General features: G+C 46.0%; 1 long non-coding RNA gene across 3 annotated transcripts; it reads right to left on the bottom strand.

The window, feature by feature from the left end:
- Positions 1-13870: 13870 nt before the first annotated feature.
- LOC112589303 (uncharacterized) lies at positions 13871-58319 on the bottom strand. 3 transcript variants are annotated; one of them, XR_003113434.1, is made up of 5 exons: positions 58189-58310; positions 58068-58102; positions 57254-57717; positions 17881-18004; positions 13871-14833 (listed from the first exon to the last, which is right to left on the bottom strand). It is a non-coding gene; the product is annotated as an uncharacterized LOC112589303 (long non-coding RNA). The 3 variants fall into 3 exon arrangements; XR_003113435.1 differs by having other exon boundaries at positions 57254-57660; positions 58189-58308; XR_003113433.1 differs by having other exon boundaries at positions 57254-58102; positions 58189-58319.
- Between the last annotated feature and the right edge of the window lie 886 nt (positions 58320-59205).

Below are 59205 nucleotides of genomic sequence, written 5' to 3'. Positions count from 1 at the left end.
AGGGGGGGGAGGGAGAATGGGACGAAGCGCATGCTGGAAGACGCGTCAGACACAGAAAGGGGGAGGGGGGGGGAGAGAGAGAGAGAGAGAGAGAGGCAAAAAGAGAAGAGGAAAACAAGAAGATAGAGAGACACTATAAGCGAGTTATATTTTCCGCTGCTGTGAACGCACGCGTGGGAACGAGGAGAACCTTTTTCGCTTCCGTTTTCGTTGCTCTCTTTCGCCTGTGCCTCCGCCGGGGAGGAGAGAGAATGTTGAGCGCACGGAGGAGGAAACAATAACTCGCGCGTTTTCAGCGACTGCGTTCCGCTCGCGGAAGTTCGCGCGGGCCGGGGCGATTAAGGGGAAAAATTTATAAGATGCATCTCCCCGCGTGTATTTCGCGCGATCGAGTGGTCGCGGAAATGAAACACGTCAGCTCGCGCTGTTATATATACATGTCGCTCATTACTTTCACCATTAATTTTCGATATTGCCAACTAATAATAATGATAATCAAGATCTGCCCCCCCCCCCCTGACATGATGTTGCTCTTCTTTTCGCTCTTTTGCCGAGACAAAACAAACTTTCGTAATTCCATGGTATATATCTCGGCTGCTAGGTTATTATAATTAATATTTATCTTAACTTCGGCGAAGACTGTTGCGTGTTACCTTCGCGCCTAAGCGCGGAGGAGCCAACTTTTAACCTAATTAATTCAAATTCAACGACTTCACCCACACCCTCCGCTCAACTATCTTTTAGAGGCCGAGAATAATTTATAATTCCAAGTTTGTACGATAAATACAGTCCCGCGCTCTTCTTCTTTCCTTTCATCGCAAGTTGGCTAATAAAAATGCGTCCATCGCGTAGAGCTCGAGCGAGCAAGAGCGACAGCGAGTGCGATCGAGCGTTTCTGAGCGATGGACGAGTTTTTCCAAACAATCGCCAGCTCTCGCGACCGCGTCTCATCCTCTCCGCGAGAGGTACACATTTCCCATTCGCTTTCATCTCCCAAACACTACGAGTCAACTAATAGCATTATTCTCGCGCCGTACATCACGAAAGAACAAGGAGTGTGGCGGCCACGTTCGTTTCCAGCCGAGCGTCCTGTGGAAATATTTCACAGCCCGCCGACGTCCTCATCCTTCATAGCAGATTCAAAATTACGTTATCTCGAGGCGAAGTCGTGTTCAACTTTAAAACTCCACTTTGTCGATTATCCGAAGACGGATTTCTTCCTGCCGGACGCGGGGAGAAAGTGTCAGGTCGCTCGCTCGCTCGCTCGCTCGCTCGCTCTCCCTCCCTCCCTCCCTCCCTCCCTCCCTCTCTCTCTCTCTCTCTCTCTCTCTCTCTCTCTCTCTCTCTCTCTCTCTCTCTCTCTCTCTCTCAGAGAGCGCGCGAGTAGCCACTTATCGATCGACGGGACGACAAATGACACGGCGGTCGGATGCAAGACGCCCGGAATAGCCCGTGTTGATCTATCCCGGAAGCTACGGTCAGGTTTACATTAGGTCCACTTCCATTCCATTGATTATTCCGAATCGGTTTGCTCGCCGCCGCTGGTTTCTAACGTTTCTAACGTTTCACGACAGCGCCGCGCGCGCGCGCGCGCGTTCTCATCGATCGTTCATCCGCTTTCTCATCAGCGAGTTGCCCGTTCTCCGGCCTTCGCGGCGATCCGCAAAGAGCCTGTGCAAATCATCTTCCCTGCCTCCCTCCCTCGCGCAGCCTTTTCGAGTCCAACGAGCGCGAGATGGTTTTACAATATTGTGACGTAGGCGAAATATCCCGAGCGGGGTAGATTAGTGTCGGCGCTTCGACGTATTGTGTATATTGTGTTCAACATCGTTCGCCCGTCAATTACGAGACACGGGCGTGTCGTCGCGCCCGTTATTCGGGCGGAGCGCGCTGAAAAGTCGTTCAACCCCCTCGCGATGCGAGAGCAGCTGCACTCTCAGGCGGCGGCGGACGAGAGAAGATTTCGCGGACGGGGCTCGTTGTTATTACGCACCCGTTACTTTCGTCTCTTTGCGCTATTCTTGCGTTTCGCGACAGGGAGAAACACGCGAGCGCGAATCGGGGGACAAAGAGGGAGGGAGAGCGTTACGCTCGAGGGAATAAGCGGTTTACCACAGCCGGGGCTTTGAAAAATAATCTCATTTCGGTGGTCGAAAGGCCGTGACCGGTCGGGGGCGAGCGTCTCCTACCTTCTTCCCTCTTTTCAACTTTGTCCTCTTCCTCAGCCTCCACATCCCTCTCTCTCATCATCCACCTCGGCTGACGTTTATTCCCGAGGAAAATATTTTTAGCCGTCGACGACAGGCGACAACGTCTGCCCGTCGTTTCGCCGATTAATAACTCCCTCTTTCTCTCGAACAACCCTTCGAGCTTCTTTATACTCGCCTCGAAGAAGACCGCCCGGTTTTCTCGACTTCTGCCGAGCTCCATTTGTCTGAGAGAGAAGTTAGAGCAGCGACCACGTTTTTTTGTTTTCCTGCGCGCGATTAGGACGACGAGAGAGAGAGAGAGAGAGAGAGAGAGAGAGAGAGAGAGAGAGAGAGGGGAGAACTGAGATTTTTCTCGATTTTCGCAACGAGAGAGCAAGTCGCGGCGAGAATCCCCTTTATCCGCGTTATCGAAATTACTTTATCGAACCTTATTATTGAAAATCTCGCATTATCGATTATTCATTGGGAGTGACGTACCGACGAGTTTGTGTAAGTTCGAAAATTGAAAAATTTGGAAAGTGGCAAGCGGAAGCGCTCTCCATTCATCGTTCGTTCCCGTGAAACAGTCTGTATCGCGGTTCGGTAGATCCTCTCGATGGCGGATCAAGATGAACGTTAAATAACGAGAGGAAGAAACGAGAGCGGAAAGAAAGCCCTCCTCCTCTAATCACGTTAATGCAAGTTCAATGCCGGCGACGAGGAGTGTTTAGCGCCGTTCAAGGAACTCAATCGCTTTGATTTTTCACTCCTGGAAATTACAGTTCGCCGGCCACGGAGCGGAGCGGTGAACGAGGAGCCTTTCTGCTCGCGGAGGAAAAAGAAAAAGATCGAGAGGGAAAAGAAAGAGAGAGAGAGAGAGAGAGAGAGAGAGAGAGAGAGAGAGAGAGAGAGAGAGGGAGGGAGGGAGAGAGAAACTCGATTAGCCGCGGTAATTTCGTCCCGCTTTATTCGAGGCCGCCGAATTGCTTTCGACGCGCCTTTAAAAGACCTTTATTTGAATTTATCTCGTTCATATCGAGCCAACGTCTCGCGCCAAGTATATGTACATAATACATGTATGCATGTATATACGCGCAAAGAGTGAGAGGAGTTTTCCCTTTGCCGGGAAAAAAAAGAGAGGCTGCGGCGATATTTACCGTATTTTTTAAACAGGGCTGTTTTGTCGAGAATCGAAAACATCAGGAAAATGCGGCGGCGCGTCGAGAGGTACTTTGAGAGTACAGAGAAATATACGAGTTGTCAAATATCCTCATATTTTTTGCGTTAAGTTACTCCTCAAAATACATTCTCCGCATATCACACAAAATATCACGACGTGCAGGAGCACGTCTCTCCTTTCAATGCGCAATTTACAATTCCCCGCAAATTGCTCTCGATGATCGCGCTCGCGCAGCGAGCCCTCCCCCTCCTTTCTTCTTTTTCCCGCTTACAAAGGATCTTTATTTGAATTTATTTCGCGCTCATATAAGTAATCCATCGTGCGCAAAGAGTAACCCTTTCGCGACGCTATTCCTCGCTCGGGAGCTCATGCATAATACATTCACGCCCGGATGCTGGCTTACGTCGGGTAGAGGGCGCTATCATTGTTTGCGAATCATTGAATCGACCGAAAGCATTATCGTGTATCGCGCGAGAAGCACGTTTGTGTGTCGAGGACGGGGAAAAATTTGGGTTTGAGACACGCAGAGCACAGCTCGAGAGGTATAACTAAGCCCGTCGAAACCGTCGCGCACATATATGGCGCATAATCCAAGTCGAATGGGACATCAAGTATCACAAGTAACGAGACGTGCGCGATAAGAGCGCAAAATATTCCAGAGGAAATATTGAAAAATCTTTTTAATCACGCTCTCGCCGCGCGTGTCTCCGCTCGAACGCATAAATTTTAACGACGCGCGTTATTCTACGGTTAAGCCCTTCGCCGCGGCGAAGCAATTTTCAAGCAACGTCGCGCAAGATCAGCGCGCTCTTGCTCTGGACTTATTTGCAAACTAAATTTCGCCGGCTTCAACCGCGGTTCAAGGCGGCATTTCATTCGCGGCTGTGTCTCGCGAATCGCTAATCAGACGCGGTGCGCGGTGAGACTTTCTGATTTCGTTAGTTCCGTCCGAGTATCGTCAGCGCGACACAGCCTTCGTCTCGACAAACGCGACCGCGCGATCGCCGAGGAAACGACGACTAAAAATTCTTCACCTTGCTCATCGTTTGTCGCAACAATACGCAACCCTGCGCGTCGAAAATCGTAGCTTTCAGAGAAAAATGCTCCGACGAACGAGGAGGATCCGGTAAGTCGAGCAACGTTAACGAATTTGCGGAATTTGCTCCGACTGGTAGCGTTGCTCCGAAACGGTTCAATAGAGTGTATGAATTATCTATGCGTGAGGACCGCGCGCGCGCGAAAATCCTTTAAGCAGCTTTGGCCGCCGCTTCGCTACGGGAAACGCACATCGCGCGGGCTCATCGAAATAGAAAATCAACAAATTTCGCGCGGCGTCGTACACTCGTGTTGGCGTAAAATTATCGTCAGCTTTTATTTCCGGGGAATCCGACGGATAATCAGCAAGCACATTAGGACGCATAAATAGACAAATTCGCGGCTTGCGCGCTATCCCGAGCAAAAAATCAGAACCATTCTTATGAAGCATAAGTCCCCGAGAGGCCATGGATCCCCGCATTTAGGGATATCTTGGAATCTTTTACGAAATAAGGCTTTCATAAGGAAAACTAATGAGGGCCTTGATAACGAAAACTGATGAGAGCCTCAGGATTTATTAGCGGTGCCTTTTGTATTTAATAAATAAGGCTTTGATAGGGAGAGCTGAGAAGGGCCTTAGAAAAGATCTTTTAAGAGGATGCTTCAGATGTACAAAATCAAGTTTTGTTATGGAAAATTAATAAGATCTAAAGTGTGTATTAATAAAATTATCATAGTTTCATATTATTTTAGTAGATACGCTCTATCTGGTTCTTTTAAAGATTTTTTAATTACATCGTAATTAAAAACAAAATTTACTAGTTTTATTATATTAATTGCCATATTCATTAGTCTCTTCCAAAGATTTTTCTAATATTGCCTTCGTTTTGGAATGCAGTAAACTTTAATAAAAGCAGTAGCAGGATTTTTATGTGTAAAGAATGCTATATTTTATTGTACAAAGTATGCTACATTTTTAAAATAAAAAATTCCTGTTGTATACTAACAAAGTTATAAAAAAATAAAGAAGTTACAGTCTAAATTTCTTGGAATGATAAGAACGAATATTTTTACTCGGCCAATAATAAAAATACTTCCTTATAAGGCGCTATTAATATTACCTTATAAGCCCCTTACAATATCGCTTTATAAGGATTCGTTAAACCATTTGTTACACATCTTATAAGGCCCTTGTCTTTCTATTCCCATTAAGGCCCGATTAATGTCTTAAAGCGTCCACACATCATGGGACATCACGTATAAAGATACATTCCGCTCGCCCGTCGAGCGAACGAGAAGTATTTAAGAAATCTGCAGTTCCTTAAATCGCGGGTCTCCCTCTCTCAACGAAGAGCGATAAATCACCCCCCTCGCAAGTTCTTCCCACGAAAGTTCCCGCGACAGCGACGGCGCTGGATCGTCTCGATTAATCAAAAGCCGCTTATCCGAGCTGCGAATTGCCATTAATATCATTCGCCTTGGACGCCGCGCGCGATGTCGCGAATGCACCGCTGACCCGGCGACGCGCCCGCTAAGTTCGCCGGCGCGGTGAAAAATGACCGGCCGCGACGACGGTGGACAAGTCGAGGGGAGCGTCGCGAATTTGGCCCGAGCACTCGGAGTTTCCCCCGATTAATCCGTCAACGGATTACGCGACACGCGGGCCAGGGGGGAAGAAAGAGCAGGAGGAGGAGGAGGAGGAGGAGGAGGAGGAGGAGGAGGAATATTTCCTCGCGATCGGAGAACGCGATCGTTTACGATGGAAACGAGACGTTCCGCGCATTACACATCCTGGGCTTCCGGCAGAGCGTGAAAAAAAGTGCGCCGAGCGTATTCTCGTAGCGTGGGCTTTTAATGCGGTAGAAAAGGATTTAATGATCTATCGAAGGCGCGTTTTGTGTGCGCGTGTGTGTGTTCATTACACGTACGTTACGGTTTCTGACTGATGTGAGATGGGGAAGTTTTCAGCGTTTCAGCGGAAAAGAGTGAATGAGCGAGAAAGAGAGAGAGAAAGAGAGAGAGAAAAAGAGAGAGAAAGAAAGAGAGAAAGAGAGAGAGAGAGAGCGAGAGAGAGAGCGAGAGAGAGAGAGAGAGAGAGAGAGAGAGAGAGAGAGAGAGAGAGAGAGAGAGAGAGAGAGAGAGAGAGAGAGAGAGAGAGAGACGGAGGAGAGAATTTCTCCCGGCTGTGGAAGTTTCTCGAGAAACGCAGGAGAGGAAATAATTTCGATGTAACGAACGATTGTACACGCGAAACGGGAGAAGCTCTTTACTGCTCGCCTTCCGATCCTCGGCGGAGGTCGCTCGAACAAACTTGCAAATCGCGGATTAATCAGAAAAATAGCTCGTGTTCTCGCGAGAGCGAGAATTTGCCGCGCGAGTACTCTCGAGATATCGGGCTACGAGGAAACATCGACTCGCGGTTAAAGAGCTTGTTTGGCAGCTTATCCGGGCGCCGGGGGTCCTGTGTATCCCTGTCATTAACCGCAAACTGTGATTAGCCGGACTAGCAGACTTCTCTGTCAACCATTGCTCCGCATTGCAAATATCGCTACCGCGATCGAACGAACCGCACAAATTCAATGCAAACTCGGCCACCGAGCGCGAGCAGGATAGAACACGGCACGGACGACGCCATAGCTTGTCCGAGGAACTTTCGCCGGGAGTTTCGGAGAGTCGCGCGCGGAAGTGTGCTCGATAAGGAAGAATCCGAAAGGTTCGAGCAAGTTTATCGTGTTCCGCGGAGGAACGCGCATTCCCAGAGTATCGCGTCGCGATTCCGGCCGGAATTTCGTAGACTCCCCTCCCCCCCCCGCGCCGTTGCGATCGCGACGCGATCTCGGCGCATTGAAGCGAGCGAATTTACACTTTTACAGGCTCCGATAGTTCCGAATCGAATGCGAAACTATTGGCCACTTATGGTGTCACCTCGCCAGCGCGATGGCGGTTACCCTATCGAATGTACGTCACGACTCTAATTGCCCGCGCCCGCAACCCAACTCTCCAACGATCCTTCGCATCGAACGTTTACAATCTTACTCATAGTCGTGTTTCCGTTCCAAGGAACTTAGTTCGGGACTAGTTTCTTGAGACGCGATACGGCTCGGTGGACTGATCTTGAGAGTCAACTTGGTACTCGCAAGTTGGCGCGCGTAATTTCGATTTTGACGAGCCCCGATATGGCTCGTGTTAATTCCGCAGTGCCGGCACGGCACAGAAATTGCACGAGGGACGGGATACAAACAAAATCAATGTGTACCGATAGACATTTCAGTCTGGATCCGTTGCAATAACAAGGCCGAGCGGAGGTGGAAACGAGATTCAACATGGCGGCGGTCTCGAGATGAGTCTCACGGTCCAAGGAGCATCGTTATAGACGCGAGAAACGGCGTCTACGAGAGACGCATTCCGTATTCGAAGCAGTTGTTTATTTTATCCGCCCTTATTTACTATCCGCGTTATTTACAGTCGCGAATTATCTGGACTGGGAGTGTAATTAGTTACAGACTCGTATTCGTAATCGGATCGAGTGAATATCTTTTGTCGTATAAAAAAAAAAATACACACACAGGTTGACGAGCGATCGAGGAGATCTTCACGAAGCTGCGATTATTCGTCGCAAGTGACGGCCCCGTGGCCTGGAAGTGCCTAAATTTTGCCTCTTTATTCTCGCTAAATTCGTCGAGCGTCGATTAAACTCGGAAACTTCGTATCTGACCTTACACACACACACACACACAAACCTGAACGTAAAGCTATATCGTTGCTCACAGCAACGCTTGGCCTCCAGCTTCCTCCTCCTCGACCGTGGTTTCCTGATCCTGCACCTCGACTGCCGGCTGTTCCGTCACGATACCAATTCTAGCGCGCACGCAAATTTGATGCGTGTTAACAAATGTCTCAATCACCCGACGAGAAGAATAACGAGAAGAATGACAAATAACGAGATACGTAATCTGTGATACGCCGCTTCTCGTCGACTCGAGGTGTAATGAAAACACTTGGGGAAAGCACACGACGCTCGAGAATAAGAGAGTTGACCACCTTGAGATGTCCGGAATGTTTTGAGAGCGTGACTGTTGTGACCACTTGACTGCTTCACGGAGAGCGACACAACAGTTGGCGCGCAGGGGTGAAGTTTGCCGGTTGCTTTGATATCGTCGCGTGTAGTTCAAATCAAATGTCATGTATTACGCATTATTTCGTATTTTCAAGCGAATAAGGATAAATCTCGAGGTGCGTGAAATTAATTATCACGTATGCTTTCGATTTTAACGGACGTCACATGCCGTCAATGCTAGGCTACAGAATCTTGTGCAAATCTCGCTAGTGCTGTTTTCTGCGTGCAATAATCTTGTCTATCTCGTCCTGTCTTAGACAGCTTCTTCGTCTCCTCCGCTTTTGAATTTTCACATCAACTAAATTATCTAAATTCCCGACGTCTGTGTCGAAAATAACAGCGAAACGATAAGAAATAAGAAAAAAAAAAAAATCTGTTGTATTCACCCATATATGTATATGCGAATTTAAACGAGCTGCACGATAATTTGCTCTCCAAAATTACAGTGATTAAAAATAAGCGAAACATCGGGGGATAATGAGATTAACGCGAAGTAATTAGAAGAGCGAGTTTCTGGGAGGACGATTCAATGTACGGAGAAAATGGCAACAAGTAACATCACATTTATATAACATCAGGATCGCACAATGTGGTGTCTGTGCAGTGCTACATTTGAAGATTCTACACTGCCCTTCGGGGCTTCGACGGGATTTGCCGAGTTAATGCAGAGCCACAATTTCAGAGCCCGACGATTTCGCGCCATTCCACAGACTTCCGATCGATGCTTTAAATTACTTTGCCAACGTGTAACAGTACACGCTGACACTTGTCATTCTCGGCGAGGACTAAAGAGAAACGGGCGCGCGCCGAGAGACCGACAATTACAATAGAAGCGGAAGTCGGGTTGTGTTTCTCTCACCGCATAGTTACACGTTACTTCACGTCTCGTTCTCTTTTTCATTCCTTCTTCCTCCCCCCCCTCTCTCTTTCTCTTCTGTCTCGCTCTGGCTTTTCGGTGCCGACCACCGTGATAAATTAGCCGGAGCTGTTAGCGCAGCGCGCTCGTTTACTTTTCGTTCGTTAGTTACAAGTCGAAGCGCGACTTTCTTGTTGTGTCCCGCGCGACACTGTATCTCCGACGCCCACGAATCCCATCGATCACCGTCGCTTATTAATCCGTGCCCGCTTTCTTCACAAAAAAGATAAAAGAAAAAAAAGAAAAAACACGGCAATTGGCCGTACGCTCAATAACCGAACTACATTCTTCATCGTTACCCCGACGGCCGAAGGATCGATCCTTCCCCGCGTGTTGCACAGATCCGCCCAGCAAATGAGATCGCAATGCCCTCGGCAATTTCGCGCCGTCGATGTAAGTACATATTTGTGTAATATTAGAAAAAGAAAAAAAGAAGAGAAATGCGTCGCGCGGGGAATGTGCGCAGGAATGGCCCTTTGAGCTCGTGCACGTGAAACGTGAAATGTGAAACGCGAATACGAGGGGACGAGCGAAGCGGCGCGGCGGGCTTTGAAGGGTAAAAGGAATCGTCACGGAGGTGGAGGCGCGCGCGTGCAAAGGACATGGATGCGCCTGCCTGTTCCCTCATCGATCAGAAGTTCCGCGAAAAACGAGTGAAATGGAGTACACGCGATAGTGCATAAAATACGACGAATATCATCCACCCGCTGCCCGCGGCCCTCCGTGCGATGACGACGACAACGACGACGACGACGACGACGACGACGACGACGACGACGACGACGACGACGACGACGACGACCTCCATCCGCGAGCAGAGAAAGAGAGAAAGAGGGACAGCTCGCGACCCGCGCGACGGTATCAATCTATCAATATACCGATATATTGGCGTACCGGCTGCTCTTTGAAATATCGACACGCTCATCTCGCTTTGTTACGCCACTCCGTTATTGGCCGTACGCGCCGCAAAAACCCATCCGCCTCTTCCCGACAGAGGAATATTTCGCATTAAACGTATTCGCGTCGCGTCGATACGTGATGGATCAGAAAGCATCTTTGCCATGTGCGTGAGACGGAAAACGAGTGGTGACGCGAAATGGAGGATTTTTCAATTTCACTGCTTGCGAGGATTCCAAAGACTTGACTCGGGTCGGGTCGGGAGTAATGACGAAGGTTGCTTGTGGTGGAAGAAGAGGGAATGTAAATGAGAGGCGAGTTGGAGCCTGCGGTTGTTCTCCGCGTCAGTCGACGACGTGTAAAATTGCAGGTGGAATTTTTCCGGTGCCGAGTTCTCGATCGCGAGCCGCTGATCGAGTCGCCGAGGCGAGGGGCCGAGCTGAGTTTCGCAATTCGTCAGCGCACATGGGGATGCAGGATCGATCTTCCGTTTTTGCAACTTCCTCCATTCTCCGATCAGTGATATGTAAAATTGCAGGTCGCGCGGCTGCGGGTCGTCGGGGAAGAAATAACCGCGATCAATTAGGTCATATTCTCGATATCCTCCTCGTGCTTCCGTCGATCACGCGACCTCCGACCTCCGACCTGATCGTAGATTCGTACTCGCGCGCACCCGCGAATAATACCTCGCGTTCGCTCAGCGAGAAGTAATTTTCCGGAGCTCCACTGCGGCTGATTGGATTTCGTATTCCCGATTAGTCCGCCCATCCACACAGGCGGCGGTCCGGGAAATGAAAGTGCGATTCGCGAGATTCGCGCGCGCGCGACGGATCTTCGTCGATAATGGCGTGGAGGAAACCTCCCCCCCCCCTCCTGTCGCTCCTGTCGCAGTGGCGATAATGGAACGCGAGCGATAACGACACGTCAAACGTGGGAGGAACGAGATTATCGATTACAATGGATACGACTGGAATCGACCGCTGTCGTAACGAGCCGAGCGAAAGATAAAGAAAAAAAGAAACATTACGTGTAGAAAGTTCCATCTTTTTTTCATTAATCGGAGAGAAAGGAAGTAAATCTGTCGCGTTAATGAATCGCGACTGTACATCTCCGTTGTGTCTTAATCTTTCTTCCTCATTTTTATAGTTTCTTCTTCATTTTTATAAATTTATTCTATTCTCGCGCTTTCCGCGCCTCGTTTCACGTCCAATTCGATTTTATCCTTCGTGGCTCACCTCTTTACACGTAATATTCCTCGATATTTTTTTTCATTTGGATTCATAACACGGCGGATCGAGGCGTTTTCATTTTTCTTAAATACTTTATTTTACACGTAAATCGAAAAAAAATTTCAAACACTCGGTCGCTGGGAATATTGTACTGTATGAAACGAGAGAATGTAACGAGTTTCCGATTCACGAGGCGCAATAATGTGCAGACGCACATTTTTGTGAAAATCACGTGCGTATATCACAAGCTGTAATACCCCTTTAAGAGTATCATATTCAGATAATATTAACCATTTAATTATGTAGTGCTTATTGAGATACATGGTACTTTTTTTACGAATGATTAAGCCCCGCGATTATGAACTACTTGGATTGCTACTCGTCTGAATTGCGAATGGATTTTGATTTTCATCATATTAAAATAATTAAATTATCGCAGGACATTATTCACGCGCTTCATCGGGAGATATTGATGGAAACCAAATTAATTCGCGACGTGGAATACGATATTAACGACTCGAGCGTCAACGAATTGGATATAAATTAACACTCGCACGTTATATAATTAAAAGCGCGGAGCGCGTTCCTTTCCATTGAAAAAAAAAAGAAAAAAAAAACCGCGCGCTTATTCGTGCCTTTGTCATTCAAAGTGATTAAAACTAATAGCGTATAATATTGTAATGCCATATAATATCGTAATTTGTAATATACACAATATTTGTAATATATGAAATAAATCGTATGTAATATTGCAAATAACAACAAGGACCAATGAGGTATTATCTTCCGCTGCATTCTTCGAAAAGACAAACGCGAGGAATGGAAGCTCGAAAATATACGAACATTTGGAATACATCTCGGAAGATTGCGCAACCCGAATATGATCATAAAAGAAGAACCTACAACACTCGCCACACGCCACACATGTACCGGAATTTCCGGAACATCTTGTGTGCACAAGTCACGTGTCACTTTCGTCTGCTCGCTCGCGTTCTCGTATTGCCAGATATTTGGGCCGCGGTCGAGTTCCGTTTGTCCGTGAGTTTTTGCCTCGGCAGATTGCACGGGATAAAAGGTGTGCAAAAAAGGTGGACGAGAGGGGCGGCGAGGGGGCAGCGTGAGAGGAAGGGGGGAGCCGCGCGGGGTGGCAATAGGTGGGCACACCGTTAGAGGGAAACGTTATTACGTCCGACACTTTATTCGCTCTATCGCTGACGCGAGATATTCCGCCGAATTCCGCGAGTGCCGCGAGCGCCCGCGCGATGATAATTCACCGCATACGTAAGAGTAACGCGTATGTACCGTAGTATATATCGATCGTACCGTCGAGATAATTACAATGTGGTAGCGGTAACACGCGAGCGAGCGAGACGCGCGCGACCGCCCCGCCACTCCTCCTGTCTTTGATAAGGAACGTCGCGCGCTGATTGCAATTTAGACACGACGCGACGCGGCTTATAATTGGGATGAGCGTCCTCCAAAAAGGACCCAAACATCGCTCCCGCAAATTAGACCCGGATTAGTTTCACTGCACTAACTGGATTTAAGCAGTCGGAGCGGTCGCCTGGCCGACACGTGTCGGCTATAGCCTTCTTTTTTGACGTCTCCCTGCGCGACGCCGAAACTCGCGGCGTTCGAGCAATCTCCCGGCATTGGTAACGTCATGCCCGGCGAGAATGTTGCGGAGAGAGAGAGAGAGAGAGAGAGAGAGAGAGAGAGAGAGAGAGAGAGAGAGAGAGAGAGATAGAGAGAGAGAGAAAGGAACGAGAAATTTGTCGCGGGAAACATTCCACGGGCGTCGCGTTCCGGGTGATCAGAACACATGCGCGCAAGTCGGATGAATAAACACGTGCGAAATATTCGGCAGATTCTCCGAAGCTAATTCCGACGAGAACGCGGATCCTCGCTCGTGGGAATGCCCAAGAGAATTATTCATCGCGACTTCCCGTGCATCAATGTTTGAATAAACGGTTAAAACGTGTAATTACTTTCCGAGCACGTCGTAAAATATTTCCGACGACACGTTCTCTCCCCCCGTCCACGGCGCTCCGAAATGACGGAGATATTTAGCCGCTCACGAGGAGGGGCGCAGCCTGTATATCCCGGTGGTCTTGGGAACACGTAAAACTCCCCGTACACGCGCGCGCCAACAAGTCGCTCAAAGGAGACATAACCGTAGATACGTGTACACACATGTACGCGGCAATCTCGTTATAAGGCTAAAGCGCCTCTCTCTCTCTCTCTCTCTCTCTCTCTCTCCCTCTCTCTCTCTCTCTCTCTCCCCCTCTCCCTCTCTTTCTGCCCCTCGCGACATTCGAAAGGCTCCCAGACCCAAAGCAATTTCGCTTAAACCCACCTCTCTGTGCCGTTCAAGGCGTCCGTCTCACCCTCCCGCTCTTTTTTCTCTCGTCTCTTTCGTTCCGTCTAACTCTCCTACGCTTCCGGGAGCCGTCTCGTGCGCCAAAATAGTGTCGGTATCCGCTAAAGGCCAATGTACCGTCCGCGAGCTCGCCGATAAGAAAATTCAATCGCGCCGACCGGTGTCGAGAGGGCGTAAACTCCGAGGATCTCCCTCGGTTCTACCCTTTGTCGTCGAAAATTCCATCTGCGAGCGTCGATTCATTTGAATTAACATTCGACGGCGAGCTATACATTTTAATGCGGAGCCGCCTCCGCCCGCGCCCCGGCGAGAAAACTCTCCGACTCGGTTTATTTATTTTTTCCTCCTCCCCCTCCAGATCTCCAAGACTCGAGATAACATTTCGATGTAACGGCGGAGGGGAGGAGAGGAGGGACTCGCGGTGAAACTTTACTTCTCCTGCTCGAGATGTCGCACATGTCATGAGAAATCGTCCGAGGAATTACACGCGAGACCCTCGTCGCAGTCGATCGCGTTCGCTTTTGATTAGCCCGAACAAAGTATAATTTTACCGTAATCGTAAATCGCGTACTTGCCGTCTTGCCTGTGCTCGTAACACCGCCACTTGAAAGTTGCAAATGGCCGAAACATCGGCGGAATGAGCGTGCGCGAGGGTTAACGATACGCGCAGCTAATAACATCGTAACGACACTGTAATCTCGCGAAATGCGCTCTTGTATAATTCATCCTACTTACGCTTCATCAGGTCGCTTGCTACGAATTAGGTTGTAATATTATTAGCATACTTCTTCCGCGTCCAAACACCGTGCCGCGTTGTCTTCGCTCCAGAAACCGACGGTTTCGGACGCCGACCGGTCGAACAAATTAAGGCGTAACATCTGAGTGAACGCCTGAAAACACAGAGTAAGTTTGGGAATTTTTTGTAGTTAAATAACACCATAGATGGAAAATTGGTTTGAAGGCCTCTAACGTGCATACCTTAAACTATACAAAACAATTTTCTGTTATTATTTCGCCTCAAGACGGCGGGCGCTGAAGCTCTCCAAGTAAAACCGCATTTTTCTCATGGGTCCCCGCGATTTGCAGCAGAAATGCACTTTGTACACTTTCAAAAAGGACAAAAAGGCAAAATTTTTGTTAATCTACGCTAAATTTGCTAGAGAAGTACACACGTATGTGTTGAAATATTGATTTTTGTAGAAATGGTGAACATTAGGAAGAAAGTTTGTTTTATCCAAGAAATTCAGTGAAAAAATATTTACAATAACAAAAGTTTTAAACCGATCGTAAAAATCATGTGTACTTCTCTAGAGAATTTAATTTAACAGCTACTGCAAAAATTTCGAGCGGATCGGATGAAATTTGTTAAAGTTCTGCCAATTCGCAAGCCAATTCGAAAAACGTGATTTTACTTGGAGAGCTTCAGCGCCGCTATCTTGAGGCAAAATAACAAAAAATTGTTTTGTGTAGTTTAAAGTATGCACGTTAGAGGCCTTCAAGCCAATTTTTCATCTATGTTGTTATTATTTAACTACAAAAAATTTCCAAACTTACTCTGTGTTTTCAGGCGTTCACCACTCAGATGTTACCCCTTAAAGACTTTTAACCCTTTATTAAACGACGACAAATTGTTTCGTCGCGAGGTTAAAACAGCCTTGCGCGCGATCCCACTGCGCGCTGGCACAATCGCCGACGGATCGAGCGGCATTAAGACGCGATTATGCGCGATAACGAGCAATTTAACGTCGACGACCACACGATGTAACACGATCGACTCTCGGCGCCAATCGAGCGCGTTAGACAGCAACTCGTCAAGACATTCAGATCCGACTCATTAGCGATCGAGATCGGCCGTTGCTTCGGCTTCCGCGACGCGGGACGAGGTTCAACAACGGCGAAACTCGCGGCTGACGACGCGAAAGCCGTTTCAATCATAATCAATTTAAACACTTCCCAATGCGCGCAAATGAAAGTATAATTAGCAACGTCTATTCGAACAGCGGAGAATAAAGCAATAAAGATTAAAGTACATCATCCGTACGTTAAAACACGGCAAATTATTGTTATTATTAACAATTACCGGCGCGTCACATTCGTTACGGAAAAAGCGACTAAAGGCGCTCGCTTCGACGCGAATTTTCATCCGTTCGTTCGTTTCATCTAATCGCGCCGAATTGCGCTCGCAGCGAGTAGGGATACAACGATAAATCGATAATATCGAAATACCGAAATATCGATATATCGAGAGACAAATACCGAATATTTATCGATATTTGTTTGTCTCCGATAAAGTCGATATATCGATGTAAATCTTACTGAGACATTTCGTATTTTTCAGTTACAGCTCTGGGGGCCTATTACGGTTCTACGACCGAGATGAAAATTACAAAAGTGACTGAATTCAGCGGAATATACGTATATTATGTAATTGGTCGATGTCTAGTAAATTTGCTCATTTTTATCATTTTCACCTCAATCGTTGAACCGTAATAGATCTCCTGCTCCGTATATACGGTGATCTCCGGCAAACAACTGTGGTTTATTATATATTTTCTAATAAAAATATGACAATAAATTATATGAGGATAAAAATTTTTAAAAGATCTTTTTAAATTTTTCGTGTATACCCTTTATACGCACCTTTATACCCCTATATGTATACATTTTTTTATATAAATATCGATATTTTTTCAAAATTATCGATATTATCGTAATCGATATTTGGAGAAATCATTGCGTCACTGGCAGCGAGACGCTCCGCGTGAGACGCTCTCCGCCGCTCTACTACACACGGGGGTGCTTTTAAAAGAAGACCGTGGAGCGAAATTCGGCGAGTGCCGAGCTACCTTAACACGGGCTTATCCGGCGGAACGTGGCGAAATTGTTCAGCGCTATCATTACGGACGTTTCTCTCTTAAGCGCTTAATAATAGTACTTGGCGTCTACGACGATGCGGACGTTTCACGTACGCTGATAGGATTATCTCGGGAGTGCGCGTGCGCGCGCGCGCATTTATATTCACGGCGCCTAATTAACGCGATAATAACGTCGACAGTCGCTGCACGTGCGTTTAATTCGAGGCGGGCGAGGTTCTAATCGCCGCGCAGCGCGCGGCTGCCGATTTTTAATTTCCAGCTCAACGGCGGCGGCGGCACGAGCGAGACTATTTCGCGGCTCGCCTCGCCACGCGGCCGCATCGCGGGCGTCGATTCGCGGCATGAGAAAAGGGGGTGGCGAAGTGCGGCTGGGGGGAGGGAGGAGGAGGAGGCGATGGGTCGGGCTGGGATCTCGCGTTGCGTAATCGCTTGATTCCATTTTTAAGCGGAATGTTGTAACGTTTTTCGTCGCTGGTGCTGAAAGAGGAGAGTTGATATAAAAAAAAAAAAAAAAAAAAAAAAAAAAAAAAAAAAAAAAAAGCGAAAAATAAATAAAAGGAGGGCAAAAAAGCACCAAACTGCGACGAGCGGCTGCATTCGTATGCTGCTTGTCGGTGCGTATTGCGCGGGTAGATAGGTGTTCGCGCTATGCTCCCTTTCGTCGCGCGGCGCAAAGGGCGTGCGTTTTAACGCTCTGGCGTTCGGTCATTTTTGTTTTGTTTTCTTCCCGGCGAGCCGGCCGGGAGCCGGGACTAGCAGCAGCGCACACCAATCGCGCGAATGCGTGTGCGTGCGTGCGTGCGTGTACACGCACACCACTTAGCCGTGAAATATTTTCAAACGAGGAGAGCGTAATTAAAACGGCGCGTATGCGCGTACAATGCGACACTTCGATGGCGAGCATCATCGTGTTTGCGGCGGCCGACGACGAAATTATCGCGCGGCACACGCCCTCTCGACGGACATCCCCCCCTCCCTCCTCCTCGCTAGTCGCGCCGTCAACAGGGAGAGTGTAAAATTTCCTGCTCGATAATATACAGCATGCAAATTGTAAAACTCACCCTGGGGCTCCAGCACAGCCACAGTCGGCGTTGGCCTCCCGGAGCTTTTCAACCAAGCCGTTTAATCTCGAACGGAGACTGCACCTCGCCGCTGCTGATCGACGACGCCTTGGTCGACAGTCACCTGTGGCACGATATGACACTCGCAATATGACCGAGTTTAATTCTCACTTCTCTCTCTCTCTCTCTCTCTCTCTCTCTCTCTCTCTCTCTCTCCCTCTCTCCCCGCCCCCCCTCCTCTCTCCCTCGCCCTCTCCTCTTTCACAGCAGCGCGCGCGAAATTTTCACTCCTCACTCGTTTTAATCTCACGACAGGCACAACGGCGCGAATTCTCCATCTCGCGAATTGTCGCGCGCATTTCGCAGGGCGAGAAAGTCCTCGCGCACACCGAGAGAAGAATTCTCGGTATTTGCAGCTGTAATCGCACAGTGAAGGAGTTATTGTCAGGAGTATTTTTTTAACAAAGCTTCGCGATAGCGTCGGTGATGATAAGCTTATACGCATATTGTTACCGCTTCTTTGTTAGAAGAAGCAGGGCGTAATTGGCGCCGAGAGAATTGGCTACGATTTTAATAACATTCGTCATTGTCTTCTTTCATCACGGTGGGTTGTTTAATAAGTTTCGAGCCTGAACATGAAGATGATGTTACTGGTCGGAAACTGTTGTAAAACAGGAAAGCTACATCTTTTTGAAAGTGTTCCCCAAATGTTCAGCTATATGCGACGTTTAGTTTTGTTTCGACAGTCAGTTGCGATACGCGTGTCAGTATATTTTTTCAACAATGGAAAAAATCGAATACCGTCCGTCCCGTGATTAAATACTTGAATCTAAAAGGGGAAAGCCCAACGGAAATCAAAACCGAGTTCGATTCTGTTTACAATGACCCCTTCATTTTCAACGGTGAAAGTTTGGGTTGCCGAGTTTAAACGTGGCCGCACGAATATTGTTTTTTGGGATAATATATTATCTCATGGTATATTATCTTCAATTATAGATTATCTTCAAGAAGGAAAGGCTATCGCTGACGCATATTATGCATCATTATCAGAACGCTCGAAAGAAGAAATTGTAAAGAACGATATTTGAAGAAGAAAAGATGCTTTTTCAGAACAACGCACCAGCTCGCAAATCTGCAATCGTCATAGTCAAACTGCATGAATTACGCTACGAATTGCCCCCCCTCCCCCCTTCTCCTGATCTAGCCTCTTGCGACGTTTTTCTATTTCCAAACATGAAGAAAGGAAAGAAAGAAAAGAAAAGTTGGGAGGAAAAAAATTCGCGACCAATGAGGAAGTGACTGCCGCGAGTATTTTGCAAGGCTTGATCTACTTTGCTGACGAATGAGAGGACTAGGAAAGAGATGGATAAAGTATATCGAGTTAAAAGAATACTATATTGAAAAATAAAATCTAGTTTGCCCAAAAATATAAGTGCTTCATCGTACCGATTTAACCTGGCAAGCAATCTGATAAAAAAAGAAAAAATCAAGCATTCAAAAAAAGACAATTCGCAATACGGTTCGATTCTTTATACTTTCGTTTGTACCTCAAAGGATAGAAAGATAAGGGGAAGAGGAAAAATAGCCAACAAGCAAGTATAAGATATCGCAAGACGACCAATGTCGTTCGAAAGAGAATCGTTTGTACCCGTTTGTACCTCCCTTCAAATCGTTTGTACCTCAAAGGAACCGGAAGTATAGGATCTTCAAAATATGTCGGAAGGTTACTTTCGTACTTCCAGACCCTTCAAGGTACAAACGATTTGGAGGGAGGTACAAACGGGTACAAACGATTCTCTTTTGAGTGACGTTTTGCGATATCTCAAAAATTGGCGCAAGGATCTCTTCTTGGACATTTGTTTGAAGATCCTGTACTTCCGGTTCCTTTGAAGTACAAACGATTTGAAGGGAGGTACAAACAGGTACAAACGATTCTCTTTCGGATGCCGTTGGCCGTTTTCGGATATCTTATACTTGCTTGCTGGTTATTTTTCTCCCTCCCTCTATCTTTTTATTCTTTGAGGTACAAACGAAAAACAAAAAGCGGTACAAACAGGTACAAACGAAGTAGGTATTGAACCGTATTGAGAATTTTTTTTTTTTTCATTAAGTTGTTTGCCAGGTTCACATCGGTCTTCATCGTCAGACTTATCGAAACTCATCGTTATTATCGAAACTTATCAAATAGCCTTCGTATGAGTCATTACACGTGGGACTCATCTTAGAGTAAGAAAGCTTGAAAGATATCGAGGGATGAGTCAGTTAATCGAGCGACGCGCTGACATGAGTTGAAGTATGTCGAAACAGCCCCCCCTCCCCACCGGCATTGCGTGGAGAGGCGAGCGCGCGTCGACGCTCGGAGTGTTCGGAGGACGAGTAAACTAATCGACGAATTAGCGATACTGCGCGACGCGGCGATACTGCGAGGGACGCGGAACGGATCAACACGAAGGACGAGGGCGATCCGAGTTATATGGGACGGTCGCGTACGATGGTAATGGCGCTCACAGCTGACGACGTTAATAGAAGGATTTCGGGCGGACATCCCTCTCTGCCGTTCTCCCATCCCTCCACCCTCCTCCATACTCCATACTCGTCCATACTCCCCCCCCCTCCACTCTCCCTGTTGGGCTAATTAACCTCGTTATATCGCCGCTCCGACCGACAGGACACTCCTGTTCTCGATGTAACGATCCTCGCGCCTCTGTACTACGAGACGCGGCGACGCAACCCGAAAGCCGAAGCTGGGAGTTTAATTAATTTAATGACACTCTCCGCAGTATCCTTGAGTGACCGATGTGTAACTCCGACGCGGTGCAGAGATATGCAAGAGAGGGAGGGATATGCGAAGAATACATGCATCACTCGCATCACGCTACCGCGATGCAATGCGCGATTCTTCCATTCGAATTTCATTCGAAGCTCAACGCGTCCGGGAATAAACAGGCGTCGAGAATTCTTCCCACGGACGCGTCCGGTCGTGAGGAAAGGAGATATCACGCGGGGTGAAAATATGCGTGCGAAGGAGCTCGTGCGCTGCCGTTTATCGCAGCTTCGTGATCCCCGATTTTACGCACGCGAGCGCATAAATCTCCGATATTATAGAACACCGGTGTATTCGCTGGAACTGGACGAGCGATTATTCCGGGACTCGACAATAAAACGTTTGTGTGTGGTAATATCGTAGAAATAAAGCCGCAGACTGAATGTTCCGCTGAAAATTTAGTCCCCCCGGGGACAGTCGAAGGCAGGTTACACGGCGCTCGTAACTTTAGTTTCCTGCCGTATACCGCGAATTTTGTCGAACAAATATTCCATTATTGGACGTCATCGGTTAACATTCGATAGATCCGATCGATAGGAATCGCGGCGGGCGGCGCGTGATCCACCGCTCAGAAATCAAATTTCGCGTTTGAAAAATTCGCGAGGAGCCGCGCGCGCGCGCGATTTTATTTCCGACGTCTGACCCGCATTTCAATATCGAAGCCGGCGCTTTTATCGAAGTGATTAAGTACCCGGCGATAAAGTCATCTTGTCTGTGCGAGTGTCCGCAGACTGGCGATGCGTCGAATACGGTAAGGCAAATACGATGGATTAATAATACGCAATGCCTGTGTACACAAACGGCCGTGATATTTGATTAAAGTAACGAGCAAAATTGCAGCGCGAGCGCGCGAAAATCCGCTATCATTATTCGCGTTGTCGCTCGTAGAATTTCGATAGAAATATTAATTGCAGTAACAATATCCGTCGTCGATGTAATTGTACGTACAATCAACGCCTCGGCTCGGCTGGACGCAGGTGTGTGCAATTTAGAAATTGCCGAAACAAATTTGCGCGATCATTAAATAACCATTACTTTAGCGCGATTATTATGTAACCATTGTTTCGCTCTACTTTCCGCTCTACCAGCTGACCGCTTTTTTGTTGAGGGTCTCGTCGCGCCGAAAGCGAGACTCCGCTGCTTCAAGCGATGAGTCTGATACAGCGAAATAACGATCGTGACAGTCGTTAATGTCAGCTCGTTAATTCGCCGCGAAGGCAAATGTTTGCATATTCGCGTGGCGCCACACGTTACGCGAATCTTCGAAGTCAAATATGAGGACGGAATTCGAGTCGCGATCGCGATTGCGCTCGCTTTCGCGATAACGAACAATGGTTTACTGTCCCCAAAGCTCTCTCTCGCTTCGGAGATCGGAGGCTCGATCGCCCAGGAACGATCGCGAGTTTATGCGCGTTCCAAGACGGAGCGCGACGGATGAACTCGTGCGTTCCTACGTTCGTTCGTGTCGCGAGATAAAATACCTCGACGGTTTTCGGCGTGGATTTATCGGCCGCCGCAACCCCGCGCTGCGGGAGACGCAATCGCGGTTAGATACTTGCTATTCCAGTAACAGCCGCAGGATCGATCGGCGGAAACGAGACGGCGACGACGACGAGATGCTCCCGATTCCAGGTATCGGTGTCGCACGTGAGAGCACCGGGACGAGCACGTCTCTCTCTCTCTCTCTCTCTCTCTCTCTCTCTCTCTCTCTCTCTCTCTCTCTCTCTCTCTCTCTCTCTCTCTCTCTCTCGCTCGCTCGCTCGCTTTGGGAAACTTGCCGGGAAAAACTCGACGTCGAGATATCTCGTCGCGTCCAGCCGTTTATGGCCGCTGCGCGACCCGTTCGACTCGCGTGTGTCCAACGCGCGCTGTTACTAACTAAAAATGGGAGCCGAGAAATTCTCCCGCTGAATGTACTTCATTATTTATTTAATGAAATTTCAGCGCAAGTTAATTACAATCAGAACCGGTCTCCAAAGTGCCAAAGGAACGGATACCGTTAGAAGGATGCCGAAATGTACGCTAAGAGGCCAAATTTCGAGAAGCCAAAGGGCGCCCATGCGCGCGTTGCAAGACATTTTTAAATATACAATATGAAATTATTATGATTATAAAAAAGAATAGCGGTGCCTTTATATGCATGACTTGCTACAGAATAATGTAGCGCAAGAGTGAATTTTCCACTGGGTGAACGAGATGTTGAAAATAAAAAGTTGCGTTTTCTCTGCACAATTCTCGTAAAAGTTCAACCGATTAAAGTTGTATCCTAGAGACCCATCAGTTTTATTCCAGCCGTGGTATAGAGGTCAGTTAATGATCAACAGGTCAAACGCAAGCTATCGAGGGAAGGACCTTTCTCACTAATTTACGGTAAAAGCGGAAACTATATGGAAACATATCACATTTTGTGGTAAATATGCATATAAAAGGGTTATTGTGGTAAATATGGATATAAAAGGGTTTTGAGCAAAATATACTCGGAAGATTGATATTTCGGACGCTTTTCTACATCCCCTTATTGAAATCGCTCTCCGATCATGCCACGTTATCCTAATTATCTGAGACTTGTTTAAATTTCCATTCGTCTGAATGATTGAATTATTCATAACCTGAATTATTGGATTATCGATAACTTGATTACGCAATAATTGACCGTAGATACGATGAGTGATATTTTAAAAATATTCAGCCGGGAGTCATGAGCCCAGTTAAATTTCTAGCTTCTCTTCATAATATTCATTTCATAATATTTATTAATCGTTTTATTATTACATTACGCATAACAAAATTGACGGGTTTCCTGTATAAAACGACGCTTAATTCATTTCGGTGCTCCGTCCATTCGTTGCAAAGTAATAATTATTTACTTCCGACACTCTCTCGATGGTACTCTGCATAGGCGAAAATAAAATATATTATCATTGTCACGCGCTCGAAAAAAACGTTGCGAGAGCTGCAAGTTCCTCGCGCGATGCAAGTCACGAACACGAGATTTAACGGCTCGATATATCGAGTTTCGGTGGCGACTTGGAACCAGAATCTACGCGTATCAAAGTAACGAAGCTCCAGCAGCTTCGACGGGAGACATTAACCGGAAGTAACTCCGGGGCTCCATCGAGTCTCGCATCGTCACGCTCTTCATTACTTATCGATCTGCCGGCGAAATTGAATTTAGCGAGAGCGAGCAAGGTAGGGAGAAAAAAGGGCGCACAGGGCGTCGGGGAAAAAATGAAAGGTGCTTCGTTTCAAACTGTGTGGCAAGAGCAGAAGGTAGTAGTGATCGCCATGGGAAGGGCAAAAAGGAGAGCTGGTCGAAATGGTGGTCGAGCGGATCTCGAGAGAGCCGCTAAACCAGCCCAGCCCAGCCGAGACGAGACGAGAGACGAGGCGAGACGTGCTCTCGCAGAATTTATCACGTTACCGACGAGAGTATCTCTAATACTATCGACACCGGGATTCCAATTAGCCACTTGAGCCATTTCCCGACTTCATGGCGATCGAATCCTCAGCCTCGAATCTCCTCGTTCCTCCTCCCTTCCTTCCTTCCTTCCTTCCTTCCTTCCTTCCTTCCTTCCTTCCTTCCTTCCTTCCTTCCTTCCTTCCTTCCTTCCTTCCTTCCTTCCTTCCTTTCTTTTCTTCCTTTTCCTTCCTTCCTTCCTTCCTTCCTTTCCTTCCTCCTTCCTTCCCTTCCTTCCTTCCTTCCCTTCCTTCCTTCCTTCCTTCCCTTCCTTCCTTCCTTCCTTCCTTCCTTCCTTCCTTCCTTCCTTCCTTCCTTCCTTCCTTCCTTCCTTCCTTCCTTCCTTCCTTCCTTCCTTTCCTTCCTTCCTTCCTTCCTTCCTCCTTCCTTCCTTCCTTCCTTCCTTTTTTTTTTCCTTCCTTCCTTCCCTTCCTTCCTTCCTTCCTTCCTTCCTTCCTTCCTTCCTTCCTTCCTTCCTTCCTTCCTTCCTTCCTTCCTTCCTTCCTTCCTTTCCTTCCTTCCTTCCTTTTCCTTCCTTCCTTCCTTCCTTCCTTCCCTTCCTTCCTTCCTTCCTTCCTTCCTTCCTTCCTTCCTTCCTTCCTTCCTTCCTTCCTTCCCTTCCTTCCTTCCTTCCTTCCTTCCTTCTTCCTTCCTTCCTTCCTTCCTTTTCCTTCCTTCCTTCCTTCCTTCCTTCCTTCCTTCCTTCCTTCCTTCCCTTCCTTCCTTCCTTCCTTCCTTCCTTCCTTCCTTCCTTCCTTCCTTCCTTCCTTCCTTCCTCCTCCCCTCCTCCTTCCTTCCTTCCTTCCTTCCTTCCTCCTCCCTTCCTTCCCCTTCCTTCCTTCCTTCCCCCCTTCCCTTCCTTCCTTCCTTCCTTCCTTCCTTCCTTCCTTCCTTCCTTCCTACGTGAGATGGTCTCGGGGGATGCCCGGTATTTCATGGTATTTCAGCTATTACCTGAATATTTGGTCACATTATTCGACCCGAGGAGTTCTCTCGAATAACTGGGCTACCGGGTATCCGAATACCAAAAGGTATTCCAGCCGAAGCGCTGTCGAAGTGATCGCGACGCGCGCGAGTCGGTCGAGTGCTTCACGTCCTTTACGCACACGAAGCGATCTGATTGTGCGACTGAGCGCGTGAACAAGAAAATGTAAGAGGACGTGTAAAAACAAAGAAGAATCGGAAGACACGTCTGTCAAGTGTCGGAGATAAAAGTCATCCGACGCCGCGCTCCGAGTAATCGCAGACTCGCTCTTTCTCGAACGCGCATCTTAATCGCTCTCGGGTAAAATCGAGATAACGATTGTTAACATTCCGAACATCTCGGATTTCACAATTGAAGAAAGACTGTTCGTGTCGACGAAAACTTGTACTCGGCGATGTACATCGAAGCGCGGATATCTGAGCATATCTGAGCATATCTGAGCATATTTCTCGACTTCCGACGTAGGGTCATTATGGAGAAAAGAAGAGAAGACACCGAGAGACTGCGCTCACACTGAGAGAAAAGTATATGATATTTGAAACTATAATGATATAGTAACTGAATTATAGTCCGAAATATCATATTCATAGTAAGTATCGCCATAATATCGGTAATAATTGCGATATAGGCATAGTATAACCAACCATGTAATATTTTTCCTAAGAATTATAGTAAGTTAAACTAAAATTATTGTATGGATACAAATCCACAAAATGGTAGGTAAAGTAACTCTTTTATATAGTCAATATTACCCGAATATTTGCTAAATGATGACAGATGTAACTATATGAATATTAAATCTCACTATATTTGTGAATGAGAAATTACCATATATGTAGTAAAAGTAACTAAACAATTATTTCAGGCAATCACTGACTATATATTTGTGTTTATTCTACTATATTTTGCAGGTTCCACAAACTATAAAAACATGGTTGACGCCAAAATGAACGATAAAATATAGTGAGATTATAGTTAATTCAATTATATTCTTCTAACAGTGCAGGCGAGCGTTATAAGATGTATCTTTTCTCATCGCCGGCGACATGAAGAGCAATGCGATGTAAATAAAAACGGCGGGAGTTGACTTAAGGCGCAACATCGAACAATCGATCTTCCCTCTCGGGCTCGGAGCGATAAAATCGACGGGATCCTCCGAGTCTAACTGTTGCACAGAGCGACACCTTTTCCTCTTTACTCGTCGAACTTCTGTGTTTTATTTCAACACGAGCCCTTTTCTTCAACCGCGAAGGAGAATCTTACGCAGAGGAAGAAATCCTCCTTAAGCTATTCTCCCTGTTGTCGTTTGTATTCCTGCCCCGCTCGCGACGATGGATGCGCTAAATGCGCGTTTCGACGATTTTGCACGCAACCGACTAGAAAATGCACATTTTTGTCCGGTCAGATTAAACGGATTTCATATTGTGCAACTGTGCCTTCATCTTCCCTACATTTTCGGGGCGAACGCGTTATGTCGCAGACATTCGCGCATTATGAATATTCATAACTCGAGAAAACACTGACCGTGTCGCGGCGCAAAATCTGCTGACAACGAGGAAAAAACGCGGAACGGCTTTCAGCCCGAAAACTACTAGTGTGTAATTTCAGCGTAGGCAGAAACGCTGACCGATAAGTCCCTTCTTTTAATACAAACTTTGTCTAATACAATCCTTTCTTTTAACACGAACCTCTCTTTCTCTCTACTAATTATCGATTATTAGAATTATCACTTTGTGCGATCACGAATCACTTCGCAACTCGAGCAAGATACGCGCGATCAGATAAAATGGTAAAAACGCGATGCGCTCTCGGCGACGAATTAGGATCCCGAGAACCTGCGGAAAGTTCGTGACTCGGGAGAATTTCGCGCGGCTCCAAGGAGAGGTGGCCGGCGATCCTCGCTGAGCACGGATCACGCGAGCGACGAATTTCCGGAGTCCTCTATCCTAACCCCGTCGTCGGCGACGGTTTGAAACGATAATGACGACGGTCCGGTCACATCCTAAAGTCTACTACAGTTTGCGGGGACGGCAAGTTGGATCGCCGCCAGATCGTTCCCGAGACTCACCGTGGATACCCGGCAAACATTAGACAAAGGATGAAAGGACATAATATTCCAGCACCTGCTGACCCGCCCCCGGTCCGCCAATCAGATTTTCGTCGGTAACGAACCGCTCGTGATATGAACCCTCTACCGCGCGCGCGCGATGTAGTGATACAGCGGCATGGTAATCTATTCTCTCGGAACCAAAGTATGGAAAAGAGCCGGAGAAGAAGAAGAAGAAGAAGAACAAGAAGAAGAAGAAGAAGAAGGGAGGGAGAGGGAGAGAGGGGGATAGAGAGAGAGAGAGAGAGAGAGAGAGAGAGAGAGAGAGAGAAAGAGAGAGAATTGGAAAAAAGCGCAACGATCGTGGATAACCGGATGGAACGAACAACAATGAATTATCCCGATGGACGTAAATAATTGATTATTTACCGATAGAATCCCGAGCGACAAGAGAATTATCGCCGTAGAAGATCGCGCGATAAATTCCAAAGAATTTGAAATGAGAAACATTCGGGCCGGAGTCGGAGACAATTTACGTCGCGCTCTCGGCACGGCATATAACGGGAAGGTTGAGACAAAAGTATGAACGAAAAAAGAAACGCCGAGAGCACCCTTTGATTTGCAAACCGGCGTTGCGAAACGATCGAGCGCGATTCGTTCCATTCGGCGCGGATTTCGCCCGGGCGAACACGTTAAAAGCCGATGCTTAATTAACGGCCGTGTTTAACGCTGAAAAATCACGAGACCGCAACGGAGGAAACTTGCCGGGGGCGGACCGGGGAGGACGCTAAATTCGTCTAAGAGCCCGTCGTCATTACACTCCGTTTAACGTGCGAGATAGCCCGTATGAAGCGCCAACTATCAACGTCGCAGACTGCGAACGGAGAAGGATGAGAAGAGTCTCCTCCTCTCCTTCTTCGTCGGAGTCGGAGAACGCCGCATTTCCCTCGAAATCTCGCACGTGTACTCATACTCCGCTCACACTCGTGTTCATTCACGATCTCTCGTGGCGTGACAGACGCCGTGCGCCAAGATTATGAGAGAGAGGGAGATGGAGGGAGATGGTGGGAGAGGGGGAGAGAAAGAGAGACGGACAGACGTCTACGTTTCCGCCGCAATCTGCGGAGCAATGATTGCAACCGCCGCCTCCGTCTCCGAGACGGTCGCAAACGAGACGACACCGTGAGCCGCCCCCAAGTTCAGCGTGTCGTAACGGAGCTCACACCGCCGCGAGCACGCTAAGATCAAAATAGTTAAAATAGCCGACTTGCCAGGCGAATCCGGCGTTAATACTGAGACATGACACACAAATTCCGTGTCTCGCGCGAATTTCATCCCCGCGCCAAGATATCAAGCGTCGCGCAAGAGGACGGGTTTGCTGCGACCGAAAGGTTACGACGAAACAGTCACTAAACAGAGACAGAATTGTGTGTCTCTGGCTAGCCACACGCGAAAGAAAAGAATTACGTCGCTAAAATTATAGTCATCTTTGGCCTCTTGCTGCTCTAACAAACACTCAAAAAAAAAAAATAATTTCAGAACAAGCGGAATCATCTAAATTTTAGAGGATTTTATTCTTATATATGGCCTCAAGAGGATCCCTCGAAGATTAAGAGGAAGATATTATTATAAACATCTTATTCTTAAAGTTAGAGGGATTATGTGTTATACTTGTATGTTATGATGCAAATTTTATTGATTTTAATATAAATTTCCTCTTCTACACAGATTATTTAATCTGTTTTTAAGACGATTATTATTTTATATTTACTGTACTTTATTCTAACTGGTTATACTAATTAGTTTGAAAAAATTATAAAGTGATATATAACATAGATGTACTTCTGGCTCCAGTTCTACAACAAGTAGGCACGAATGAAATAAGATCATCATAACAAATAAATTTCCAATCAGTTTCGTTATGGACTTCATAGCTATACAAAAATGTGTTCATCATAACCAATTGTATGAAACATAATTGAAAGGAAGAATATATTATTTAACTTGCAATAAATATCTTGCAATAAATTATAAACTGTATTTCATATGGGTAAATATGGGTAAATTATCTTTGTTATATGTTACAGCAACACACATACCTTTTTGAAAAAGCGTTCCAAATATTCTGATTCATGAGCATATGGTTATTTTTTCGTTCATGTCTGCAGGTAGAGCATGATTGAACAAAAGAAGCCGACATTCAAATCAACACATTCCTCTTCATATAAGAGGAAAATTAATTGATATAAGAGAAAATCCTCTTAGAATATCATCTAACAAATTTTAGACGAATGGTTCTCACTTCAATCGCTTTATCGAAAGAGAAATCCTTTTTCTGTAACAGGCTTCGTTTAAAATATAAGACTACGGGCAAAGTCACTTTATAAATAGAATACTTTTTTCGGATAAAAATGTAGTAGGTGCGACATGTGGTTATTATCGCCGACACGACGGCCGAGCGAACACTCGCTACGAAAATAACACCCCTGATAAAAGTTCCTCTACCGGGCGATTTTAGCCGCAAACATCGGAAACTTTTGCGCTCCCAGCGCGAATATTCGGGCTGACATCGCTACACCTCAGCCATTCGTGCGTTCTTACATTCGAGTCGGACGTCAGATAATTGCTCTCGCCCGAAACTAAACGTTTGCTCGCGACTTTCGCGGCTCGCGTTAAGCGGAGCGTTAAAATCGCGACAGCGCATCATGCCCTATAATCTCGAGTTTTACCTTCGTTTCCCGCGCGCAAAGGAGCTCCTTGCCTTGCCAGGTACGTGCCAGGTCGACGAGCAATGTTCCAGAGTGGCCACGCGCAGCCAGTCGAGCAATTACTATCGCGCGTTACGAAACTCGTCGCTCGCGCGAGCGCGGTGGAGCTGCGGTTTCATCCCGGGGCAGTTTTGTCGCGCGCATATCGCGGTTTTTGCGGTGCGCCGCGTGCCGGCGTCGACGAGGGAGAACGGATGGGACCGCTAACGATGGTTAACGACCCCGAATGAAACGATGAACGGCGGCGCGCTGTATGCGCGCGACAATGTGCAGCGGCGGCGGCGGCGGCGGCGGCGGCCTTCGCCTACGTTAAATTCATCCGTCAACAACGCAGTTACGTACACCCGACAGTCGCACACGCCTTCCGCAATTCCATCCGCGAGCGCGCCGGCGGAAATGGCGACGCGACGTGCCGCCGCTAATCGAATGACGCCGACGCGCGTCAGCGCGCATTTTGGTCAGACGCTTCGCAGCAAGAAAAGCGCGAAGAAATTCTTGCGAATTCGTCTCAATGATGACGATGATACGTCTCGCGCGGAAACTCCTCGTCGGCGCAGCCGTAATCGCGACTGCGCCGCGAGAGAGAGAGAGAGAGAGAGAGAGAGAGAGAGACTTCGTTACTCTCGCGAAAGCACTCGCCTCTCTCCCTCCCGCCCCTTCAGCCACCGCCTCCTGACGCGACGTTTTATACGTCGGTGTCGCAAAACACCCTGTACGACCTTGTCGGCACGTCGCATCTTTGTGCCGGCGAAACAAAGGGACCGCCGTGCGTCTAAAGCGCGGCTCTGTCGCGTGTATCCTCGCAAGATTACGTTCAACACGGCTTTTCAGCACGTAGACGCGCGCGCGATGTTTACGGATCGACCTTTCCGCAGTACGCGCGCGGATTATGTCAACTACGTGAGAGCAGCTATGCGGGTTCTCACGACGCGTCGCGCCGCGCCGCGCCGCGCCGCGCCGCGTCTAAAGCGCGTATGTGAAAACACTTTTCCGAATTACACTCGTAGATACGCACGAGGGGGCGAAGGCTAATAATCGTTGAGACAAACTCGTCCGCCTCCCTCTCTTTGTCTCGGCCTCTCATCTCGCCGCCTCCCGTTCTCCCGGCAGCGCGGCGTCTCCACGCAGAAAATGCAAAAGCGCCAGAAAGCGTGGCGCGTTCCGCTCCGCCGCTTCTCCTTCATTCGCTCGTACGTCGCGCGCGATCGCGACTCGACATCGTATTTGTCTGTTGTGTTAAATGCAGCGAAACTCGCCTCCGCCCCCTCCCGTCCGTGCTTCATTCAACTTCTCGAGAATTCGCTCGTCTGAATTTGCTCGCGCAACCGAGACGTGCGTCGCCGTTCGCGCGTAGATGCGAGAGTCTGATATCTCGAATTTCAGTCGTAACCCGACGTGTTGCCGTCCCGAGCCATGCTGCTGCTCGTTCAACGTCCGGGAACACGGGGGATGATTGATAGTTTCGCGTCGGCGTCTCCTCTCGGCAGCCACCCCTGACGCCGCGTCGCGTCGGAAGATTTCCGATTCCCGCGAATTCGACCCGACCCGTTTCTTCCTCTCCCTCTCTCTTCCGCTCCTGCGAGAAACGCGAACGCGAAACCCGCGGGCTTCTTCTATCTCTGCTGCGAGATACGGCTGCGAGAGCGGCGAACGAAGCGGCAAAAAGAGAATCGTCGCGGGGGCCGGAAAAGAGAAACCCGTGCGTGAATTCCAAAGCGAAGGGAAACATCGGTCCGATCTGCGAGAGCGAGAGTGACCGGGGCAGGCGAGAGCCGATAAATCCGACGAATTGCCTCTCGTAAAAGGGTCAAACGCGGATCGGAGGGATCGACTGTGGTACGACTGGGGATGGCGTTACGATTGGATTAGACGCGAACGAGCGGCCAAACGAGGAAACGGAATTGCCGGATGCACGAGCGGGCGAGCGTGATTATCGCATTTGCATTGGCCGCCCTGCTATTATTATTAGCGTTTTCGGTCGAACTTTGGACCGCTTTGGATCGCTGCGGGGGCGATTAATGACGTCGTCACGGCTTCTAATCGAAAGAGCCGAGCGATCCGAGCCGCGTTTCCAGTCGCCTAGGGGGTAGGGATGCCGATTTTTTTTCAAACAGATCGATTTAAAGATCGATTCGAATCACAGAGAAAAAACCGATCTTTAAAAAATCGGTTTATAAAGAACCGATTTCAGAAAATCGATTTGAATTGGTATACATGTAGAGTGAACCACTCATTAAAGTATATTATCTGTCAAATTTCTACACTCTAAAGTAGACTTCGTGTAATTCATATAGTTTAATATGAATTAAAGAAATCAAACATATGGTAGGGATCGTACTCTCTAATTTTTTTTTTATTATAGAGGAATAGGGGAAAATTATGATGAGAAAAAGGGGAAGTATTTTATGAAAACAGGGGAAATTTTAATTGATAAAAAACAGATCCATATGAAAAGACTAATAACACTGATGTATTTGAACAATAGTTTTATTGTTATTTTATTTTATTGTATAAAATAATATTTTTACTAAAACAGTAATATCTTTATTGAAAAACGCAATAAATATTTATCAATATTTAATTTAACCAAGTAACAAGGTGACGTTATTAAGATACCTAAAGACGTTATTAATATGTCATTTGATATCACCGTATTACCTGGGAAACATAAAACTTCTGATAAAATCTAAAATAACAAAAAAACGTTTGTACATAAGTCATGAATGGTACATATGTATGTATCCATGTATGAGATATAAATAATAAAATGAATTTTTTAAATATATTCCAAACAAAATATAAAAAATTATTAAGTAATTTAAGAGAAAAACGAACATAAGCTGTGCACAGAGAAAATATTGTAGTAAAAATTATTAAAAGTGTGTAATGCTGGATTATTCAGGAATTATTATCGAAATTACAATATATGTTGTAATCTTCAGTGATATGTATACATCATATACATCACTAAAGATTACAACATTTATCGTAATTTCAATAATTATTCCGATATGATCCAGCATTACCCAATTTTGTATTAATTTTTACTACAATATTTTCTCCATATAGAAACACGTTTCTGCATTGCGTTTTGCAAAAGTAATTGCATATTATTTCTTTAATTTTTTTGTTTATTATTAGCGCGCCATCTTCAGACACATCTTGTCAGAATTTTGGAACATTCTCGGTCTCGAAATTCTGGCCCCCGGAAGGATACGCGTCGGGAGTGGCGCGCGTATCTGCACTTTTCTACACTATCTTATATTTAAGAAGGACTCAATTAATATCCAATATCATATATTTCGCCATTGAAAAGGTTGTTTGATTTTTTGTAAGTTTAAGAATTTCTTATTATAGGGAAAATAGAGGAGGATTATGGATTTAAGAGGAAAAAAGAGGAGAACAATATAAAAAGGGGAAAAAGGGGAAAAAGAGGAAATAAGGGAGAGAATACAACCCCTGATATGGTATTCTTTTGGTTGTGTGTGTGTGTGTGTGTGTGTGTGTGTGCGCGCGCGCGCACGTGTAGCCAGAACAAAATAGAAAATGATCTTTAAATCTTTGTGCTAAGGATTTAATTAGTTTGATTAAACGTCAATCAAGGGTTTTTAAATGTTATTAAATAAGAAATCACATTTACTATTTATTATATTTATATACATATGTATACAATGTATACTATTCTATGAAGTGGCTATGATTTTTTGGTTCGCGCGTTTCATTCTGCTGAAAATTCTCGCCCATGGAACATCGGTCTAAACGCAACATAATGTGCATTGTGCAACCATTGAGTGAGTTCAAATGTCACAACTACAAAAAGTAAAAAACTAAAAAAAGAACTATATTACTAGTAGAAACTGAAAAAATCGTGTTGACGATTTTCAGAATTTACAGATCGATATCCTTCGACCGATTCAGTTCCAGAAAATCAATTTGAAATCGATCTTATAGGCTCCGATTAATCGATCTTCGATTAAATCGATTTAAAATCAGCATCCCTAGTCGCCTGTGAGTTCGCAGGAAATCGAGGCTGCTCGCCCGGGCGGAAGACGGAAACGACGCGCTGCGAGAATCGAATCGGCACAATGTTTGCGAAGACGAAGGAATGAAAAAAAATGAACAGACAGTTCTGCCGTCTAAATAAGAGAGGCAGGAAAGAAGGAGAGTCACGTCGTGCTGCGGCGTCTCGAGAGAAACGGGGAAATTCATACAAGCGGAGAAGCGCGGGGAAGAAGAAAGGGAAATATGCGGACGATTTGCAGCTATCGGTTGGGAAAATATCGTCCGCGCATCCTCGGTCGGTTGGATTTCAAGACGATGTAAATAACCGGGAATCGGCTCACTCGCTCGCGCGGCGATGGGGAGGGGCAAGGGCGGTGTGCGTCGCGCAAAAATTAAGCGTGTAAATTTCGCCGGCGAATCCTTTCCCGCCAATTCGTGCGGTCAAACTTGGACTTTTGCCGCGCGGCGAAGGTGTTTTTCGGTGCGGCCGTGTCGCGCATCCCATAAATATTACCGGCGAAACCGAGTGCGCATTTTAACCGAGTGTATACACATCTATATTTTTTTTAGCCGAAGCAAAGTTCTGCTCCGCTCACACTCTCTCCGCGCACAGTTCCCCGCGCCGGCGATAAATCAGGCCGCGCGAGCGCGGCCGTAATGTGTTCGGTACACGCGGGGGAGAGTGATAGTTGCGCGTGATTATGACAATTTATAGTGAGACCACCGAGAAGTCTATTTCCTGCGTGTGACGTATGTACACGCGGCGACGCGTTACGCTAACAGTATCGATTCGCTCGCAGTTTCTCGTGATTATCGACGCTCTCTCTCTCTCTCTCTCTCTCTCTCTCTCTCTCTTCCTCCCTCTTTTTCTGCGTGCGCAACGTGATATTCCCGTTGTGAAAAAGGAAAAAAAGGGAAGAGGCAAAAACGCGAGCAATATTGTCGTCAGAGAGTGCGATTCAATTTAATTTAAATGAGAAGTGAGATTTTTTTCGTGTTAATATAATTAGGCTGTTCGGAGCCGGTGTCGTGTGTCGCCGGTAATTTAAACGGGCTTTTCTCTTCTTCCTCCTCCCCTCTCCCTTTACCTCACCCATCCCATCTTGTCTGCCGCATGATCCCACGGTATTTTCCACGGTATCCTCCTCCGGTTAAGAATTACTCCGTGTCGCTGACTTATTCGCCAGACAAAGCGGTCTTTCTCTCTCACGGTGGAGATGGATTTTTTCCTCGCCGACGACGACGACGACGACGACGACGACGACGACGAAGCTCGTTTCGCGGAGACGTGAGACGGCGCAGCATGTTACGCCGGCGAAAGGAGTCGCGAGGAAGCCGAAGGATGGGCGCGGAGGAGGAAGTCGAGAAGATAGAAAGTAGAGGGAAAGAAAGAGGTGAAGGAGAGGTCTAGTGAAGGAAATGCAACACCTCGTTATTGCGCGAACGTAAAGAGCAAAGTATCGTCGACGGAAAAACAAGTCGGGTCGGATGAGGAGAAAAGCGCGCGAAAGAAACGCGAAGAACGGAAAGAGAAGCAGGAGCAGGAGCAGAAACAGAAGCAGGAAGAGGAAAAGAAGGAAAGAAATCGCAAGCATGCTCTCGATCTTCTCGTTATTATTTTACGTGGACGCGCGCGCGTGTAACGACTGTGCTCGGCTGCACGCGAGGAATTGTAATGGTGAAACTGAGGGAGAGAGAGAGAGAGAGAGAGAGAGGGGGGGGAGGGGGAGAAGAGAGCTCTGAACTCTGAGGGATGGGAACGGGTCAATACGCGAAGGTTTCGGCGCAACGATGTTCCAAGTCACTTTTCTGACCCCGCTGTGCACGGGGGAAACGAGAGGAAGGGGGGAGACGAACTCAATGCGATCATCCGAACTGTTCCGTCGTTCTGCCGTCTAATCTCGTCAAGTGCGAGATGAGATCTCGATTTACGCCAATTATATAGCGCCAACAGCGTCGAACAGCGGTGACACGTCCGACAGCGAGACGTTAGTCGAGTGGAAGATTGATATTTCTGTCCACACAAGTTGACTCATACCATCCAGTCGCCGAGACGGAGGTGCGCTTCGAGACGTGCGGGCGATTTCGCCAACAAAGATGAAAAGTTTCCCCTTAATCAAGAAACTTGCCCTTGATTAAAAAACTTCCTCCTGGAGCATCACGCGGTGTAATTTTGTTGCCAAGTCCAGTAATCATGTAAATGACCGGATACTGTAAAAACGCAATATTCGCAGCGACGAAGAGTATAAATTCAATGCCGTCGCGAGATCTCGCGGACATGTCGCGAGGCGCCGTTGATTCACGGTCAAAGTTGTCAGACGACGTAAATCAAAGAGGAGAGCGTTCGCGCGACAGGTGAAAAGGATGACCTCGGAAAAACGAAACGTCGCGAACAACCTCGTGAAAATCTGGAATATATACCGCGCGGGGGAAAAAGCCCCCGCGTACGTGCGCAAAGCGAACAAGCCCGCGAGAGAGAGAGAGAGAGAGAGAGAGAGAGAGAGAGAGAGAGAGAGAGAGAGCCCGGGCGATCGCTTTTCGGTGGAAGCGCGAAACTCTCGAAAATTTCAAGAGCGCTCGCTCGCTCGATTTTTCACGCGAGCGGAAAATATCGTATGCGACTGCCGGAAACGTAAAGAACACGCAAGATGACGGCGAAGCAAACAGTCAGTCCTTCCTCTCCGCCGCCCAACGATATATTCTCACCGACGACCAAGTTACGGCCGCGCGCACAATGCACCGAATACATTTCGGCCGCGTCTCTAAATTGACCAGCGAAGCTATTACATTGTACCTACAAGCGGATCAACGAGTCGAAAACAGAACGGCGAACTGCTACACCGGGACACGCCGTATACGGGACAGCCGTTCATCGAATCACAATGAGAGAGACCCGGCCTCGCGCGAGCGCGCGGTCGAGCACGAAGTATAAATAGGCGGCAAGAGCGCGCGCTAGATGGATATCGGCAGCGCAGGTTAACGATCATGCGTTACACCAGCAGCCATTGGCTCGGCGGGAGTTTAAGGTCAAAGACTGGATTTGCTCCTCCCGGACGGCACAATGCCTACGTTACATCAGAGTGTGTGCCAAGAACGTCACACGGCATAATCGCGAGCCGAGGCGAGGTGAGGCGAGGTGAGGCGAGGTGAGGCGAGGTGAGACGAGGCGAAGCGGCGCCGGCACCGACGACGACGACGACGACGACGACGACGACGCGGCAGCATTCCCCGCGATCCCAATCTCAGCGTTGCGAGCCCGAATTTCCCTGTGTTCGCCCGCTACGAGAACGCGAGCGAGACGACTCTGTCGCCTCTGCTACCGTATAGAATCCAATTATCTTGCTTTTTGCCACTCAACGACGGCCACGGCGTCGAATCGCGTCAATTCCCGGCCGCAAAAACGCATTGAGATCGGGATCCCGTATAAATCCGCGAACCTTCCCGGACGGACGATAATTCGAGCTGCTAATTGAATACCGTGCGAGCGGGATCAGCAAGTTGCGCGAGTTTCGCTGTGTTTTTCGGCGCAAAGCATCGCTAGCCGAGGCCGGGCGCAGCGCTCGCAACCGATTAATAATTCGTCGACTGGCCGATTTCTTTTCTCGCGCGACAAGTCATCGATGTGAACCTGGCAAACAACTTAATAAAAAAAAAAAAAAATTCTCGATACGGTTTAATTGTACTTCGTTTGTACCTGTTTGTACTACTTTTTGCTTTTCGTTTGTACCTCAAAGAATAAAAAGATAGGGGGAGGGGAAAAATAGCCAGCAAGCAAGTATAAGATATCCGAAAACGGAAAACGCCATTCGAAAGAGAATCGTTTGTACCCGTTTGTACCTCTTTTCAAATTGTTTGTACCTCAAAAGAATCGGAAGTGCAGGATCTTCAAAAAACGCCCAAGAGGTACCTTTCGCCAATTTTGGAGATATCGCAAAACGGCCAACGTCGTTCGAAAGAAAATCGTTTGTACATCAAAGGGACCAGAAGTACGAAAGTAACGTTCCGGACATATTTTGAAGATCCTGTACTCCGAGTTCCTCTGAGGTACAAACGATTCTCTTTCGAATGGCGTTTGCTGTTTTCGGATATCTTATACTTTTGCTTGCTGGCTATTTTTCTCCCTCCCCTTATCTTTTTATCCTTCGAGGTACAAACGAAACAAAAAGTGGTACAAACAAAGGTATATAAACAAAGTACAATCGAACCGTGTTGCGAATTTTCTTTTTTGCTTCAAGTTGCTTGCCAGGTTCACATCGGTCGAAAAGTCGAGCGTCTAAATTGCGAGGACGAACGACGGTACGTCGTATTTGTAATTTTTTCCCCTCCGGATACTTGTCTCCGTAAATCTACGTAGTCGGCTGCATTTTTCCGCTCGCTTCTCTCCCTCTCTATCTATCTCTTTCTCTCTGTTGTGCATCTCTCTCTCTCTCTCTCTCTCTCTCTCTTCCTCTCTCTCTCTTCCTCTCTCTCTCTCTCTCTTTGTGTGTGCACGTATATACCATGTACTAAAAATAAAATAGTTCTACGTCGCGGTTCCCGACGAACGACGCAAAATTCAAGGATTTTCCACGACGTCGACGACGCGAGACACGCGAGACGCACGCTCGTCCGCGCTAATTCAGGCATTTATTTATTCTCTCCGCGTGTCCCCGGGAGGCAAAGGGAATAAATCAACTTCTCGCTCGCGCGACACGTACGTAGCTCATAATAGAGCAGCGTTAACTACACACGCTTTCGTTTTTTCTTCTCTTCTTCTTCTTCTTCTTCCGGCTCTTTTTTCTTTTCCGATAAGACGGTCTGTTGTTCCGGTCGAAATGCACCGCGCTCTTTCAATTACCCACGCTTCCCCTCCCTCCCTCCCCGCTGCTTCCACAAACTGATGCGCGCTTACATTCTTTTGTACTCATTCGCGCGGGATATGCGGCGCGAAATAAATTTCATCGTCGAATTTTTCGACGCGGTTCGCTTGTAGCTCGCAGCTCGCTGTCTCGTCTCATTGATGTTTTCGTTTCATTACCGTAACCGTAACAAGCAGCCGCGGGCGAGCGATACTTCTTCGGTTTTATCTGCAACCCAACACCGCGGCGGAAACGGAGCGAACGGCGACCTGCCCGACGACTCGCCTCGTATCTCGTGTTTGCATAACATTAACGTTTAAGAGACCTCCTTCGGCGAAAATGCGGGCCCCGTCTATCTCGCAGGCGCATAAGAAAATTCCGCGCCTCATGTTGCACGCTGATATCCTTGCGTTAACTTTGCACATAGTGTTCTTCGGGAACGCGCGATAGCTTGGAGATGCCGACGGTGCGCCGGCGATGTTCGGCGTGACATCGTCGGAAAATGAAAATCTAACGTACCACGCTCGTGTCTCTCATTTACCCCGAGGCAGCTCCCTCACCCCTCCCTCTCTCACTCACTCTCTCTCTCTCTCTCTCGGCCGCAAGAATGCCGCGAGACTCATAATTTCCGAGCGATAAAGCCCGTGAAATCGAAGTCGTTCACACCTTCGGCCAACCGAGAGAACGTATCCTTTCGAGCGCAGATCTGACGACATCGAGGTACGTTCATTTGCGATCTGGATTGCGCGATCTAGAGTTTCCACAACACATCGCTGCTTTCATCTCATTTGTCACTTTTCATTTAAGATTGCGAACGCTGCTGTTCTGCGTCCTCCGCGAGCGAGACCAGACACGACACGCACCTGCATGCGTGTTTCGATTCAGAGAATCGAAGATAAAGAAGAGTCGTCGGAAGAGTTCAATTTGCGGCGCACTGAACGGAGAGCGCGTCGACGAAAATGTAGATGTGAGAAATGTCTACAAAATCGACTAGAAAGGAGAACTTTTTTAACTCCATGGAAAACGGTATAAAAGGCAATGGATGAATAATGCGCGCTCGAACGTTCCCCGGAGTACAAGAGCCAATCGCGAAATAGCGGTCGATAAAAAAAAGTCGCGCAGCTGGCGAGAATTGATTTCCCCGACGAAAATTCCATCACGCAGGATGACGTCACCGCGCGGCCGGTGTACAAACAACATTTTCTCGCGCTGACCATGAACAGATCTCGAGCGGAAATTAGTGGAGCGGAAACCGGCGCCGGGTGGGAAACTGGTTTCGATGCGCGATTCGCGGCACGCGTCTTGCCCGCGTAATCGAATTAAGTAACACGAATGCAAGTTACACGTTATTGCATTTCGCATTTACGTCTCGCCACGTCGAATATATCCCTAATGCGCCCTTCAGCAGTCGACGCGTGTCTGGCGGGACTAACAATCGTAATCGCGTCAGACGAACGTTAGTTCCGTGAGAGGCAAAGGAAAGCGAGTACCTACGGCAAAATTGACCTATGTGAAGTTAGCCCCCGAATTTAAAAAAAATTTTTTTTGCATAACATTGCGCCAAATCGTTTGTAGAAATATGTAGTGAAAGACTTTTCGTTTGTAGTTAAAAAATAACAAAGTTATGAAGGGTTGAAAAAATGGCCAGCCCCCCAAAATGGGGGGCTGACTTAAAACCTGACCTAATCGAAGCCAAATCGTTTGTAGAAATATGTAGTGACCGAATTTTCGTTTGTAGTTGACCACGAAAGAAGATACAACCCCTTAAGTTCTAAGGGTAGCTATTTACGCCCCGTCGTGGGGGCTGAATTGAAACCGGTTCTAATCGATGCTAATGGGTGTGTAGAAATATGTAGTGAAAGAATTTTCGTTTGTAGTTATCCCGTATAGAAATGACAGCAATTTTTGTAATAGGGGTAATTGTATTTTCAACCCTATCGGGGGGGCTGCGTTCTAAACCGACCAAATAGAAGCAAAATAATGCGTAGACGTTTGTAGTGAACGAATTTTCGTTTGTAGTTGTCTAGAATAGAAATGGCAGCAATTATAGTATGAAGGGTGGGTGTTTCTTCAACCCCATCGGGGGGGCTGCGTTCTAAAGCGACTATATCGAAGCCAACTAATGTGTAGACGTTTGTAGTGAACGAATTTTCGTTTGTAGTTGTCTAGTATAGAAATGGCAGCGATTATAGTGTGAAGGGTAGTTGTTTCTTCAACCCCGTCGGGGGGGCTGCGTTCTAAACCGACTATATCGAAGCCAACTAATGTGTAGACGTTTGTAGTGAACGAATTTTCGTTCGTAGTTGTCTAGTATAGAAATGGCAGCGATTATAGTGTGAAAAGTGGTTGTTTCTTCAACCCCGTCGGAGGGGCTGCGTTCTAAACCGACTATATCGAAGCCAACTAATATGTAGACGTTTGTAGTGAACGAATTTTCGTTTGTAGTTGTCTAGTATAGAAATGGCAGCGATTACAGTGTGAAGGGTGGTTGTTTCTTCAACCCCGTCGGGGGGCTGCGTTCTAAACCGACTATATCGAAGCTAACCAACGTGTAGACGTTTGTAGTGAACGAATTTTCGTTTGTAGTTGTCTAGTATAGAAATGGCAGCGATTATAGTGTGAAGGGTAGTTGTTTCTTCAACCCCGTCGGGGGGGCTGCGTTCTAAACCGACTATATCGAAGCCAACTAATGTGTAGACGTTTGTAGTGAACGAATTTTTGTTTGTAGTTGTCTAGTATAGAAATGGCAGCGAATATAGCGTGAAGGGTGGTTGTTTCTCCAACCCCATCGGGGGGGCTGCGTTCTAAACCGACTATATCGATGCCAACTAATGTGTAGACGTTTATAGTGAACGAATTTTCGTTTGTAGTTGTCTAGTATAGAAATGGCAGCGATTATAGTGTGAAGGGTAGTTGTTTCTTCAACCCCGTCGGGGGGGCTGCGTTCTAAACCGGCTATATCGAAGCCAACTAATGTGTAGACGTTTATAGTGAACGAATTTTCGTTTGTAGTTGTCTAGTATAGAAATGGCAGCGATTATAGCGTGAAGGGTGGTTGTTTCTCCAACCCCATCGGGGGGGGCTGCGTTCTAAACCGACTATATCGATGCCAACTAATGTGTAGACGTTTATAGTGAACGAATTTTCGTTTGTAGTTGTCTAGTATAGAAATGGCAGCGATTATAGTGTGAAGGGTAGTTGTTTCTTCAACCCCGTCGGGGGGGCTGCGTTCTAAACCGACTATATCGAAGCCAACTAATGTGTAGACGTTTGTAGTGAACGAATTTTCGTTTGTAGTTGTCTAGTATAGAAATGGCAGCGATTATAGTGTGAAGGGTAGTTGTTTCTTCAACCCCGTCGGGGGGGCTGCGTTCTAAACCGACTATATCGAAGCCAACTAATGTGTAGACGTTTGTAGTGAACGAATTTTCGTTTGTAGTTGTCTAGTATAGAAATGGCAGCGATTAAAGCGTGAAAGGTGGTTGTTTCTCCAACCCCATCGGGGGGGCTGCGTTCTAAACCGACTATATCGATGCCAACTAATGTGTAGACGTTTATAGTGAACGAATTTTCGTTTATAGTTGTCTAGTATAGAAATGGCAGCGATTATAGTGTGAAGGGTAGTTGTTTCTTCAACCCCGTCGGGGGGGCTGCGTTCTAAAGCGACTATATCGAAGCCAACTAATGTGTAGACGTTTGTAGTGAACGAATTTTCGTTTGTAGTTATCCCGTATAGAAATGACAGCAATTTTTGTAATAGGGGTAATTGTATTTTCAACCCTATCGGGGGGGCTGCGTTCTAAACCGACCAAATCGAAGCCAACTAATGTGTAGACGTTTGTAGTGAACGAATTTTCGTTTGTAGTTGTCTAGTATAGAAATGGCAGCGATTATAGTGTGAAGCGTGGTTGTTTCTTCAACCCCGTCGGGGGGGACTGCGTTCTAAACCGACTATATCGAAGCCAACTAATGTGTAGACGTTTGTAGTGAACGAATTTTCGTTTGTAGTTGTCTAGTATAGAAATGGCAGCGATTATAGTGTGAAGGGTAGTTGTTTCTTCAACCCCGTCGGGGGGGCTGCGTTCTAAACCGACTATATCGGAGCTAACTAATGTGCAGACGTTTGTAGTGAACGAATTTTCGTTTGTAGTTGTCTAGTATAGAAATGGCAGCGATTATAGTGTGAAGGGTGGTTGTTTCTTCAACCCCGTCGGGGGGGCTGCGTTCTAAACCGACTATATCGAAGCTAACCAACGTGTAGACGTTTGTAGTGAACGAATTTTCGTTTGTAATTGTCTAGTATAGAAATGGCAGCGATTATAGTGTGAAGGGTGGTTATTTCTCCAACCCCATCGGGGGGGCTACGTTCTAAACCGACTATATCGATGCCATATAACGTGTAGACGTTTGTAGTGAACGAATTTTCGTTTGTAGTTGTCTAGTATAGAAATGGCAGCAATTTTTGTAAAAGGGCTGGTTGTATTTTCAACCCTATCAGGTGGGCTGCGTTCTAAGCGGACTAAATCGAAGCCAAATAATGTGTAGAGGTTCGTGTTGAAGGAATTTCCGTTTGCAGTTGTCTAATATAAAAGTGGCAGCAATTTTTGTAATAAGGGTGGGTGTATCTTCAACCCTATCGGAGGTCTGCATTCATAACCGACTAAATCGAAGCCAAACAATGCATAAAGGTTTGTGGTGAAGGAATTTTCGTTTGTAGTTATCCAGAAAGAACCGGCAGCAATTTTTATACTACCCCTATGTTTGTAATATCCCTATTTCTATTCTGGAAAGCTACAAACAAAAATTCAGTCACTACAAACCTCTACGCATTGTTTGGCTTCGATTTAGTCGGTTTAGAACGCAGGCCCCCGCAAGGGTTGAAGATACACCCACCCTTTATACAAAAATTATTGCCATTTCTATACTAGACAACTACAAACGAAAATTCGTTCACTACAAACGTCTACACATTAGTTGGCATCGATATAGTCGGTTTAGAACGCAGCCCCCCCGATGGGGTTGGAGAAATAACCACCCTTCACACTATAATCGCTGCCATTTCTATACTAGACAACTACAAACGAAAATTCGTTCACTACAAACATCTACACATTAGTTGGCTTCGATATAGTTGGTTTAGAACGCAGCCCCCCCGACGGGGTTGAAGAAACAACCACCCTTCACACTATAATCGCTGCCATTTCTATACTAGACAACTACAAACGAAAATTCGTTCACTACAAACATCTACACATTAGTTGGCTTCGATATAGTTGGTTTAGAACGCAGCCCCCCCGACGGGGTTGAAGAAACAACCACCCTTCACACTATAATCGCTGCCATTTCTATACTAGACAACTACAAGCGAAAATTCGTTCACTACAAACGTCTACACATTAGTTGGCTTCGATTTGGTCGGTTTAGAACGCAGCCCCCCCGATAGGGTTGAAAATACAATTACCCCTATTACAAAAATTGCTGTCATTTCTATACGGGATAACTACAAACGGAAATTCTTTCACTACATATTTCTACAAACCCATTAGCATCGATTAGAACCGGTTTCAATTCAGCCCCCACGACGGGGCGTAAATAGCTACCCTTAGAACTTAAGGAGTTGTAACTTTTTCGTGGTCAACTACAAACGAAAATTCGGTCACTACATATTTCTACAAACGATTTGGCTTCGATTAGGTCAGGTTTTAAGTCAGCCCCCCATTTTGGGGGGCTGGCCATTTTTTCAACCCCTCATAACTTTTTTATTTTTTAACTACAAACGAAAAATCTTTCACTACATATTTCTACAAACGATTTGGCGCAATGTTATGCAAAAAAAAAATTTTTTTTTTAAAGTCGGGGGCTAACTTCACATAGATGCAAAATTGTCGCTTTCGTCATATTTACGGCATGCAAGTAAGCCCGTGCGTGGGCAATAATTGCCGCTTTTAAGCAACTTATGTCGCTGCGAGAGTAAGGGAGGAGAAAGCAAGTTCAAGTAATGCGACCAAGATTGCAATCTGCTTGTCAGACTAATTGAAATTACGGGTAATCCGAGGGAGAAGGCAAAGAAAAGTGCAACACCAAAAAACAGACGATCGCTGCAGTTTTTCTTCGCTCGAATCTCAATGGCGTCTCGACCGAAAGCTGTCAAAGCAAACGTCAAGAATTTGCGGAACGTTATAAAGCGGAGTACACGAACCGAGGGGCAGGTTTACTCTTGAATCTTTTTCCCTCAGCCAATTTGGAGCAAAGAGCTTGCGCCGAGGAGAAAATTTAAGGGGATAGCATTTTTCTCATAACTTCTTAATCCCCGACATTAAGTATCTAGGTAACTAAAGCTTGAATTAAAACTCGGTTAAAGTGAACTCTTCTGTAAATGAAGTTATGAGGGTAACGTATTTATTTGCACCGATGAGAGAAACTCGATTCGCCGGCGCTTTAAATTTTCGATCGTTCGACGGCTCGAAAGCTAAAGCCGGACGCGGCGAGCGGTTTTCGGTTAAAGTGAGTTTCAGCTTTTCGTTCGTCCGCCTGGCGAGTTACGACGTGGGCAGAAGAGAGATTCCGCAAGATTCGAGACGACTCGAGATCGAAATAAATGCGTCGCGGTGCCACGAGAAGCGATGAATATTTCATGACGCTCTGGCGCGCGCGGCGAACAGCGGTACATTTTACGCATATGACCTATTTAATAGAAACGCGCCGCACATGCGACCAGTCGACGATTCATTAACGAGCTTAACGACCGCCCGCTCGGCGTGTCGCGAAGAACTTACACGCGGTAAGCGAAGCCGCTCTCTGTCGCATCGAGTCACTCCGCGCGTTTGTAACACGTCGGGCTTTCCGCGATAAATTTCGAGCAGTCGGAGAAATGGCGACCAATTAATTAAACGCCGACAAATTTAATTGATTACCTTCAACCCGGCGAGAGATAAACGCAGATTCCCGACCTCTCCCGGCAAATCTCATTCATTCGCCGTCCTTTACATCGGCGCGACGGCTTATCAATTTTCCTGCGGAAATCCATTTCGCGTAACGCGGCGCGGCGCGGCGCGTTTAAGACGCGACGGAAACGATCGCGATCGAATCGAACGAAAACAAGCGATCTAAATTGTCCGTTTTTTCACAAAATACTCCGCACAGTCCGCGACGAGAATACATGCAAGAACTCAGTCGGGCCGTTCACCCCGTAAATTACGAGATACCGAGATTGCGCCCGGTGATTTACGTCATGTGCGTAAGGCAGCGGTGGAGTTTAACTATCGGAAACAGAACAACCGTGAATGATCGTCGGCCTCGGCTGGAGAGCGCGATACCACCGCGCTGAATTCGCAGCGCGGGCACAAACGTTGTTGCGGAACGGTGCCGACCGCGTTTACGCTAAACCTCCGCTCGCGATCTCTTCCCCCGCCGCGCCGCGCCGGCGCGCGTTTTAGATGGTCGGTCGGCCCAATCGATCTTCGATCGAGAGACTATCCGCGCGGAAATCGTGTTTGCCCGTCGGCCGCGTGCACACGAGTCTACACGACGATTGTGTGTTGACGAAAATACGTTTTTCGCCGACTTCACAGTCCTTCAAATGAGGCTCTCTCGCGCTGCCCGTAAATCTCCGTGCGCCGCGCGAGAGAACGAGGACATTTTCCTTCCCACGTTGGATCTAAATTAGAAATCTGTATCACCCACAAGCTATATCGGGGAGATTTCGCGAATCAAAGGCAGCGAAAGGAACAACGATTCGTCTCATGCTTGATGGAAAAAAGGTCAAATCCGGAAGATGCTTATTCTATTTCAAGTAGAATCAGGCGTGTAAGAGTCACACTTCGCGAAACGAATGCATTAATATGTAATACCAAAGCACCGATGTGTATCACAAAAAAATGTTTAACAAACGATATATATACAGGATGTTTAAAGAAAAGATTCAACAAGGGCAGATAGTACTCGTAAAATAGAGGAGAAAAATCTTGATAAACACGGGTCGAAAAATTAATATTATCCAAGTTATGAACAATTATTTATTTTAATTAAAGCAAGAGACTTACTCGCGCCTCTGGTGCTTTTATATTCTCTGATGTAATTTGTCTTATTTGTGTTATTTATCGGTAAAGAGAGAATCACGCTTATCCTTGGAAAAGTCTCTTCGCTCTTGCTCGGAATGTAAACGAACGAATCTATTTTCTTTCCATTTATACACACGCTTCATCCCAAGCAAATGATATGTTAATTACGTATCCTCGTAAACAGTAGACAGTTGCAGAGAGCTATTACAACATTTTCACAGTAGGTACGGTAAGAATGACATGGCGTTACTCTCTGTTCAGAAAAAGGCAGAAATGCATTTCACACATGACCGTGCACCAGAAGCGAATGAGTCACTTATTTTAATTAAAATGGATAATTGTTTATAACTCCGACGGTATTAATTTTCCGACCCATGTTTATCACGATTTTTTCCTCCATCTTGTAAGTATTACCTGCCCTTCTTATCAACATCCTGTATATGTATATCTAAACATACACACACTCATCTTTCTTTTATCATACTATAAGGTAAACGACGTCCCAATGGCCGGATACACGTCCCAGTATCCGACCGCTTTGAAAAAAAAATATTTACTATTTACTTTAACAATAATGAATGAAAGTAATAATTACTGTAAAAGAAAAAACTCCAATATTTGATTAGTTGGAAAAAAATATACCCAATTTAATACTTTTCTATTAAAATAAAAATTAATTAAACGAGTATGTACCTATATGGTTTGACAAAATAATGGTCAATCGTTAAATTTCCTCAAGAGATAGCATCTACATTTATATTATTTCCCGTCAGCACATATAATCATTTTCTAATTGCGAGACTGAGAAATTATATCTGAACATTGGGTCATAACCTATTTCAACTGCCCGATCACTGGTACTGGTAATGCACTTCATTACCTGCGTAAATATTTCATTAATAACAGATATATACATTGGTTTAAATCATTTTTCTCTATTTAAGGATATCTAAAATTTTCGAATAAATGCAAATATTTATGTTAAAACTATTCTTGATATCATATATATTGGTATTTTTTGTGACGACCTATGTTTAAACGTCCTACGTATTACTGGGACATTTATCTTACGACATCCTTCGGACATGCTTTTCTAGATTAAGGCGAGGAGAATCGTTGTCCACGGGTGTACGAGCCGAGATAAAATAGGGAAGGCAAAGGCGGCCGCTGTAGGAGAGCGCGAGCCTTAGAATCTTCCTTCCTCTCTTCGCGAGAGAGATAGAGATAGAGAGATAGAGAGATGGAGAGAGAGAGGGAGAGAGAGAGGGAGAGAGAGGGAGAGGGAGAGAGAGAGAGAGAGAGGGAGGGGGAGAGAGAGAGGGAGGGGGAGAGAGAGAGGGAGGGGGAGAGAGAGAGAGTGTGTGTGTGTGTGTGTGTGTCACAGTTCCCCTCTTCAAGAGACCCGCCGTTCTTCCGCGGTATCATCGAGAGATAGCCACGATGAGATAACCACTGCACCGAGAACTGACGCGAGAACGAACGCGGCTCGTTGTAGCGCAATGACGCAATAATATCGCCGTTCGATCCGGACGCACGCGCGCGCGCGGCGCGGCGAGGACGTACACATACCTCCGCAACAAGTTGGTCAAACAAACTGTCCTCCACGGGGCTCGATCTCGAGGGGCCGGCTTTCTTTCTCCGTGCTGGGGTACATATGCGCGTGTATCGAATACGGACGCGAGGAATATGTACACGAGTGCTGGGATGAGGTTGCGCCGTGCGTTAAGCCGCTTGCACAACGCACGAGGATGAGGATATCGTTACGGGCACCGCCGTCTCGTCGTCTCATACATCTATCTTCTCTTTTGTAGACATGTCCCCCCCCCGTCTGGGGAACGCAGGATGCGTCTCTCACGGCTTAGATCACGCTTAGGGACATAACGACGAGACACGCACGCGTGCGCGTAGCTTTATCGATATCCGCGTACGCACGATTCACTGGTGGCACGACGACGACCGACGACGACCGACGACGACGACGACGACGACGACGACGACGACGGTGTATCACAACGGTCGGCGCCAGCCTTGATTTATGGATAACACCGTCGCCGTCGCGTCCGTGTTCAAACGTCGGAAACAAGGACACTGTGTGTGGATTTTCGCGTGTACATGCGTTAACCATTCAAAATGGCGCACGAGCGCGCGAGCGAGAACGACGACCGGGATTGTCCGGTTTTAACCTGCGCGCTATTGTGCCCGGGTCGCGGACAGTCGCGGCAATTATCGCGCGGGGGCCGGGGGAGGGCGGACAGCCCGGACAACGGCCCGTTTTGTCGCTATCAAATTTTCAGACGACGGATTGTGTTCGGGCTGCCGGCGATTAAGACGCACGGCAGGTACTGTTCGCGCGCATTGTCCGCGCGATTAAACGGCTCAGTCGCGCGCGAGATGAGATAACCAAGTGGGTTATTATCTTCATTATCGTGGTCAGCGCCGTGGTGTTTCGGAGCACACGCGTCAGCCAAGTATCGCGGCTTTACTTTCGCGCGGTTATCGCGTTACGCGTATACGCGACGGGAGCTATCCATTCTCGTAAATTTTAACAAGTAGGGGGAGGGAAGGAGGGGGAGCCTTTAAACGATATACGGTTACGATACGCGTGTTGCGGCCCCGTGCGCGCTGTTTATCTACGGCTTATGAAACTCGCGAAAGAGTATCTCGCGCGCGCGTGTGGCGCGTCCTAAAACAATAAAAAGTAGTTCCCGCGCCGCGCCGCCGCCGCGATAAGTTTCCTGCCTCCCGGACGATACATATGCGGCGAGTGCAAACTAGTTAATTATTCTTATCGTGTAGTAACAAACAGAGAGCAGACAGAAAGGAGTAAAGTGGCGCTCGCGCAGAACAGTCCTCGCGGCGCGTTTTATGCCTGTCACTGTGCGATGTAAGAAGAACGAAGTAAATGCAGTTTGAATTCGCGCGTCCAAAGGTCTGCCGAGTTAAAAACAGAATCGACATGGTAGCGGGATAACTCATAATCACGGAGGTTCTCGGATATGCCCGAACCTTGAGTCTTAATCTTCGCTTCCCGGACGTTTCGGTCCGCAAACTCGTGGCTTTTAATCTGCGAGTCGAGATTTGCGTAACGCGACTTAATCACACATCTGCACGCATCGAGGAAAGATTCTGAATCTTGCAAAATCCTTCAGTCGCGCGAAGGACTCGAGCCGCGCGATGCATATAATTTTCACGCGTTCCTGACGAGCTGATTGCAATCGAGCAATTTTTAACTAAAGCAGCGCCCTTTGACGTAATAATAACCGAACAATATCCGACTATATCCAAAATTAAAGAGAGATGAGATTTCTTCCGTCTATGGATCGAAGCGTCCGAGAAGCTACGATTAATTCATTAACCTGATTATCCCTGTTAGTATGACGCTTAAACACCTCACGTCGCCTCGCTCTCTCATTAAAAAATTATCTTTATCCGCACCGAACGAGCGCGTTATCGTAACGAAACGGTGAATCGCGCGCGCGCGTAGCGGCATAAGATAATGAAAGGAAAATGCTACGAGCGCAGCTCGTTTCGCGAACGAGATAACGAGCGCTAAACGCGACTGTACAGATTACCCATAATCACACAGTATTTGTAATAACGCGCTTATTCTCTTACGAGACGAGCGCGGCGACGCCCGGATGAAAAGATGTAAACGATACGTTTCCGGCGCGAGTCCACGTTCGCAGGAAAACGACTCGGTTTTCCGTTCGGATTATCTTCGTTACCCTTCGCCCTCTCCTCTCCCTCCTTGTCACTCTTTTTAGCTGCTATTGTTTTTGCTCGTCGGCCCGTATAACGTTCGCGATATCGACTTACCGGCGGCGTGGCAGCACCGTTAGCGGTGCCGTATATTTATTTTCGTGCCATCCGTGCCATCCGAGCTCCATTGCGCCTTTCATGGCGCTACGGTATTGTACTCGGTTAATTTCGCGATACCGCGAGAATAATTTATAACGCTTCTTCTACAAGTCGAAAATGAATATGGATGAGCTTTATTTCCAGAGAGAGCGAGAGCGAGAGCGAGAGCGAGAGCGAGAGCGAGAGCGAGAGCGAGAGCGAGAGCGAGAGCGAGAGCGAGAGCGAGAGCGAGAGCGAGAGAGAGAGAGAGAGAGAGAGAGAGAGAGAGAGAGAGAGAGAGAGAGAGAGAGAGAGATAGAGGAGAGGGAGAAAGTATACGTATCTTCAATTAAATCAAGATCTCTCGCGCGCGAGCTCAGTTGTTAACTTTTTTCCTTTCGCAGTCACACCCACCGCAATTAACTAATGACGCGCAGTTGGATGTAGGAGTTATTGTACAAACTTATCGTGTGTGTAGATACAATTTCACGATACATTTCATTTCTGCGTGAACAGAAGGATACGCGACATATTGCACAGAGAGGTAAGGGCAGAAAGAGAGGAAGAGAGATTGAAACTACGCAATCATACGAATGAGGAGTATAAGCGTGCGCAAATAATAAGCGCCTTTTGACGACGCACACGCGCGCGTTGCGCCCATAATTACGCGATACAGTAGATTTAATTTCCGTAATAGGTATGCAAATTACTGTAAGGCGGTACGATCGTTATAGCTATAACGAAACACGCTACGATACATGCAGCGCGTCTGAAATTAATTATTAATTAGGCTAATCACACAAACACAGTACAGTTAGCTAACGGATAGGGTACATGTAAATATTTTACGCGCTGTACGACTGATTAGCGATGAAATTGCAACGCGACGCGTTGCAACATGGCCGATGCGTACGAGTGTCCGTATGAAATTACGAAACGCTAATGTAATTTCATGAAATGGCTTTATTCAAACAGTCACGGAATTAGTCACGTCGCTGGGCTACCGGAGCCTTCACTGCACTTATTAACATCGTCCACGAGGTGTCTCAGAATTTTCATTCTTAAGGGGACTGGAGGGTCAGATTGCAGAAAAATCGTGCTTGTGTTTGATAATGATTTTGTGAACTGAATAAATGTGCAAGAATGCAAATTTTACATATATTTATATAACATATGAAGAATAGAATAATTTTGTTTTTAAACAAATACTCATATAAATATACGTCCACTTAAATTTTAAACGCGTTTTTCTCGAAATTTTATTGTTCAACTTTTTGCAGTGATTTCTCTGAAACTGAGCTTCGTATCGATTTGAAATTTTAAAGCAATAATATTTGTTCATATGGCTCTCAAGTGAACCATGGACAACTTCGTCAAAATATTTCATTTCGAGATATTAATTTTTTTATTGTAAAAGAACTGAATAATTTGAATTTTTTCATAATAATAGCTGCCATTTTGTTCATTTTGTTCGATTTTTTTTCTATTCGGTGATTCACCGAATAATGATAAGTCTCCTCAAGATTTCTAGCTAAAATTCGCTCTAATCGGACCACCGAGAGCCGAGATATTACTGCAAAAACGATAACTTGAAAAAGAAAAAAAGAAGAGTATATTTCAGCTATATATATCGTATATTTATACGAGTATTTGTTAATAAATAAAATTTCTCTACTCTTCATATGTTGTATAACTATAACTAAAATTTTCATTCTTGCACATTTATTCAGTTCGTCACAAAATATTATCAAAAACAAGCGCGATTTTTCAGCAATCTGACCCTTAAGGGAAGAATTACACGTGGAGCAGGCCGTTTACAAAGTTATTTTTACGAATTTTTTTAACAGAAACGGTAGGATCAATCGACTTGAAATTTTCACAGTATATTCATTAATGTTCAAAGTATAAAATAAATTTGTTACTATCTATATCGAAAATACACGCAAAATTTTAAACGCGTTTATCTGGAAACACCATTTTTTTAAACTATCGACACGATTACGCAAAAACTACTGAACCGAAGAGCTTGAAATTTTTACACAATATACAATAGACATGTAGCTTTCTCCCCTACCTTGAACATTATATTGTATTTTATTCATTTCTTTTTAAACATGATTACAAGTTGATGAAAGTTTCATTTTCGATACTTCTTTTTTGTACAGTCATTTTTCCAAACTTGGCTGCACTACCTTCATTTTAGTACGTGCTATAATGGCAACCGCTATATTTTAAAAATATTTCTCAGTTTTTGGTTTCAGAGTAGTGAGAGAGGCCCGGAATTATATCGACAGCAAACATAGAGCTCGCAAACGGATGACTGCACTTTTATCTACAATTACAAATTGAATCGGTTTTTTTATGATTCAATAAAATTTATTTTATACTTTGAACATTAAATGAACACTGTGAACATTAAATGAATACTGTGAAAATTTCAAGTCCATTGATCTTACCATTTCTGTTAAAAAAATTCGTAAAAATAATTTTGAAAACGGCCTCCGCATATAATTCTCCCCTTAACTGCTAAATACTGCTCACGGGTCGCGCCAGGAAACGCATACCATTTCAGTTTGGAGAGACGTATTAAACTTTTTTCTCAAATTATCATATTATCGAGAATGAAATTTCCTACCAACGTCGCGTCTGTGTATTTATGACGGGCACTTGGATATTTATATTTCCCTCCCTCCCGCGTATATTCCCTGCATTTTGCGACCAAAACTAAATTAATGACAGACGCTTCGATAAATTCGTTTTGGAGAAGAAATCTCGGGAGATCGTCCCATCCGTCGCAACTTTGTAACATTCAACATCAACCATCTCAATAAGCGAATGCTGACCATAGACATAGGAATATAGGGACAGAGCATAAGCCCATAAGATAGGCGAGGGGAGTTGTGCTGAAATGCGGGGGGCGACTGTGCCTAAGTTTCATTGGCTACAATAGTGCGCATATTCAGAGCGTATGATGCAACAACTTGGCTGTCACTGGCAAATAGTAAATGTAACAAAATGATAAGAACCATTTCTGATAAGAATCACACTGACAGTATTTTGCAGAGGTTATGCATGTGTCTTTTTTTCATAATTTCACTCACACACAACTTCATATACATCTATGCATGTATCAAATACTTACATACGGCACAACCACCAATTAGATTTAGACACAGTTTACCTCGTCGCACCGTCCCGCAATGGGCATGGAGTTGCGGGGGGTTATCCCCCCGCAACTTCATGCTTTGTCCCTATATTCCTATGATTATTCTATGATGCTGACTTTAAGCTTTGTGAGATTAAAGTCCATTCGGATGAATAATAAGGTTTTGTTGCCGAATGTCCTTTCAGTCGCCAAGTTCCGTTCGCAGTTTCGTGTTCTATCGGTTTATTCCGAAGTTTATTGACGCTTCGATATTTTAATTAAAGCAAAATCGATACAAACTATTCGAATCGCAAAGTATGAACGTCCGAACGCAAAACCGTTAAGACTCATGGGCGATTTTAACCGCCGCGACTTTTTCCGTACCTAGCGTTCATTGCGGCGTAATTTCAGCGGAATGTTTACCCGTCGCATTTTTAAAATCAGCGAGAAACGATACCACAAATATTCCGCGGCAGAGTACACGATGTCCCAAAGTAAGCGGTAAGTGAATATATGTACCGTTACTCCGAGTATCTCAAATGTTTTGTTTGCAACAGAACAGTTAAAGTACTAGTGTAAAAACAAGACTCTCAAATCCAGGTTTAGAGTAACGTGACAATAAAACGCAGACTTTTTCACGAATAGAATTTCGCGGACAAAAGTATGTGACAAAATATTATTCATCGTTCCATATTCAATAGATTTTTATATAATCTCAATTCAAGGTTTAGTCATCAAAAAGTGTCAAATATTGAGATTGAACAATTAAACAGCACAGAATTATGTAGAAATATTTATATCCTTAAATGTTATATATATATAATACCTTTTTAGTATTGTCGTTTATACCAACGCATGTGCCTGTATATACATTCACATTGTTCAAACTTTAGCCTCTTCAAAAATACTACCACATCCCAAGTTGAATGTTAGCTCTATATTAATTATACTGCAAATAGTAGTGTTTGTTATTAGCTATTGTTTCCGTACGCTGAGAGGCTTAAAAATTAATAAATAAAAATAACGAAATGATAAATTTTCCTTTTCCGTAATTTGATACTATATTTTATTAGTGTTGGAAATTTTGACAGAATTTGAAAATTAAAAAAAGGACGAAAAGGAAGCGATTGTATGTTTGTGAGCATTGATAGATAGAAGTTGATAGAAATTTAAGTTTGGATTCAACATTTAAATATAAATGAAGAGAAAATCGGCAGAAATCATCATAATCATTCTCATTCAGGATGTATATAGATTTAAATACATTAATATTTTACTGTAAATCCAGATATTATTAATCAAAATATAATAAATATTGTGGTACGCAATTCTCTGATAAAAAGAGAGATTCTACCATGTAATTATGTAATGGAGATGTCTTATTTATATCACTTTAAATTATTCCTTTGCGGCTTTAATAAACTCATTCCTAAAGAGGCTAATCTCTTTAAATCTTACGAGAAAGAGAGAGAAAACATACACTTTCTAATTGAGTGATTCTCAAGACTTCACATGTAACGCCGGGTCTCAGGCGCGCAAAGGAATAAACTCGTCACCGATAAGTCATGTTCGCCGTGTTAAGGCTCGTCTACATTAGCTGTAAGGTTGCAAGACACGAAATGAAATATTTTCATTCGCTGACAGCTTACCTTACAGCCTTACTCTTACAGCTATTGTAGACGAGCCTTTACATTCTTGAGCTGCGCGTTAAGGTAAAATTAGGAATAACGTCATGCGGTATGCTCTTATCTACTCATTTCCTACACCTTTTTCCTTCAAGTGAACTCGGTGCAAAGCATACATTTTGTCGCAAAGCGATAAGCCGTCGTCGTAGCTTTGAATTTTCTCCAATATATTGAACATCGGTCATAACCGAGATACGAAATATGAAGAATTTCAAGTATATGAATCGACCGGTAACGATCGCGAAATAAACATTCCTTAACGAGGCCGTAAGTACTGTGTTGACAGTAAACTACTGAATACAAAACATCAACGCGTAAACAAAAAGAGGAGAGGAGAGGGTAGGGTAGGGTAGGGTAGGGTAGGGTAGGGTAGGGGGGGGGGGGGGGGGGGGGGGAGAGGGAGGAGAGGAGAGAGAGAGAGAGGAGAGAGGAGAGGAGAGAGGAGAGAGAGAGAGAGAGAGAGGAGAGAGAGAGAGAGAGAGAGAGAGAGAGAGAGAGAGAGAGAGAGAGAGAGAGAGAGAGAGAGAGAGAGAGAGAGAGAAGAGAGAGAGAGAGAGAGGAGAGAGAGAGAGAAGAGAGAGAGAGAGAGAGAGAGAGAGAGGAGAGAGAGAGAGAGAGAGAGAGAGAGAGAGAGAGAGAGAGAGAGGAGAGAGAGAGAGAGAAGAGAGGAGAGAGAGAGAGAGAGAGGAGAGAGAGAGAGAGAGAGAGAGAGAGAGAGAGAGAGAGAGAGAGAGAGAGAGAGAGAGAGAGAGAGAGAGAGAGAGAGAGAGAGAGAGAGAGAGAGAGAGAGAGAGAGAGAGAGAGAGAGAGAAGAGAGAGAGGAGAGAGAGAAGAGAGAGAGAGAGAGAGAGAGAGAGAGAGAAGAGAGAGAAGAGAGAGAGAGAAGAGAGAGAGAGAGAGAGGAAGAGAAGAGGAGAGAGAGAGAGAGAGAGAGAGAGAGAGAGAGAGAGAGAGAGAGAGAGAGAGAGAGAGAGAGAGAGAGAGAGGAGAGATGAGAGAGGAGAGAGATGGAGAGAGAAGAGAGAGAAATCGCACGCATCGAAAGTTGTCCTCTGCGGAAGGACGCGCCGAGTCAGGCAGCGCGAATTACGTGACCTTTCTCTCTTCTTCTCTCGCGTTTTTCTCGTTTGAGAAAAATACGCGTTTAGTGCGACACAACAAGCGATCTTTCCAACCTGGTGAATGACACAGCGACTTTAACGTCGGGAAACGATTAGCTCGACTCCTCTGCGGGAGGAATGTGTGTCACTATCCGACGAATGAATATCGTATCTTCACGCACGACGCTCTGATCGCGACGCATCAGGTGTCAGTCACCTCAAGCCGTGAGAACGCGACGTTCTCGCGTGCGCGGGCTGATATGTACTTTTCTCACACGCGCGTCTATCCCACGTATGTACCATCTTCGCGAATGTCAACGCGTTTGTAACAATTAACAACGACGGCCGCGCGCCGGGTCGTGCGCTGCATCATCTCGCGGGCGCATTTGCACAACGTGCAAATAACGAGACGATTCTCAACTACGGTAATCGACTCGGCCGTCGACTCGCACCGAGAGTCACCTCGCTGACAGTCGAAAATTCAAAGATCTCGAAGAAGTGCCAAACTTCACTTGTTCTTAACGACAACATCGAAGTTGATCGTATCGCGATAACCTTCGGCCGACCAGTGCGCGGTGTGAAGTCTCAAGTATGAAATAAAAGTCGAGTAATCTTCAGCACTTACCCCGTGTCCTATATTGACCGTGGTGGCAGTATCTGTGACCCGTCCGGAATCCGTCGTCGGCGGTCCCGGGATCTCTTCTTCGTCCCGCGCCTTTCACCGTTTCGCAACGAGGAGCAGGATGCGCGAGGATCGTTCACTCACGCCGGTTCTACGAGCGATCGAATCACTCGCGGCGACGACTCACTGGCGGCGACGCGTGCCGATGACAAGCGCGTACCGAGACACGACGCACGACGTACGTACGTACGCGTGGGGACACGCACGAGCGCGGAATCTGCGAGACGCGACACGCGAACGACACTCCGAACGCTCCCATCGGTCAGCTGCAACTGGCGACCGACGCGACGGCAATGATGGCGGCAGGGGGAGACCGGCTGCGCGCGCCGCTCCGTAACTCAAGCGCCGAACTTCAGCGTAAACGGGACAACGGGGGGACTATAACGACTTTTTTATGCAATCAAGCGCTGATAACACAAACGATATTTCGCGATGAATTAGGTTGCCAATAAGTGGCCGCAACGGTACGACGAGCGAGCATTGAGCGAAAAGTAAAACCTGTACATAATTTGCGTCCGGGCTTCGCGCTCGGATGATACTTTCTATCTCTGTCATGTTACGCTTTCTACGTTTGATGCAAATATGATTACTCCAGATGCATATTCGGTCGGAGACTTGAGAGGATAAAGAGAAAAGGAAAGAAAATTTGCAAGAAAATACAGAAAGCGCAATTCAACGGCGTAAGCCTGATGATCCTTATGTTTTACCGGAAAGAATGGAAAATGTTACAGTGGCTACATCTTTTTTACGTACTTACCACGTCAAAAGTTGATCTCGGCGAGATTATACGGTCTACAATACAATTGATGTCGAGACAAATGAATGTTTTCGCGTTGTAAAGCACATTATCGTTTATTGCATGTTTAGATGAAAATTACCTAGTTTGATCGGTATCGTCCTATATTTGCTTCGTTTGTTCATCATATTTTCAGGACTTTGAGTTTAGTGGATAATAAATACCGTGAAAAAATCCGTAGAAATTAACAACCGGCCTCCTTCCGCCGTTTGATCGTCATTCGACAAAATGGAAGATTCTCGTGACGTTTTGGGTAATATTGCGTAAAAAAATATCACTAGCAAACTAGGTTAGATAACTAGGTACGTAATGGCCGCACAAAGTTGCTAGCATCGTATATCTCTGGTCGTTTTTACACTTGTTACATTTTGATTACACTTCTGCACTTTGTTAACTGCACCAGTGCAAGAAGTTTGTCGAAAAGAGGAAGCGAGGAGGGTAAGGCGACAGTTCCCCGAAAAGTGGAGGGGATAACGTTGGTACCAACGAAAATCTCTGCACGATATAACTTTAGTTTCTGTAGATTAGTTGAAGTAGTAAGTCTATTAATTTGCGTAAACCTTTTGACAGGAGTGCGCGCGTGTAAATAATACTGTACAACTATTATATATAAAAACATAAATATAAAATATATTGTAGTATTTCATTAAAATAAAATTAAGCAAAAATGACAAGTAAATGGAAACCTAAAATACGTAATAAGTGAGATAAATAAGTGAAAATATAAGTAATAAAATAATAAGTGAGCATACAAAGTGAACAAGAGAAAAAATAATAAATATTGTATTTATATAAGTTGTGTGTGTGTGTGTGTGTGTGTGTGTGTGTGTGTGTAATTTTGAAAGAGCGGAACGAAACGCATTAAAAATTGTTTTTCCTGGTGTTAAAGTAATTGGCTGCTTTTTTCATTATAGCCAGGTAATAAAAAATAACACATATAATAATAAACATGAAATGTACATCACTTTTCTTTATATTGCTTCCTTATTACAGGCGTTAGTACATAATGCAAAAAAGCATAGAATATTAAAGGACAAAAATAATAATGAAGAAATAGGATATGGTGTAATTAAATTATTAATATCTTTAGCTTTGTTGC

This window comes from Harpegnathos saltator, unplaced genomic scaffold (assembly GCF_003227715.2).
Source record: "Harpegnathos saltator strain DR-91 unplaced genomic scaffold, Hsal_v8.6 scaffold46, whole genome shotgun sequence".
Classification (NCBI taxonomy): Eukaryota; Metazoa; Arthropoda; class Insecta; order Hymenoptera; family Formicidae; genus Harpegnathos; species Harpegnathos saltator.
Note: the sequence above shows the minus strand (reverse complement) of the source record. Positions and strands in the feature narration are given on the sequence as shown.